The sequence below is a fragment of the Pinus tabuliformis genome, chromosome 5_1 (assembly GCF_031772625.1).
Source record: "Pinus tabuliformis cultivar Carrire ecotype Pingquan chromosome 5_1, CPIR1, whole genome shotgun sequence".
NCBI lineage: Eukaryota > Viridiplantae > Streptophyta > Pinopsida > Pinales > Pinaceae > Pinus > Pinus tabuliformis.
The window spans coordinates 540,927,154-540,999,242 of record NC_142305.1 but is presented as its reverse complement, the minus strand read 5'-3'; the positions used below and the strand labels follow the sequence as shown (position 1 = coordinate 540,999,242).

The 72,089-nt window shown below is 39.5% G+C and overlaps 1 long non-coding RNA gene across 1 annotated transcript; it reads left to right on the top strand.

Moving 5' to 3' along the window:
• The first annotated feature begins 37,950 nt into the window (after positions 1–37,950).
• LOC149165940 (uncharacterized) lies at positions 37,951–54,706 on the top strand. The gene is made up of 2 exons (XR_016260368.1): positions 37,951–38,290; positions 54,671–54,706. It is a non-coding gene; the product is annotated as an uncharacterized LOC149165940 (long non-coding RNA).
• Positions 54,707–72,089: the final 17,383 nt, after the last annotated feature.

Sequence of the window (72,089 nt, the reverse complement as noted above, 5' to 3'; positions counted from 1 at the left end):
CGCAAGCAAGACACTCCCTCTTTTTTGACGGGGCAGCAAAGGGTAATCCGGGCAAAGCTGGAGCAGGAGGTGTTATTGTAAACCCAATTGGGGAAAAAATCCATTGCTATGCTTGGGGACTTGGATACTCTTCCAGCACTCAAGCGGAGGCCTTAGCCCTCTTCAAGGTCTCAAGAGCCTCAAAGAATTAAACATAAAAGAAGCCAATGTTATAGGCGACTCCCAGATCATCATAAACGCAATGGCTTCCAATTCCCCAGCTCTGGATCTTAAACTAGCAAGAATGATAACCAGAATCAAAGGTTTGGAAAGCAACTTTCAAGACTTGAATTATTATCATGTGCTGAGAACCCATAATAAAGAGGCGGACATTGAAGCCAACAAAGCTACCCTCCTCTCTGCCAGAACCAAGATGAAAGACAGAAAAGAATCATGGGAACCCATTCCATAATCTGATCACTGCCATGTTCTACTGCTTGCTATTAAATAAATTTGTATGTATCTTCAAGTGGGGAAAATCTCTGAAATTTATTCCATGGACTCCTTTGTAAGAAAGAATTCTACAAGCTCCAGCTGCATACTTAGTCACTGCAGTCAGCGGCAACAGGGCAAAGAAATCTCCAATGTAATCAGATTTTCGGCATTCAGGCCAAGATGAATACAAACACTCCATAACCGTTTCTGTTAAAAAAAAAAAGGATGAACCAAAAAAGAAAGCTTCAAAGGACCCTTTCGATCTTTAAGGCCTTCATAAAGTGTTAAAGACCATGTCTAATGAAATGGTCAAGATCAAGAAACAGGTCGTCGAATCCTCTGCCCCAAGAAACCTTTTCGTTCGTTTAAAAGAAATCCTTCTTCTGCATCACAACCGCCAAATACTATTTCAAATGCCGAATCTGATCAAGAAGCAGAAGAAGACTCACCAGCTGAAGAGGAAGCTAAAATAGAAGAAGAACTTGAATTAAATGGAATGTGGGATTTCATCCTCCCAAATGAAGAGGAAGCACAAACTATGCCAGTAAACACAAGGAGTAAAAACTCTGTTGATATGTGTATAACAAAATCAAAAATCAAAGACTACTACCCCTATAATGGAGAAAACCCTAAGCAAGAAATCTAAGACTATCCAAACTGACCCTATTCCACTAGATCCTCCAAATGCTTCCAAAACCTTGGTAATCTCAGATACAGTGGAATATAACATAGTGTAAGATATGAAAAATACTAGAGAAAACATTTCGTTACATGAACTCACTAAACTCAAACAACAACAGGAAATGCTATTAAGAGAGTTAAAAGCAGTTCCTGTATCTCCTTTACCATCTGTTGTGGTTACTTAGGCTGCCTACGATATGGGAAAACCTCCCTCATCTTCAAACAAAGTAGATCCTTCAAATTTAGTCCTAATCGGGGATAGATCTATTTCTCATATTCCTCCATTTCTTCTTACTTGTGAAATTTTCAACAAAAATGTTCATAATTGCCTTGTTTTTTCAGGAGCCTCTTCAAATATTATGCCAAAAGCTGTGTGCACCAAATTGAATATTACACCTCAAAAATTTGCAGTACACATAATTCAATTAGACATGACAAAAGTAGAGGTACTTGGAGACATAACATCAGTTTCAATTAGGCTTTCCTCTAATCCAAAAGTTTCACAAATTATTGATATTCTAGTGGTTGATATCCCATAATTCTATGGTTTGATTCTAAGTAGGGACTAGTCTGAAAATTTGCATGGTTACGTCGCAACTGATTGGTCCCACATGTAGTTGCCACATAACGGTAAACCAAATCAAATTAAAGTAATCGAGAAAAGTTCATGAAATACACAGTCACTGACCTCGAGGGAAGCAATGAACCTGTTTCCTTCACTAATAACATCATTAGAAACTACTCAGCCGAGTCATTTTTGGGATCCTTTAATGCTCAGAGATCTCCCTTCCCAGATAATACCGTAGTGTCTCAAATAGAAAACTTTTCACAAACCGATGCTTCTAAGTGTGTAAATGTAGTAAATAACATTTCAAATAATTCTTTGTTCTGGACTTTCTATTTTTATGGTTCCAAATCTGAAGATGGCGCAGGCGGAGGATGCATTTTGATCAACCCGTAAGGAGAGAAAACCATGTTAGCCTGCAGACTTGAATTTCAGTGCACTAATAATATCGTTGAATATGAAGCATTGATCCAAGGACTGTCTAAAGCCATTGGTCTTAATGTCAAATATTTGCAAGTCTATGGAGATTCTGAAATAATCATTAAGCAGGTAAGAAATACAATTCATTGTGTCTCTGGGCACCTTAAACATTATCAATCGTTAGCCCAGAAACTTACTTCCCATTTCATCGCTTTTAATATTTCTTTAGTTCCTAGGTTGCAAAACACAAGTGCTGACTTACTCGCTAATGTGGCATCCAAGCTTATACCCTCGGAGGATTTCAGTCCAGACATATTTTCAATAGAGTTAATATTTAGGCCGTTTATTCCCGATAATGTAACAAATTGGAGAGTATTCAATAACGATGTGGATATAGTTAATTTCCTTACATCAGAAGGGTCGTATGAGGAACATGTCATAGATGAACATGAGCATGATCTGCAAATTAAACACAATCAAGGCCAAAACCCAATCCCAAAGTCTGTATTTAAGATGGAAGATCTCTATGATCTAAAGGATAGGTTCCAAAAAGTTACCAACTCCAAAACTCAAAGTTCTACTTTCAGATTTGAAGTAGTAAACGTAGGGTCAAAAGAAAAACCTCAAAATGTTAACCTAGGTCTTGGCCTATCATCTGAAGAAAGAATATCATTCATTAGGTTGTTGAAAACATATAAAGGTGTCTTTGCTTAGGATTACGCAGATCTCAAGACCTATGATACCTCCGTAATTCAACATACCATACCTATCATTTGAAATGAAAAACCAGTTCAACAAAAGCTTCAGAAAATTCACCCAAACCTTGAGAGTCAAATCAAATCTAAATTGAACAAGCTTCTGAAAGCCAAAATAATCTTCCCTATTAGACACTCAAAGTGGGTATCAAATATGGTGCCTGTAAGGAAAAAGAACGGTGATATTAGGATTTGTATTGATTTTAAAAACCTGAATAAAGCTTGCCAAAAGGATAACTTTCCTTTGCCTACCATGGAACAGATATTGCAATCAGTTGCAGGTTCCGAATTAATGTCTTTTCTAGATGAGTTTTCAGGATATAATCAAATTCTTGTGTATCCAAATGACAAATCAAAGACAACATTCAGGACCAAGTAGGGAACATATGCCTATCATAAGATGCCTTTCAGACCCATTAATGCAGGTGCTACATTTCAACGTGCTATGGATATTGCTTTTAGAGGTCTAATTAATAGATTAGTTGTTATTTACTTAGATGACATCACAGTCTATCCTAAGGATAGGAACAATCATTTAAGTGACCTTAAGCACATTTTTGAAAGAAGCAAGAAATATGGCATTTCCTTAAATCCCAAAAAAAAATATTTTGCTTTACCAGAAGACAAACTTCTTGGGTTTATAGTGTCCAAGAAAAGGATTTACATTGATCCTGATAGAATCCAAGAGATCGAAAAGATTCCTCTCCCACATAACAAAAATACCATGCAATCGTTCCTAGGCCAAATTAATTTTGTAAAAAGATTTGTTCCAGATTTTTCACAGATCGTCCTACCCCTTCAAGCAATGATAAGAAAAAACGTAGTTTTCAAATGGGGCAAAGATGAAAGAGAGTCATTTGAGTTAATTAAAAAATCCATTATTAATGCTCCTTCTTTGAAAACTCCTGACTTTCTCAAACCATTTGTATTATATACTTTTTCATCCGATACATCATATGCAGCAGTTTTAACACAGCCTCGATAAAAATATCGAGGCACCCATCTCTTTTTTCAGTTCCAATTTGCAAGGTGTCGAGTTAAATTATTCAGCTGTTGAGAAACAAGAATTTGTTGTTTTTAAGACCTTGAAACATTTCAGACCTTTCCTTCTCAAAACCCATACAAAGATAGTAGTACCCTACCCCGCAGTAAGGCAATTATTGATCCAAAGAGAAGTAGGGGAGAAAAGAGCTAATTGGGTTACCGCCCTTCAAGAATATGATGTAGAAATCCAGCCAGCTAAAATTGTTAGGGGCCAAGGTTTTCGTAGGATGTTAACTGGAGCTTCCCACTTGTCAGCAGGAGAAGATCAAGGTAATCAAGTACAAATATCAGAGGTAATCCTCAATGGTGAACAATCACAATATCTTGACTTGAAATTTTATTTGAAGAATGGGTATGCTCCTATGCACCTTAATTATAAAACGAAGTGTGCTTTTAGGTTGAAATCAAACCAGTATGAATTAGTCAATGATGCATTGTTCAGAAAAAAAAAATTATGATTCAGTATTGTTAAGATGCCTGGAAAAACCCAAAGCTGAGAAAGTCATGCAAGAATTACATGATGGACCAGCTAGAGGACATTTCGGAGGAAATACCACATCTCACAAAATCCTGCTTGCAGGATATTATTGGCCAACAATATTTAATGATGCACATGAATATGCAAGAAAGTGCAAACTTGTCAAACTACAGCTGGAAGAGAAAGGAAGCCAACATTCCCTTTGCAACCAGTAAACATCCAACAACCATTCGAACAATGGGGATTAGACATAATTGGTGAGATTTTTCCTAACTCTTCCAAACAGCATAGATACATCCTTGCAGCTACTGATTATTTCACAAAATGGGTAGAAGCTATCCCACTAAAGATAGTTAATACAGAAAGCATTATGGATTTCATTGATTAGTACATAATTACCAAGTTTGGCCTACCCTCGGCTTTAATGTTTGACAATGCATCTTATTTTCCTGGAAATGCAATCGTAGAATTTTCTCTAAAGCGAGGTTTTAAGTTAAAATATCAAGCCAACTATTATCCACAAGGTAATGGATTAACAGAATCAACAAACAAAAACCTCATCAGGATTATCAAAAGGACTATTGACCAAAATCATAGGAATTGGCACAAAGCATTGACATTTTCTCTTTGGGTGGACAGAATTACACAGAAGGCCTCCATTGGTTCTTCTCCTTTTGCTTTAGTTTATGGAAAAGAAGTTGTTCTTCCCACAAAAATAACAATCCCATCTCTTGTCGTAGTGCAATTCATCGATGAAAACCCTTCCTCTTCTCTTCAGGCAAGACAGTTTCAAATTCTTAAGCTTGAAGAAGAACGAGAAAAGGCTAAAGCAACCCACCTCCATCACCAACAATTAGTCAAAGCCTATTTTGATACAACCTCTGCTAGTCAAAAAACTTTTGAAGCATGTGATTTGGTTTTTAAATGGGACAAAGCAAACAAAGAAAAAGGTAAACATACCAAATTCCAAAGACTATGGCTTGGCCCTTTTCAAATCATTGAGAAAATTGGTCAATCAACATTTCTTTTACAAGACTTGTCAAGTAAGATAGATTCTTTGCCCGTTAATGGGCAAATTTTGAAAAAATACTTTTCTTAAAAGATAGCCTCTTCCAATTTTGTATCATGTCGCCTTTAAGATTCTTAGGAAAATAAAGGTCAAGTAGTATTTACTTTTGGCTTTTCAAAATAAAATCTTTGACAATATTTCTGATTTTTCGCTTCTATAAGTAAGTAAAAGTTAAAAGAAATAATTAGGACATTTGAGTACCAAAGTAAACCTGATTTCTTTGGAAAAACTTGATCTTGCTAAAAACATTTATTCTATGAACAAACTCTTATCTTTTTAAAATATGAATGTTTTATTATCAGTCAAGAAAAGAATCTTTAACCTAGTAAAGACTTTCTGCAAATCAGTATCTTAAAACTCTATCATTATCATCCAAAACTCTTAAAAAATCCAGTGATTCACCCCATCTAATAAATTTTTCCTTTTTTAGAGTGTAATTCTAAAATATACGAAACTTAGAAGATAAAAAGTCTCATTACGAGCTTGTTTACCATGATCATAGGGAAATAATTAAATTGATATTACCAAAACTACATATCAAAATAGGGTAATAGCCAATGATCTCATTGATCAGAGGATGAGGGGTCTCATCAAGAGCCAGCTTGTTCAGTTTAGTTACAACCAGTGAATGGCATTGTCATTATTAGGTCACCAAGCCTAGACAATGTCTTTTAAGAAACCTAAAAGAAAAGATTGTATTAAAAAGTAAAAAAGGACAAGATCCAAGTGAGATTCAAAGCAAGTGAATATCATTTTGAATTTCGAAAATTGCTTCAGATGGGACAATGAATCATTGTTGGTTAAAAGATAACCCTGTGGAGGCTATACACACTTGCTGGCAACAGAGGCTCTATCTGTTGATAAATGAGTAAACACCAAAAAACTAATATGTAGAAGGCACCTGTTATATCACTTTAAATCTTATTATTGGCTGATACAAACATTTGTATTTTTATCACTACAAGAGTAAAGTAGTTGAATAAATAGATTGAGTAAGTGATTATGATTCTAGAGAAATGTTGCTTACTTTATAACTCATGTAATTCTTATTCCTATAACTCTAATTACTTTGAAAGTTTTAGGAATTTCGGAAAACTACTCAGAGATAATTGGTTCTCCCAAGTGAATCGCCAATTGTTGTACTGTGAAACAACCCCCCCATTTATATATAGCAATAGCTGAGGTTAGACATATAAATGGGGACCCTTTTTTAAATTTTTGGTCTTAGAATAATAAAACCTAACTCTAAGAAATTGCCTTAAAAAGCTCTTAAAACAACCCAAAGATAGGATCCTCATTGCAAATCACAAATCGCGTTTTTTCCATGTAATGAACATGAAACACCTTTAAAAAATTGTGATGTGCGATCAAACCTCCTGCTGCGATATCCTGATTAAAAAACTTGCGAACTCGCAATCGCATTTCACAGAAATCGCAAGTAATTAAGCCTTGCCACTATGAACTTCATTAACGATTTGCGAAATGCGATATCGCAATCGCATTTCGCCTTATAAGCAGGCAACACTACATTACATCATTTTAAAGATTGCGATGTGCGAATAAAGCAGTAAGCATGTGAAATAATTATGTTTGAATGTAATAATGAACGGTTTGACAAGGTAATAAATGTTTAGCACCCCAAGGAGAGGTAATGATTTTCCAAGTTATGGGCAGTTAACGCTAGATATCTCATCTAAACCTTTCCTATGATCCAAAGTCATTTTAGAAAATCTTTCAGTCTTAATTACCTAATACCATCTGCGCTGATATATCTTGTCCATTTCACGCAATCTACAAAAGACATGTCATTGAGGAAGGTGATGCAGAAACAGAAGAAATAGAGCATTTCAAAGTCCGAGTTTACAGAAATGGCTGCTATATTATTTGATACGGTCTGCAACGTTAACGGGGGAGCAACAACTTGGGAGGTCATATACAACAGGCTCGAGGATGAGTGTCCCAAGGTTACTGTCACAAAAGCAACAGTTGATTCAATAAAACCTTCAGGACTCCAATTCAAGGATGCCACCTGTTCTTTCCTTCATAGGATAGGAGTGAGAGCTAAAATCCTACCATACATGGATATGATCAGGTGGGTGGTGGAAAACCTCACAATTGAAGATAGGCAATTCAAGAATTCGTGAATGGAACTCATGGGGTCATTCAGAGCAGAGGACCTAAAGCAAATGTACCATATACCTGACCCTCAGGATATATATGATACCACATACGTGGCCAACTTCGCAAAGAAGAACCAAGAGCCCTTCAAGGTGATTCAGGGCTGGAGAGTGTTGGAGAACAAATTCAAATTCAAGAAATCGGGTATGTATGCTATAGCCTCTTTGGCAAACCCCTACAACTATGTAGCTGCTATGTTATGTAGAATATATGGGTTACCCAATAATGCAAAGTTTTCCATAGAATGGATTCCTCTGGTTGATGCATGTGTTAATTCCCACATTATGAATTAGGCCACCATCCTATCTAATAACCTAGCCACCATCATCACCGGGTATCAACAGAAGAGATCCTCCTCTCCAGAGAACCTTCCTCCATTCTATTTCAGTGCCTATATTATGGATGCCATCTGTTTTTTCACTAAATTTCCAATCATGGGTTGGAAATGGACCTTACAAGACCCCTACCCTATCCATCTCAGTCATAAGAAAATGTGGGAATCCCATTACATACCCCATTTCTATAAAATATGTCATGCTGTTATTTTTCCATTGCACCAATTAATTTTCAATAGGAAAGCCCCAAGGTTTTCTCAGGAAGTAGCTACAGACCTTCTGGTTGTTGGAAAATATTTTATTGAAGAATGGTTCACCCATGTTAGGGTTTTTGGTAGCACAATAGACCCACATGTCCTCCCCTTGTATATTTCTAATAAATTGTTGGCAAGGGAAATCGCCCACCATAATGTGGGAAAAGGCCTAACCAAAGTTCTCAAAGAAAGAAAGAAATTGTTATGGCCATCTTTTCCTATCAAGTGTGGTTCTTTTTCTTTGGAAAATTTTAATCATGCGATAAAGGAATCAGTAAGCATGGAAGGCCTCAGGCTTCATACTTTGCCGAAAAGGCAATTTGATCCAGACAAGGTAGCATATAACATCACTACTGCGCTAAAGATCAAGCCATATAACCACGAGGCTAACGATTTTGAAGACCTGTTACAGTCAGCTGAATCCTTTGAACAATTGTTTGAATGGGCAAGGGAAAATCTGAGTCCTAGAGATTTTGGAAACTTTCAGGAATTCAGAAACAGAAGGCTCGAAATAATCTCGATGCACTTGTTGAAAATCGAGGACAAGCCCACACCCAGTGTGACTGTCAATAGCGAAGGACCTAGTTCTCACATTGAATCTCAGGTAAATACTGAGAAAACATTGGATACAGGGAAGGCCCAAGACATTGATAACACAGCAGAATCCAACAGGAAGTCAGCCGAGAAATAGGTTATGAGCACCCTACCTAAAGAGATCAGCTCAGAGGTCAAATTCGACAATTTGGAACAGGAGTGGGATCAATTTAATAAGAAACTGCAAGACACTCCCAACACCATAGATACCCAAGAAACAATGGAGTGTCAAACTCCTTTGCATAATCAATAAAACACAAAGTCCAAGTCAATAGATGAGCAAGCAACAATGTCTCAGCAAACTGAGATTATCCATGCTCTGCCCACAACATAGATTGTCTTGAAAGTGATTGAAATCCCTCCTCTAGATGTGTTCTACAGCCCGCTACACAACGCTGTAGTAAGAAGACAGAGGAAAAGGAGAAGGATAGAAACACCCGAGCTCCCACCTAGAAACGAGCCAATGGAGATAGTCTGGAGGGACATTCCGTCCAACCCAGCTAAGAACTTGACTAGATTGTCACAGTTTACGGGAGCATATGCAACGGCCACCATGAACAAAGCCACCAAAATATCTATGTTGTTGAGAGTAAAGGAGGAGAAGATTGCACAGCTTAAGCAGCAGCTCGAAACATAAATGGCGAGTGTGAACAGGCAAGCCGCTGACCAGCATGCCCAATTGCATGAAAGCATGGAGATCCTAAAGATAAGCCATGAGGCCGATGTATCGACCAAAAATATGCAACTCCAAGAATTGCAGCAAGCCATGGAAAGATATAAAGATATTCCTAATGTTGAGGAGTTCATTAAAGAGATGCTAGAATTGAATTCCCTCGTGATGAAACAACAAGAACAATTCTACCAAAAGATGTCACACATCTCTCTTTATCTGATCACTAGCAACCAACTAACAAATAAAGCAATTGACCAGAGAACTGAGTTTACTTATCTAAACACCAGAATCGATGAAGAGTTTACTTATCTAAACACCAGAATCTCAGAGTTCATCGAATGGCAAGAAACAGAAGATGCGAGGAAAGCCAATCTCCCCGAGATTGAGGAGACACACAAGGACATCCTTTTCACAGATTGGGACGCAAGGATCAAGCAAGTTGAGCTAGCAGTAGCAAGAGCAGTTGGGGTGTCGAAGAACATAATAAAGGCGGTAAAACACACTCTGTTTGCCACCAACCTGGTAAAAGAAGGCAATCCAAAAGAAATGTCTGATTTAGGTGATTTGCATAAAAACTGGCAGGAAAAAGCAGAAACTCAAAGGGAAGCAATCGCAAAATTGGCAAAGACTAACTGGGATTCGTATTGGCAATACCTCGTCAAGATGCATAGCCAAATCATGAACCTTGACTACTCACTTAGTTTGACTCAGCGGATGTTGCCACCTTTCATCGATGCGATCTTCGCAGGAGAAGTCATAACACATTTTGGGGCACCTCCTCAAGTCAAACCGATGGTTGACATATGCGATTTGAAGGACAAGCTGGCAGAAAGAAAATCATCATCTTAGCCTCTACTCATCAAGCCACTATTTATTTTTAGAGTTAGTTAACTAGTTACGAGGAAGGTTGTTTCAAACCTCCTTAAATTTTTGTATAATCTATTTTTGCACATTAGTTAGAATAGTATTTATACCCTTCTCATGCATTTAGAGAAGGGTCCGGAATTTTGTCAAAAACATTTGCAAAGAATTCACTATTGTAAGTTTGTGAATGCTTTGGTGAAAATATGGAACATGATCGTTTCTTTTAAATATTGGACTACTTTCCTTTGTTGATGCAGTATTGTATACTTGGGAGATAATTTGATCTAAAGAAAGGAGTTGATCCATGTCATTAGTCAAATGAGCAGAACTTCACACATATGGTACTTTTATCTTGTATGATTGATTATGTTTTTGTTTAATTAGTGGCAACACTTTATTTTCATGAACTATGTATGGAATACATTCTTTATGTTAAGCGTTAATTGCACTATTGTATGATGCCTAGCTGAAATTGTCTACTTTCGTATATAAATCATCATATATGTGATATAGTTTACACAATTTCTTTGACTAGCTAAAAGAAATTATCTTTATACGTTATCATCTCTGTTTTATGCGTGATTGATCTTTATTATCACATGTCAAGCAGATATTTTTGTAGATCGCATATCACACAAAAATACCCGGGTTTATATTAGAATAAGTTAGCTAGAGATTTTCATAATTGAATAGGTCATTTAGATTATCGTTATTCTATTGCAATCACTCGTGAACCACCCACTCTCATCTTAAAACCCACACTGGGAAACTGGTCCCATTATACCCATTTGGAGCCACCACTTTAAACGAAAAAGGAGTTGTCTTAAGGTCCGAATCAGGTGGTTATCCCCCATGTTTCGGCAGCAGAAATATGAGGCCGCAGCAGGTAGATGTTATCCAATCTACCACAACAGATAAGACCTCTAAAGGTAAAAATAAGTGCAAAGGTAAGGCCAAAGCCGATGCCCCAAAACAGGACCCTCCTAAATCTTCTACTGATGATGCTTCTCGAAGAAAGTCAAAATATCCTTGCCTCATCTATGAGGAGGATCATTACACTAAAGATTGTCCCTGATGATATGAAGTTAGTCGCTTGCTGAAAGGGACTCCAGTTGTCTTAAAAGAACCCTTTCCATCACAGTAGACCCAGTTGGTAGACTAACCTCAGTCTTCTACTTCCTCTGGTTCCCAAGTGTTCATGATGCAAGTTTAATCACCTATCTCAATCGCTACTTGAACTAAGGACTATCAAGCTACTTCTAAGAAGACAATGGAGAAAGAAACTGTTAATACTCCTTCTACTTATACTCCATCCACTTTTGGTTTGATCCATATCGAACACCCTAACAGTGAGTCTGTCATTTGACCACCTCCCAAAGGTGTTCTTCGGAAGTCATCTTTTACTCTGAATGCTAGAGCTATGCAACATTACAATATTGTTAAGGACTTAGCTCAGGCACCTTCGGTGATGTCTATCTTGGAGGTTCTTCAATCCTGTCCAACGCAACAGAAGTCACCGTTGTTTTTATAGGCGCTAGCGATCCTTCTGATTCGAGTCTGATTACTTTCGATCTAGAGAATCATGTGCCTCATCTTCCTCATCAAATTGCATTTTTGATACAGGTAGTTATCAAAGGAAAGACGATTCATCAAGCGGTTATTGATGAAGGTGCCTCTGCCTGCATCATGTCAGTTTCATGTTGGAAATCCATTGGCTGTCCTCCTCTTAACCAATCTTCGAACACCTTGGAAGCCTTTGATGGCAAAGGTTCATGATGATATGGTATTCTCACGAACTTGCCGATTACATTAGAAGGAAAGACTGTTGAATTAGAAGTAGAAGTTGTAGATGCCAATCTCAACTACAACCTTCTTCTTAGGTGAAGCTGGACTCACGCAATGTTTTATGTGGTGTCTTCTTTGTTCAGCGTAATTCGTTTTCCCCATGAAGGAAAAATTGTTACGGTTGATCAACTGCCTTTATTTTCTTTTGGTTCATCCAATAGTAACGTTCCTTACATGGGAAATACTGAGATTCCTTACGAGAGTGTGGGAACAGGTCTCTTCAAAGACCCTGCTTTAATGGGTACCTTTTCTCTCCCACCTCCAAATGTTCATTCAGTCAATATGATCTCGGACTTTACGAATCCTTGGATTATCCCTACTGAAGATCAAATTGACTCATTTGGTGATGTTATGCCCTTAAGTCCATTGGAGATAAATTATCAAGAAATTTTCTTAGCTTTGACGCCCACTTCAGAAAGTCATATTGTCTTCAATATGAACCTAGACACTTACATTCCATCTCCTTGGCTTGGTTCTTGGGATTCTCCAAATCCTTTGAACGAGACATCCCCCACTGACGAGAGTATCATAGAGGTCATGTCTCTGGATGAAATTCCATGGAAGAGTTTGCATCATCGTTCTTCTTTTCTCCCTAGCCTCGATGAGATTCCTTCCTGTCTTGAAGCGTTTGTTTCTCATTCTCCTACACCTCCACTTCAAACACCTATCTAGGTGCATGAAGTCTTGTCGGAGGGTAAAATGGGAAACATCACTGCTACAATGCCTCTTGACATTTCCGTTAAACTGGGAATTGTCGAGAACATTCATATTGGGGTTTCTTGTTCTCTAGATGAGATTAGGATTTATACTCAGCTTTTTAAAGAATTCTGAGACGTTTTCGCTTGGTCATACGAGGAAATGCCTGGTATCGATCCAGCCATAGTGGTGCATGAGATTCCGACTTACCGTGGAGCTAAGCCTGTTCGGCAACGACTTTGCCCTATGCACCCTTGAAAGGTTGTTGCTATCAAAGCAGAAGTAGAGAAGCTTTTGAAAGCAGGTTTCATTTATCCTATTCCATTGACGGATTGGGTATCCAATATCGTCCCTGTTGCCAAAAAGCAGGGCATGATACGTGTTTGTGTTGATTACCATGATATCAATCGCGCATGTCCTAAAGACAATTATCCTACTCCCTTTATCAACCAGATCATTGACGAATGTGCTGGGAGTGAGATTTTTTCGTTCATGGATGGTTTTTCTGGCTATAACCAGATTAACATTTCACCTGTCGATCAACATAAAACAACATTTATATGTCCCTGGGGTACTTTCACTTACAAAAAACTTCCTTTTGGTTTGAAGAATGCTGGCGCTACCTTCCAACGAGCAATGTCCTATGCATTCCATGACATTCGACACATTTTTCAACCATACCTCGACGACTTACCAACTCATTCAGCTAAACGTCATGACCATCCAAGTCACTTAAGAGCTATCTTTGTACAATTTCGGCATTACAATGTCCATCTCAATCCACATAAGTGTGTGTTTTGCGTCGAGTCTGGACGGCTCTTAGGTTTTGTGGTGTCTCGTGAAGGTATCAGGATTGATCCTTTGAAAGTTGAGGCCATAGTCAATGTACCCCCTCCTTCATCACTGCTACAATTGCAGAGCTTGCAGGGAAAAGCTAATTTTGTCCATCGATTTGTCCCTAATTACGTCGAACTTGCCAAAGGTTTTACTTGCTTACTTAATAAGGGGATCCCTTTTATTTGGGATGAAGTTGCCCAAGAATCCTTCCATGCCTTGAAGAATGACCTGATTAGTGCTCCTTTACTGCATCCCCCGATTACCGCCGCGATTATTTCTTGTATTTGGCTACAACTGATACCATTATTGCTATGGTGTTAGTTCAAGACGACAATGATGGCAACCAACACGTGGTTTATAATCTGAGCCGAAACCTTCTTGATACCAAGTCTTGATATGCTGATGTCAAGAAGCTTGTTTTGGCGGCGGTTCATGCCATCCAAAAGTTTCGACACTATATCCTTTTACGGAAAACCACCATGATTTCTGATTCCAACCCCATGACATATATACTGACTCGCTAGTTACTGGGGGGAATACTCCAAATGGATTATGATCCTATAGGAGTTTGATTTGGAATTTACTGCTGCCAAATCGAAGAAATCGCTCGTCTTTGCTGAGTTAATCTATGCTCTTCCATCTGGAAGCACCCCAACTGATTTTACTGAGCAGATACCTGATGAAACTCTATTTCTGATTAGCACTCTTGACCCATGGTATGGATACATTATTATTTATCTCCAAACCTAGACTTTCTGATCTAAGTTGTCCCGATCCGACTGACATCGCATTCAACATTAGTCCCAACCCTAGCGGATCCTCGGTTACATTGTATCGGGTTGGTGTGGACTCTATCCTTCACAGGTGTCTCACCCTTGAAGAGGCTGAGCGGGTCTTAAATGATTGCCACTTTGGTGCTTGTGGTGGTCATATGTTTGGATATGCCACTACTCAAAAAATCCTTCGCGTTAATTATTTATGGCCTTCTATCTTCAAAGACTGCATTATAGCTGTCTAAAAGTGCCATGAATGCTAGATTTTCAATCGCAAGCAGCGCACCCCACCCGCACCCCTACACCCAGTAATTATCGTTGGCCCATTTTCCAAATGGGGTATTGATTTCATGACATGTAACCCTCGCTCGGTTGGGGGGCATGGTTATATCATCATCGTCATCAACTATTTCATGAAATGGGCCGAGGCGATGCCTACATACAATGTTGACGGTATTACTGCTGCTCAGTTCCTTTTAACCACGTCATAGCACATTTTGGTGTCCCTCAAGCTATCGTGACTGACCATGGATCACATTTTTGTCAGCACATGATGGCAGAACTAACTTCTCAGTTGGGCCTTCAACATGATAGCTCAACTCCTTATTATCCACAGGCTAATGGCCAAGTTGAAGCAGTCAATAAGGTTTTGATTACTATGCTTCAACGTACCGTTGGGAAATACAGTAAGGATTAGCATTTAATGCTATTCTCAGCTCTTTGGGATTACAGAACTTATGCTAAGACGACCACTGGATTCACTCTGTTCCAGTTGGTGTACGGTTTAGAGGCAACTCTTCCAATCGAATGTGAAATCCCTTCACTTAAGCTAGCTATCGAACTTCTTCTGAATACCTCGCCTGAAGAGGAGCGGCTACTGTATCTTGAGAGACTTGACGAGACTCGTCGCATTGCTGCGATGGTCATCGAAGCTCAAAAGAAGTGAGTCAAAGCTCATTTTGACCAAACCGTTTCTCCTCACACTTTTTCTGAAGGCGACTTGGTCCTTCTTTACAATCAAGCCAACGATAAATTGGGGGTAGGAAAGTTCGAACCCATATGGCATGGTCCCTACATCATCAAACGTGTTTTTACAGAAAAGGGGGCTATGAGCTATGTGATTATGAGGGAAATGCATTGTCACAGCCCCGTAATGGGTTGTATCTTAAAAAGTATTATGCGTGAAATTCGTGTAATAACTTTTGTACATTAGTTTGTTAATTCATTAGTGTGCATTTTTTATTTTTGGTGTGTTTGTTTGCTTTGCAGACATATGTTTTTTTGCTCACCCTATGTTCCACTTGGTTTGTAGATATCATCAGGTCATTACATTGGTTTTGTTGAGGGTGCTTCTTGTAGCACACAGAACCTCTATTTCATAGCATGGGTACTCAATGACCCTAATGGCGAGATGATTAACTTACAAGGTATCTTCCTTGGTCGAACAACCAATAATATTGCTTAATATAGTGCAGTTATTGAACTCTTGTCAGAAGCAGTTGCTCTTGGAATTAGGGATTTAGTTGTCAAGTTGGATTGGCAGCTCGTTGTGTTACAATTAAACAATCATTACTCAGTGAGAAATCCATAAAAATTGTGTATGTCTCTACATGTTAGATTGCTAGAAATAATTTTTTATTATATTACATATCAACATATTCCACGTAATTTAAATACATTAACCAATGCATTAGCAAATCTTGTTCTCGATAGACAATTGCGTCATTTATAAAACTGAATCATGTTATGAACACATAAGTAGAAATAAAACACACAGATATATATATATATATATATCACGTGTGTCGGAGTATTTACATCAAATGTAAAAAATAGAGTGTTCTGGGACACTTGCCTTTCAAAGCCTACAAAATGTGTAAAAGACTAGATAAACTATAAAACTACACGATGCTCATGTTGAAACGAGACCACCATGATCACTCGGCTTAGCAGCTGATGCAGTCTCGCGAAGACTCCCATAGTGTGTCTCTACCAACGCAGTGGAACGTCATTAATAGTGGCATAATCTAGAACCCCTCGAGTTATTTCCTCCAGATTGCGCTCCATCTCAGCTAAGGGGTCAGCCCCTTCCTCGTAGTCTGCACCCACTATCGGATGGGCAGCTCACCGTGCTATTGGCGACATGCCTAGTGGTCTCTCTGGTCCCACATCTGCACATTTATCATAAGTTGAGTCTCAGTTTACACTTTTATAAAAATCATAAAACTTGAAAAAATCCCAAAAAACAAGTTTTTACCTGCATTGGTCCACTGTTCGCCTGGTGGCAAAGGTAGATCTGGATCCCACCTGAAATCTGTGCCAGCATAAGCATAGTCATCTACCACAAGTAGTTGGAGTTCAAGCCAAGCGAAGAACTGTGGTGGATAATGCATATGTTGACTCGTGCCTCCTCGAGGCATGAGCTGGCTCCATCTCACGAGTCTTGGATCTCGGGGGGTAGGATGTGGTACTTCTACCCATTAATACCAGAATAGGGGCACTCGCTCCAAAAAGAAGGTCACCAGTATAGAACCGAACCCGAATTGCTTTAGGTTTCCATGCTTACCCTTGTTCAGTTGTTGCTTCATGTTTTCCAAAAGGCCTCCACACCAATTGAAGATGGTGGGGGTCAAACATGCGATATCATATTGGAATTGAGACTTGGAAGCCTCATGCAAAGCTTGTGTGTCAGATACACGCGCCATGGTGAACAAAATTGTTCTCAAGATGAGGTTGTTGGTGATTTTTGCTATCTTCACCTTACCTCCATTGGTTATCTTGGCACCAGGACAATATCTCTGGACTAGACTCTTGGTACTCTCACCTCCTTGGCGAGATCCAAAGAGTTGAACTGCTTCTCCTCGATGAGATAATCCCGTGATGAAATAGATGTCCATCTCCTCAAGTTCCAATTCTTTCCCTTTTATGATGAAGATCTCTCGATCTACATCCCAAAGGCTGATCAGATAAGGTAGTAACTCCATCTGAGCCCTCAACCTTGTGGTCCTGAAGAATTTCAGCAGTCCACAATCCCTTAAAGCATTTATGCATGCCGGATCCTGAGATGCTTGGAAATATTCGGCCTCATGGCCTCTTTCTTTCCACTCCAAGACCATATTCTCCTGCAAAACAACATTTAAACACTTATTAATGCTTTTTACATGGATCAAAATCAACATTTTTTGCTTAAAAGAGAGTTTTTAATCTAAAAAAATCGCTCTCAGTGCCATCGCGCCTATTTTTATAAGGAGTGCAATGGAATCACGTGAGCCTTTGGGCTCGAGCGTGACCATCGCTGGTGTGATGACCATACCTACAACGGTCATAAAAAAGTAATGAAATGCAAGAGCAGGGATGAGGTTCTTACCTGTCGCAGATGGATCGTGAAACGGTACCTGGATCTCCTGCAACAGCCACTGGAAAATCAAGAGAATTAGGGCATAAAAGCACTTTCAGAGCTCAGTTTGGTAAAATGGTAAAAAAATGAAATTACTTTTACCTATTTGTAAGTTTTTAAAGTCATTTTATCAAATATTTTCGTAATATTTTTATATTTTCTCTCGATATTAGTGATGGGTGTGTTTCTTATGCAGTTACAGGTGCCTTCAAATCATTATTGACCGATTATGGGAGTTTTAGTTTATCTCTTTTTCGGACTCCTTAAATAAACGAAAAAGGAACCCCCCTAGAGTCATCTTTCAGCGCTTTTCTAACTCTCGAAAATTGAAAAGATTGTCGAGTAGTTGCCATTTTGAACTTGTTAAAGTAAATGAATCGATGTCACCTCAGTATACATTTACCCCCTTTTCAGGCTAAGATTGACTATTTACGAAAAAGGTACACCTTGATCGACATGGTTAAGAGGTTCCCTTGGATATTGTTTTCTACCTTTTCGGATTCGAGGGACAAATTACAAAAAGGGACATGTTGGAGTTTTTTTTGGTTTCTTTTTCAAACACTCTAAACATGAAAAAGATACCAAGTTATTCTTACATTGAGCTCGTTAAAACTTTACAACGAAAAACTCGTCACCATGATGAGATCGAGCTTCTCCTTCCTAGGGCTTGTAAAACTTACTAGCATGGATTCATTCTAAGAATGAACTTACATAACAAGCATATGCTATCCCCTTCAAGCTTGTGATAAAAATAATTGGGGTACTCGCTAGAAATAGTGGGGGAAAATGAGGATGAGACATCCTTTGTATAAGCAACATGTCGCTCTTGAACATGACATTATTTTGCTCTCATGTTGGGTTTGGGACATCCTCACTTGGTCACTTTTCCTCCCAGGTTTGGGTAATCCATTTTGCCTCTCATTTGACTATTCCACACTGTCATCATGCCCTTTAGTTCCATGTTGAGTTAGATGTTGCCACACTCCGGAGTTGTGTCACCAATATGTTCAAGAGAATTCCAATCTGTAGTTATTTACCTATACATTGTTTAAGTCATTGCTACAGTCCTTAATATTATTCCACTTTATTCCTTGTTTCGTGTCGATGATGGGGGATTCATCATTACCCTCCTTCGATGGGTCACTTCCTATTGACTTCAGCTCATTATCCAGGAAGATGACTTAGGAACTCCCTTTCAGTACCTTAGAGTTGGCATGCCCTAATGGCCAGTTCTTCGCATCCGACGACAGGTCTTCATTATTGGCTTTCGATCGGGTGATTCCACGAGTGTTCGACCTCAGCTTCATTATCACATTCACGGATTGTATTGTTGTACCTTGAGAGCCATTGTCATTATTGGTGGTTTCTCTTGTACCTGTTAACGGTCCACATCATTGGCCGGTAATCATGTGGTTTTCTAGCATGTTCGACTTCAACACGTTTATTCGCATGCTGGAATTCATACATTGATCAAGTCGGGATGGAGTGCAAGACCCCGAGTCTTGTCTGTTATGGCTTAGGCTGCATAATTATAATGATCCTTGTTATCTGGATGGTTGCGCCCATACCATGGATTTTTTCATATAACTTTCATCATCGGGATGGTTGTGTCCATGCCGTGGATTCATGTCTTGATCTCATATATGTATATGTATATGCATCCTTGATTTTCAGGTCTCCTGACAATGTGTGTCCTCGTCCTTGCCAAAATCTCATAAAGCATCTCAGCAATCAGTCCTCGTGCTGCCTTCATGCTTTAGGGGGCATCTGTTACACAATATTTTTCCATGCCTCCTGCACTTCCCTGTGACATAAAAGTGCCCAAAACATGATCATTATATATTATACTCATCCATGTATACAACTTAGATCCCTCCTTTGCTTTGCTTGGAAAATCTCTGGAGCTTTCCTTGAAGAAATGGCTCTTGAAACCCTAAAATGAGAGTCATCGCCCTTATGAAGATCAAAACCGCAATGATCGCCTATTACACCATGTTAAGCCAGCGATGGCATCACTTTGTTCCCTTTCATACCCACGATGGTCTCAAAAAGGAAGTTTTCCAAAGAGGATGAGAAGCTTCGTGATCTACAAGCTTCCAGAGCAACGAGCTAAAGGTGGTTTCGCATAAATGAGGTTGAATCCTCCTAATTTGACCTCTTGGTCTCATCCTTATGAGCTACATCCTTGAGATGTGGGCCTAATCCTATCTTTGGGGAAGTCCTAACTCCCTCTCCCAACCTATAAATTTCTCCTCTCCCATTTCCAAATGGTTGATCTATGTCCATTTGCACCTCTATGCTGAGCTTGTGCTTAAAGGCTATTCATTAGACTTGGAGAAGGAGTGTTTGGAGAGTTTCTTGGCTTGGACTTGGATTACCACTCAAGGAGAGCCTTTCAACATCAAGGTTATGGTTTTAAGCTTCCCTTTATTATTTAAATAATAATACAATTGTTGGTTCATCTTCCCAAAATATATACGTTCATGTATGTATTGGCTTGGCATTCCTTGATCAACTAAGTAGTTTATTACTGAATTTGATATTGGTTTTGGCATGATTTGTTGTCTCTTGGTCACTTGTGTAGGTACATAAGCGCTGGAAGAAGCAGGAACAAGTTTGTGACACAAGCGGTTCGAGGATATCAACAAAGGGAATTGGAATAACATCATAGCAAGGTAGGCCATCTCTCGTGTTCTAATTTTCAATTATAATCTAGGAAGATGTCTAGTTGATTGTCACTTTAGTTGCTAGACCCACTCATTGGGCTAGAGGGATCATCTCTGTTTGTAGAGAGGATTAACCTTGTCAACATCCCCTTTACAGGGTCCGGGCAGTGCCCCAAGGAATTTTATTTTGGACCCTATATTAGGGGGGTAGACCTACCTATGGTTTTGTGCGTGGTTTTTACACATGGTTTTGGGCATGATGGTTTTCTGCCCATGGTATTTTATAGATTTGGTCAAGGGAACTACGGTTATGCTCTAATCTAGGGTTAATGGATTGAGGTTTATGGATGCTTCCGCATGTATATATATGTATTGTAACATTGAAAGGAATATAATGAAAATTCAATCTGGTAGTCCCGGTTTTGGGATCCAGGGGAAAACCTCTGTGTATATATGTTTTATGTTTTATGCTCTCGCCATTGTTTATTTTCTATTTTTAGAATTCGTATGCAGGTAATTTATGTACAGGGTTAAAACCTACATTTGGTGTCGGAGTTGTTTTGGCTTCAAGGGGACGCCTTTGCTGCTGAGGGATTTTGCTCGGGCCTGTGGTAGACCTTGTTCAATGGGAGATCTACGGGATCGATTCTTGTGGTGAAAGAGGATCACGAGCAGTGGAAAGATAGAGATCGAGAAATTTAATGGTCAGAGTTTTGAGTTATGGAAACTCAAGATGGATGATCTATTGGTGGATAATGATCAGTGGATCGCGGTAGATCCGGGTACTAAACCAACGACAATGTTACTGAAGACTGGGCGAAGTTGGATCAGAAAGCAAAGAGCACAATACGGTTGTGTGTCTTATATTCATTATTGTTGAATGTATCATGGGAAGCTTCAGCGAAGGCTTTGTGGGGCAAGTTAGGGACTTTATACCAATCTAAGTCTCTCGTGAATAAATTGTTCCTACGGAAAAAGTTGTATAACCCGAGGGTGAAGGATGGAGATTTGGTGACAGAGCATCTGAACACCTTTAATATTGTGGTAAGCCAATTGTTATCTATTGATATAAAAATTTAAGATGAAGATAAGTGCATTAATTTGTTGTGTTCTCTACCAGATTCGTGGGATAGTTTGGTTGTTGCAATAGGTAGAAATGCGACTGCCTTACAGTTTGATGAAATAGTCTCATCCTTGTTGTCAGAGGAGATGAGACAGAAAAATATGGAGGGCCAGAATAGTGATGCCTTGCCTATATGAGGATGATCCCAAAATAAAAACAAAAATAAATCCTTGAGTGGGAGATCTAAATCTCCAGGAAAACCTGTAAAGGTGTGCTAGAAATGCGGAAAGGAAGGGAACTTCAAAAAGGACTGTAGATCTAAAGCTCCTGAGAAAGGGATGACACTCCTTTTGCAAAGGCAAAAACCATCTCAGATGAAGGTGGGGATGAGTACTTGGCTTCTTCTTCAAGTACACATGTAGATCATGAGGCATGGTTGATTAACTCGATGCATCCTTTCACTTCACTCCCCACAGGGAGTGGTTTTGCGAGTATGATAAATATGATGGTGGTGATGTCTTCTTAGGGGATGACTAGAATCGTCAGTTGCAAAAAAGTCAAGTTGAAGTTGCAAGGTGGAAGGATTATAACACTTCAGGGTGTTCTGCATGTTCCTGCATTAGCCAGAAATCTGATTTTTGTAAGCAAGTTGGATGATGCAGGTGTAAAAACAGTGTTCGAGAAAGACACCTGCAAGATGGTTCGGGGAGCACTAGTATTGATGTGGGGATTTCGGATTGGAACTTTGTACAAGCTTCAGGGTAGCACTGTTATTGATGGGTGCAAGAGTTTTGTGGTTCCTGAAAGTGGAGCAGAAAATCTAGTGGTCTCTAGAGAAAATACCATGGTATGGTATCAAAGGCTTGGACATATTGGAGAGAAGGGCCTTCGAATACTTCATGGTAATGTTATGGTAGAAGGTATGTCTAATTTCTCTATGGATTTTTATTTCTGTGAAAATTGTGTATATGGGAAGCATAATCGGGTGAGTTTCCCCTTTGGTGCTAAGAGGGTGAAATAGTTATTAGAGCTTGTGCACAGTGATGTATTTGGACCTATGTCGGTTCCATCACTGGGTAATTCTGTGTACTATGTATTATTTATAGATGACTTCTCAAGGAATACGTGGATATATTTCCTCAGGAAGAAATTTGAAGTCTTTGAAAGCTTTAAAGAATTTAAGGCTCTGGTGGAAAACGAGACAGAGAAAAAGATAAAGGTGCTGAGGATAGATAACGGTGGAGAGTTTTGCAAGAAGGAATTTGGAAAGTTTTGTACTAAGTGTAGTATAGCACAACATAAGACTACTCCATACACACCTCAACAAAATGGAGTTGCAGAAAGAATGAATAGGACATTGATGGAAAAGGCAAGAAGCATGCTCAGTGGTGTCGGGTTAGGACAAGAATTTTGGGCAGAGGCGTTGGAGACTACATGTTACTTAGTCAACAGATCACCTTCATCAACATTGGAGGATAAGACTCCACAAGAGGTTTAAAAGGATGGTTTAAAATATAAGCTTTGGAACCCATAAATAAGGAAGGTTGTGTACAATCGCGATGCGGTGTTTAGAGAGGTGAAAGATGTTATTAAACATGAAGTCCTACCAAAGGAACATGAGAAGATAGAGTTTGAGCTAAAGGAGGAGGAATCAAACTCTACAACAAAAGAGGAATCAGAAGATGAAGAGCCACAAACTACAATTGTGAGAAGATTAGTTCGAGAAAGAAGGCAGCTAGAAAAGTATAGTCCAACTACTTTCTGTTCAAATTTTGCTTTATCTATTACTGATGATAATCCCAAAACTGTTAGGGAAGTAGTAAATTCATAGGATGGCTAACTCTGGAAAGCGGCCATGGTTGATGAAATGGCATCTTTGCACAAAAATGAGGCCTGGGATCTGGTGGAGTTGTCGGCTAGAAGGAAACCCATTGGAAGCAAATGGGTGTTTAAGAAGAAGATGAATGCATAAGGCAAGGTGGAGAAATACAAAGCTCGTTTGGTAGAAAATGGTTATTCCCAGGTGTTGGGAATTGATTTTGGTAATATTTTTTCTCTAGTTGCCAAGGTAGCTTCTATTAGATTAATTTTATTTGTTGTTGTTGCTTTTGATTTTGAGGTAGGACAGATGGATGTGAAGAACACATTTCTTCATGAGGATCTGGAAAAAGAGATCTACATGAAACAACCTGAAGGCTTTGCAGTGAAGGGTAAGAAAGAACTGGTATGCAAGTTAAAAAAGTCTCTGTATGGGTTAAAATAGTCACCAAGGATGTGGTATCAAAAATATGATACATATATACGGGGACTTAACTTCACCAGAAGCAAAGCAAATCATTGTGTGTATTTTAAATTAATTGGTGACCGTGTTATTTATTTGGTCTTGTATGTGGATGATATGTTGTTGATTAGAAACAACAAAGAAAATATCCATGAATTGAAGACCCAGTTGTCTTCCAAATTGTACATGAAAGATCTTGGTGCTGCAAACTATATTTTGGGCATGGAAATTAAACTAGATGGGGCAAAGAGGAAGCTCTGGTTAAACCAGAGGAAGTATGTAAAGACAATATTACAGAGGTTTAATATGCAGGATAGTAAACTAGTGAAGGTTCCTATTCTTGTATGTGTAAAGTTATCTGTTGAATACTGTCCCAAGGCACAAGAAGAGGAAGAGGACATGTCCTGTGTTCCATATGCAAGTGCAGTTGGTAGCCTGTTGTATGCAATGGTCTATATTAGACCAAACATTGCACATGCAGTGAGAATATTTAGCAGGTTTATGTCAAAACCAAGGAAGGAGCATTGGATATCAGTGAAGCAGGTTTTCAGGTATATGCGTAGCACTAGTGATTATGGTTTGTGCTACCAAGGAAGACTAAGATTGGACAGAGTTTTGGACATCCATGGCTTTGTTGATGCAGACTAGGCTGGAGATCTGGATCAAGAAGATCTACAAGTGGGTATGTGTTTAACCTATTTAGAGGTGCAGTCAGTTGGATGAGTAAGAGACAGTTTGTAGTGGAACTTTCAACTATAGAGGCAGAATACATGGCAACCACTCATGCAAGTAAGGAAGCAGTTTGGTTGCAGAGATTATGTTCAAGTATGGGGTTAGTACAACGAGCTATAAGGATAGACTGTGACAGCCAAAGTGCAATTTTCTTGGCAAATAACCCTGCTTATCATTCAAAGACAAAGCACATTGATGTTCAATATCACTTTGTAAGGGATATGGTTGAGGACAAAAAGGTGTTGCTGGTAAAGGTGGACACTTTGAAGAATATTGTAGATGCATTGACAAAGTCTGTGAGCACTGAGAAGTTCTCTTGGTGTAGATAAACAATGGACATTACATGGTTGGACCAATGACTAAGCTCTCCTGTGGAAACAAAACAACAAGTGGATGAATGTTGCGTGTGTGTTATATTCTTTCCACAACTAGTCCCAGTAGTGAAGTCGGGGGGGGGTTAGAGGGGGGCAGCAATCCCCCCTATCGGGGTGTTTGAGGGGGGCAGTAGCCCCCCTCTATGGGGTTCAGGGCAGTGCCTTGGGGAAATTGTTTTTGGACCCTATATTAGGTGGGCAGACCTACCTATGGTTTTGTACATGGTTTTCGCACATGGTTTTGGGCTTGATGGTTTTCTGCCCATGACATTTTGTAGATCCAGTCAAGGGAACTACGGTTATGTTCTAATCCAGGGTTAATGGATTGAGGTTTATGGATGCTTCTACATGTATATATATGTATTGTAACATTAAAAGGAATATAATGAAAATTCAATCTGGTAGTCCCGAGTTTGGGATCCTGGGGGAAATCTCTGTGTATATTTGTTTTATGTTTTATGCTTTCGCCATTGTTTATTTTCTATTTTTATAATTTGTATGCAAGTAATTTCTGTAAGGGGTTAAAACCTACAACTTGCATCTTGAGGTCTTCCCTGCTTTGGTGGCCATTTTCCTTTAACTTTCTCATTTCCTTTCAAGTCATGCTTAGGCTCAACTTTGCGCTTCAACTACTCATAACAATGTTTCAGCTTTCGGGTGGCCTCCTCCAACGATCTAGGCTCATCGAACTCAATTCGATCTTCATATGCTACTGGCAGTCCACTTATGAATCTTTAAACTTTGGCTTTCTCCTCCTTGAGGTAATGCACGTATCTCGACAGCTCCAAGAATCTACTAGTATACTCATCATCTGTCATGGAACCCATCTGCAAATCATAAAACTCCTTAGCTTTGTCATCATAGTACCTTTCTGACAAATACTTCTTCTTGAAGAGCCTCTCAAACTCATTCCAAGTCAAGTCATCCTCCTGAATACCTTTAACATTATTCACATCCTCCCACCAGATATTTGCTTTCCCTTTAAGACTGAAAGTGGTTATCTTTGCTTTCATGTTCTCTGTATAACTATGTAATCTAAAGAATTTATTCAACCCAAGCAACCATGCCTCAGCATCTTCTAACTTCTTCATCTCTCCATCGAATGTAGGCGGCTTGACTTTCTTAAGCTCCTCGGGAAAGTACTCACCTTTCATGTAAGGATGATGACAGTGATTGCTATGGTAATGTCTCCTAGAAGAGGAACCAGAATGATGCCCATATATACCAGTCCTCTTGTCAGATGTGTCGAATGATCTGCCACATCTAACTGTGTCCTCTTTATCCAACTTGTGTTCGAATCGAGACCTATTACCATAGGCTCCATTGGTCTTTTCTTCCTGCTCATGCCTGATCCTCTCCCTGTTTTTGCAACTCTTACAAGATCTGAAGGATATCTACATTAACCTCTATCTGCTTTTCCTGAGCCCTTGCAAGTCTTTCCTAAGCCTCAACCAACCTATCATTATCTACCTTGCAACTTCTGATTTCAACCCTCAAGCTCCTCAATGTATCTACCATACTAGGAGAATGCTCATCTCCTTGTTGCCCAACTGATCTGTAAGGAGAGTCATGGGAGCTATAGTCTACCATTTTTCTCATCATCCTTGATTCTCTTCTTCCTGCAAGTATATCATGTCAGAAAAACCAAATAGATACCAAAATAAAATCCATACCTTATTGTTGTTCAGGGGAGGCTTATCTCATCTACAAGATCAATCCACATTAGCATGTACATGTATAAACATAAACATTATCAACACATAACATAATGCATGACCATACCAACAATATACCCTGATCCCATGCATGATGACAATGACCTTGACAAAATCAGACTTTTTCCATAGAGAGCGCAACCTGCTCTGATACCACCCTATAACGATGCCTCCCCTCATATTTACCCACTTTCATCGGCTTAACCGGGGTAAACATGAGGTGAGGGGCAACTATGACAAGACTCAACCTCCTAGTTGACCTTAAGGAAGTGGAATTAACGGAAACCCACAACACAAACCTTCTATAACTATTACAGGACTCCCAGAAGCCTTCCCAGTGATCTCCATGACCAGTCCTTGGGTCCCACTGAGTTTTAGTGCATCAAACCCCTGGACGATCCCTTGATATGAACAAGGGTGCGTCTAGGAGGCTTTAGAAGCTCTCACAACAAGGGCAAGGGAGCTTCCAGGGAATTTTTCCCCAATGCTATACCTATGAATCCGGAATTCATTCCACTTTTCAAGCCTAGAATCTCAGTCACTACCCATAAACCCTTATAGCTTTCAAAATCCATAATTTACATAACAACAAGACTTGCATGCCAAAAATTGGCTCCATGACTAGGCCTAACCATCCCCAACCGGGACTAACATTCTGCCAAACACTTAGCATCAACGCAATCTACAATACATGAATACAAAACAGAGCATAAACGACTGATAACTCATATGAGGCTTGACAAGAAGGATCACCACCCTCTCCCCTTAACCATTTTGACATCAATTAGGTCTTGCATCCATTATCCTTTCAGTTACAAGTAAATACATGAAATAACCGTGACTATAACCAGTCATATAACCATGCTTATAACCAATATTAAACCGTGTAAATAACAATGAGATAACAACCATTAAGGCCACATAATAATAAGTACAAAAGAAATATAACTTTGCTTTTATTAAACATAGGCAAGAGCCAACCAGGTTCGATACCACCTGACCATAGACATGGCTGAACCAAATCTTTCTTTCAGCTAGTCACCCCTGTGCCATATTCCAAGCATGAATGTGGGATATCATGGATAAACCAATCCAAAAACAACCAAGGGAATCCAGAGTTTAAACCACCTCCACCCTCACTAAACCGTGATCTCACCAAAACCGACACCGAGATCACAAAACCAAACCGAGCTTGGAATGTCTCTAGACTCCATCACTATCCTTGAGGTATTTTCCATCTCCTTTTCTCTCAGGATTTACTGCAATCCATATTGGATCACTAGGCCCTAAACCGAGACTCCACCCTCGGGCTTTACCATGTATACCGCCAAAACCAGTTAAAGGATTCCTAGGCCTTTGGGAATTTTCCTAAGACCACCTTTGCCCCAAATTCTGAAACCATTCGGCAATTCCAAAGCTCAAAACCAAGAAATAATCCCATCACACCATGGCTATCCAGAAAAAAGGCAAGGCAAGGCTGAAAACCATTGTAATAACCCGACAAGACCATGGCATTGATAGTTAGAGAACCAAATACCAACATGCAAATCCATGCATGCCAAAACTAGCTAGGAAATTATACATGCAATATGTTACCTGCAAGTATTCCTACTGAAGTTACTTGATCCTGCCCCTTCCTTGCTTGCTCTTTGCTTTCATTTCTTTTCCTTGTCCTTCCTTTGCTTGCTCCAAAGCGAGAATGCTCCAAGAAAACTCTAAGTGTCCAAGAGTGTGTGAGAGAGAGAATAATGAGAGAGCTCCAAAACTAAACTGACAAAAGGTTACAAACTGATCCTCCGCAGCCTTTTTATCAACGAGGCCTCTATTTTCTTCATTTTTCCATTATTTTCCTTTGATTTCCTCCTCACATGCAACCTGTGACCTTTCACCTTCCTTTTCTCCTATTTCCCTTTACTTTCATAAATAAATGTGCCAAAATACTTTTTGTGCCTTTTTAATGTCTTAACCATTGCCTTTGCCAATTTCCCTTAACCATAAACACATCCTGTGATGCCCACTAGGATATATTTTCCCAACATTCAGCTTGGAATTAGTGTCCCTTAACCGTGGTTATTATTTTTCCTTTATTAACTTTTATTACATGAACTTTTAACCAGGGGATGTTACACCCAAGTTGAAGGTGTGTAATTCGAGGAAACATTTGCTCCAATTGCCATACTTGAAGCAATCAAGATGTTCTTGCCTTTTGCAAGTTTGAAAGGGTTCAAATTTTATCAAATGGATGTAAGATCAACATTTTTGAATGGAGAACTGCAAGAAGAAGTTTATGTTGAACAACTGGAATGATTTCAACTGCCAAAAGACAAGGATACGTGCGCAGGCTAAAGAAAGCCTTGCATGGTCTAAAACAGGAACCTAGGGCTGGTATTCTAGATTGAATAAGCACCTTCAATAGCAACGCTTGAAAAGAAGTGCAACAAATATTAACCTTTACATCAAGATTGACAAAGATAACATTTTGATTATTGTTGTCTATGTGGATGACATAATTTTTGGAAGTGATGTTGATTATATGAACAAAAGTTTTGCAGCCAACATGCGGAAGGAATTGGAATGTCTATGTTGGGGGGATTGTCTTTCTTTCTTGGTTTGTAGGTACATCAATCATAAAAAGGTATCTTTATCTCTCAGACAAAGTACCTTAAGGAAATATTAAAGAAGTTTAGTATGGAAAAATTTTCATCTATGAGCACTCCTATGGTAACAAGTTGCAAACTTAGTAAGTATGATGAGTCTCCAAAAGTAAACGAGACCATGTACAAGTCCATGATTTGCAACCTTCTTTATTTAACAACATCAGGACCATATATCATGCAAGCAGTAGGTTTGGTGGGAAGATTTCAATCAAGCCCAAAGGAATCTCATGTTAATGCAATTAAAAGAATATTTAGACATATATAAGACACCATAGACTATGGTTTTTGGTATTCAAGGGGAGCATATCTTACACTAAGAGCTTATACAAATGTAGATTGGGTTGGAAGTGTTGATGATAAAAAGAGCATCAGTGGAGGAGCTTTCTTTCTAGGTATTTGTTTGGTCTCTTGGCTCAGCAAGAAATAAACTTCAAATTCTCTATCTACTGCTGAAGCAGAATATACTATATTAGCCTCATGTTGTACCAAGTCCTATGGATGAAGTAGAATCTCAAGGATCTTCAAGAGAATGGTGATCAACCTATATCCATTATGTGTGACAATACTTGTGCTATCAATATCGTAAAAATCATTTTTATGCATTCTAAAACGAAGCACATTCCTATCAAGTACCACTTTCTTCGAGAACAAGTTTTTGATCAAAATTTCAGGTTGGAATACATTCCAACAAAAGAACAAATCACAAATATATTTACCAAACCATTATGAAGAGAAAATTTTAAATATCTCAAACAAAAAATGGAAGTGATTTCCTCACAAGGAGGAATGGCTCATTGATTCTAGCTAAGAAGCATGTTGGTGACAAGGGGAGTTCAAGAAAATGGAATGCACCACCGAATACCCTACCCTACCCTTTTAAAAAAAATTACATGGTTCATCATCACTCAAATAAATGTATCCAAAATCACCTTGAACAAAAGATTGAAAATATTTCCTCTGGGGTGTGGCATGAAATGAAGCTCGTGAGTCTATCACCCAAGAATTAGCAATGTTATATATTGAAAAGATTAAAGCATATTGTAACACATCACTGCTACATTTACTTCCTTGTTATTCTCATGTTGTCCATCTCCTTTTTCCTTTTAGAGACCAACAATATTTCTTCTTATGTCTGTTCTCCCCATAATGCCAACATTCTACCCTCCCTTTAGATTTAGTTTTGCTCATTAATCTTTTCATGATTCCCTACATGCTTTCCACTCTCCCTAGGTGACTCTATGTCCATTCTCCCCATAATGCCAACATTCTACCCTCCCTTTAGATTTAGTTTTGCTCATTAGACTTTTCATGATTCCCTACATGCTTTCCCCTCTCCCCATAATGCCAACATTCTACCCTCCCTTTAGATTTAGTTAAAACGTACCTAATGTCTAACTTGTGCTTTTCCATTGTATTTCCTCATTATGGTAACACCAACAACATTGTCAAACTCCAAAGTGTTGAAAAAAGAGACAAGATTACTCACAACCATGACCAACCCATTCTAGCTTTTTGACAATGAAAACAAAATGAAAAGAGCTCTAACCTCCTCATTAAAACTTACTCCTACATAACTTAACGACATGTGGCTGTGTTAAATTCATTTAAATGGTTAGCAACAAACCCACCTTCTAACATCTTCATATTAAATAAATGCTTCATAAGAAATACCTTGTTGGAAGCTAAGGGTATTTAATATAGTTTAGCCATAATCTTCATTAGATCTTTCATTGCCTTTTATTTTGAAATGTTGAAAGCCACTCACGTTGTTAGGCACACCATATTGTTCCTAGTGCCTTTATATAAAAACCTCCATTCTTTGTCTTTCATAGTTGTCAACTTATTTGCTTTTTCGCCCAATGGTAGGCAAAAATCATTTTGCTACAGATAGTCCTCCATTTGCATTTGCAAGAGCTAGTGGTTGTGGATGTTAAACTTCTTGACTCTAAACTTTCCTTCTTCCACCATTTCTCCTACTCGAACCAGGAACTCTCCTTTCTTGTGAGTTTATTATCAAAATAAATCTTTGGCTTTCATACCAGTTGTAAGGAATATAATAACATAGCAATTAAAATTAAAAATAATGTCGACAACTAATCCTCCGGGATTAGACGAAAAATTGTACATATGTGAATAGAAATAAGAACAGGGAAAGAACTTGGAAGAGGAATCCAAGGGTCACTATTCAAGTTTGTATTTAATTGCTTTCCACATTAATGAAAGGCATTGATTTTAGGAGTTATCTTCCTGCCCTGATATGGTATTAGAGTGCAAGTCCACAAGCCCCATTTTGGCTTCCTTAGCCCTGTAACTCCTTAACTGTGGATTCCTTGTCTGTCTAGGGTGAAACCTGCACCAAAACATGTCCCTCTCCCTACTCATAGGTCTGCCATATGTAGTCACTTTATCCTTAGTCATTTCCACTAAATAAAAGGATGCTTATAACATTTTTCTGTATATTACCTTTTCGTTGCCTCTCAAAGCTCTACATGCCCATCATTCTTTGTGTGCTCATTCTTTCCTTAAATGTAAACCAAAACTTGAAACCAACAAACATTCATGCCTGATTTCTCAACGTCCACCATTGTTTGGCCTTGACAATAATACTGAACACTAGGTCGACCCGTGGTGTCTCAAGGCCATGGTGCATTCCCATATTAAATGTTGAGCATATTGAATGTGGAGCATTTGAATGTTGAGCATTTAAATGTTGAGCGTATTGTTTGTTGAGTGCTTGAATGTTGCATATTACATAAGGCAATCTCCGCGAAGATTTCAAGACTCTCCCTGTAAATATTTGAAGACTCTCTCCACAAATATTGTATTTGCAAACTTCCTCGATACCACAAATTAGAAGCCGCATCTAATCAATACCATGAACTATTGTACACCATGAGCGTCCATTCATTTTTGACAACTTTTAGCATTGTGCATGCCATGGATTATAAGCACGACGAAGACTAGTCCATCACCGTTGTGTGGGTATCACCGTTTATATGTGCTACATTTGTGTTGAATAGTTGATTGTGTTGTATTAGTGTTTGCTTTGAAGTGAGTTATATGTTGGTTGTATCTGCAAGTTAATTTATACTCTCTGTGTTGTTTGTAAGCGATGATTTTTATCAAAGTAGTTATTCAAGATAGAGGGTCTGAAGCCAAATTCGATCATCGTTTTTTTGGGTTATTTTGAATAATTTTTTAAGACAAAATTGTATGATGGGTCTTTGTTGATAGATTTTTATCAAAGATTATTGCGGCAAGAATTTTGACTATTTAGGACCAACTTAGAATTTTAATTAATAACACGTTCTCTCATCTCAATAGTTGGAGTAGTTCTCACTTGCAAATAGAACTACCATGAATGGTCCATAAAAGATAAAGCATACCCTCATTTTAAATGAATTATTGAAAGGTCTATGTGAAGGATAAGGTGACGATCCGCTTGCAAAGCCTACATTAGACAAAGAGCTCACCATATGGGAGAACAAAAAAAGCAAGGCCTATGCCTTAATTACTGCATCAATAAATGAAGAGATGAGTCATCATATTGCACTAATCACCAATGATTTTAATGCCTTAAAGAAGTTGAAAGACTTATATGACACACCCAAAGCTTGAGGTAGTCCAACTAATGATCAAACTCTTCAATCTTGAATTGAAAGATGATGATTCCCTTTCCCTAACCTCTGAAGTTAGAGCTATTATGCATCATGTAGAAGCCATTGGAGTTAAAATGGATGTTCCTCCCACAATTTTCGTCAAGGCAATATATCCCACATATTCTCACTATATTCAATCATTACAAGCTAGTGGCCAACTTAAAGAGATTACTTTTGACTCTCTTATGAAGAAGTTTGCAGAAAGAGAGAAGGCTTTTGGGAAGAGGAAGGCAATTAATCAGTCTTCTGAATAAGCTTTGTGCCTTGCACAAAAAGAGAAGAATTAGGCATAAGATTCTTCTAGAGGAAGAGGTGGAAGAAGAGGACATGGAAAGAAGAATAACAGAGGTAGGGGGGAAACATTACCAAGGATGAAAACCCGTTCTTCATTGTATAAATTGCAATAGAAATGGACATGATGCATCCACATGAAAACTCTCTTGGGACAGAATCAAGCAAGAAAGAAATGAAGAAAAAAATAAAACACCAGATCCAGGGAAAGGTGAATCACCTGAATCTGCTCATTATATTATGGCACATTGCAATGTTGGAGTAATTAAAGATTTGTTTAATACTTCATTTGCTTTGTGGAAAGTTGCATGGTTTCTTGGCACAGGTGCAACCTGCCACATGACCTTTCGAAAACTTTTTTTTTAAATATTTCAGTGACAATGTAGATGGAGTAGTCTACTTTGCAGACAAGTCAAAACTCAAGCCATCCAGACTTGGCACCATCAAGTTCAAACTGCCTGGACTCCCTGACTTTCTTCTGCATGATGTTCTATACCTTCAAGAACCACATAGAAACTTGTTGTCCTTGGTTCACATCCACTAGCAAGGACACTCCATTCACATGTTTGATGGCAAAGTTGAGGTGAGAAAAACATCAAACAACTCACTTGTCATGATGGAAATAGAAGAAGAAATACCCTTGAAGCTACAAGGAATGTCTGCTCATGCATAGAACTATGCATACAGTTCTTAGTATAATGAAGTTACATTGACATTCAGTTTCTTATGGCATGCTATATTTGAACATATGAACTATGACAATCTTCGTTTATTGAAGAGAGATGGTGTTATTGGTTTTCCAACCATTCCTAGGAAACTAAAGCAATGTGATGCTTGTATTAGGAAAACATAGAAAATAACCATTTCATGATTCCCTTTCTAGGGCATGTAGAAAGCTTGAACATATTCATTCTAACTTGTGTGGCCCTATGCCTGTTCCTTCTACAAATAGAAATAAATATATGATGACTTTTATTGATGTACACTAGAATGTGTTGGGTATATCTATTGACGAATAAATTTGAAGCTTTTGAAAATTTCATGCATGAATTAAAAACAATACACAATCTCATATTGACTCTATTCGTACTGATAATGGAAAATAATATACTTCAAATGAATTTGAAAACTATCTTCGCCATCATGGGATTCAACATCAAACACTTGTGCCTTATAATCCTTAATAGAATGGTATCTGAAAGGACAACTTGATTGCTTTGACAAATTTACACATGCAAAATCTTTTCAAGAATTTGATAATGAGATTACACATCTTGAAGGGGGAATCCTTGTCTTGGATCAATCTATGGAATCTCCTTTTGAAGCACTCTCCCCCCCTCATGAGGCTCCAAACAATGATCAAGAAGACACTTTGAGTGATGTGGTTGAGAGAATTGAAAGGCTAAATCTTGATTTAACCCAATCTCAGTCAACATAATAGCCTAGGCCATCTCATAACGTTCCTCCAAAATGGCTCACTAAGACACTTGAAAGTGTTCATCCTGATGAGGTAGGAAAGACAGGAACAAGAAGTTTTACTAGACATAATGGACATGATGTAGATGATTCTGATTCAACTGTTAATATGGATGTTACTTATGATTTTTAACTAAATTTGTCTACTATTTTCGAACCAACTTCCTTTTAAGAATTTTCTTCTCAAGATGAATGCTAAAGGAGCAACGCACAAAGAGTATGATGCTCTTATAAAGAATGAAACTTGGAACCTGGTGGACCCTCCATTTGGAACCAAACCGATTGGCTGCAAGTGGGTCTTCAAGAACAAGTATAAATTAGATGGCACACTTGAGAAGCACAAATCAAGGCTCATGGCAAAAGGATTTGCACAAAAAGAAGGGGTCGATTATGAGGATACTTTGCCCCCACAACAAAATAGGCTACCATCCAGACTCTCTTTGCTTTGGCAACTTAGAATGGATGGAAAGTCCATAAAATGGAGGTAAAATTTGCATTTTTGAATGGAGATTCGAAAGGAAATGTTTTTAGGTGTCAACCACAAGGTCTTGTTGTGAAGGGACAAGAGCACAAAGTATGTAAGCTTCTCAAATTCTTGTATGGCCTCAAACAAGCACTGCGAGCCTGGTGTGAGAAATTGACTAAGCATATGTTAAAACTAAAATTCAAACACTTTGATCTTGATGATGCAACTTTATTTGTCAAGAAAGTTGGAAAAACTATTGTCTATCTTGTGGTGTATGTAGATGATCTACTGATGACAGGGAACAATGAAAATTATATTGCATCCATAAAGAAAGAATTGAGGAAAGGATTTGAGATGATAGATTTGGGATATGTTCACTACTATTTGGGTATTGAAGTAACCCAACATCAAAAATTTATATTCCTCTCTCAAAGGAAGCACATTGGAGATTTGTTGAACAAATTTGGCATGGCTAAATGCAATCCTTTTTCCACTCCAATGGAACAAAATTTAAAGCTCACATTTAAAGAAGAAAATGAATTCGAGGACACAACTAAGTACATACAACCTGTAGGAAGTCTTAACTACCTCACTACTACCAGACCAAACATTTCATTTGCTGTTGGAATCCTCTTCAGGTTTATGCAAAAGCCTTGTGAGGGTCATTGATTTGCTGCAAAAAGAGTTTTAAGGTACTTGAAGGGAACTCAAGACTTTGGACTCAAATATACACATGTGGATGACTTCAATTTGATTGGATACTATGATTTAGACTTTTATGGAGATAAGGGAAATGGAATATCTACTTCAGGTTATGTTATGAGTCTTGGATTAGGAGCTATCTCCCGGAGGTCACACAAACAATTAGTTCCAATAGATTCCACAATAGAGGCAGAATATGTGGCAGTTGCAGAAGCAACCAAGGAGATTGTGTGGCTTGAGAAAATTCTTGAAGATTTACAAGAGAAACAAGTGCATTCTACTCCTTTTTTAATTGAGAATACTTCTGCGATAAAATTGGTCAATAATCTAAAATTCCATGATCAAACCAAGCATATCAATAGAAAGTATCATTTGATTTGACATCATGTTGAGGCCAAGACTATTCACCTACACCATTGTTCCACAAATGAGCAGATTGCAGACATCTTCACCGAAGTGCTTGGAAGAGAAAAGTTTGAAAGATTTAGAATGATGCTTGGACTTACAAACACCCCTTCTGATTAAGGGGGGGAATGTTGACACCTAATCCTTTGTGATTGGGCAAAAACTTGTAGATATGTAAATAGAAATAAGAATAGGGAAATACCTTGGAATAGGAATCCCAAGGGTCACTGTTCAAGTTTGTATTTAATTGCTTTCCACATTAACGAAAGGCATTGATTTGAGGAGTTATCTTCCTGACCTAACAAATAATGTGAAAATCTAACATAGAAGAACATGATACAAAGAGACATAACTATACATGGTTCACGTAATCTGGGCTACGTCCTAAGAGAAATAACCAATTCTTCCTTTATTTTTTCCAACCAAATGAAGGGCTACAACCAACAACACATATTGCAACCTCCTCTTCATTCTCTTACAATCTCCTTTCCTTTTTACCACGCTCTCTTGTATGACACAACCATAACATGATGAAGTGCCCGAAGCCTTTTAAAGGCTTCATTACATTCAATCCACGAGCACAATAACATGACCTACCAGTACTATAGGTTACCAACACTGTGGCCCCCAAAACCACTTGTTCACCTAAAATAGATTTGACTCTTTCACCAAGTCAAGTTTAGCCTAACATCCTCCAATTTCAACTTAATTTGAGGTTATTATCTCCTACCACCCTCAAAGTTCATAACCAAGATATCCAAGAATCTCAGATGCTCCCCCCATCACCTAGGTCTACATCTAAACTTTAATGGTAATTTACCAGGGGTATACATGCCTTATGAGGTCTTATAGCCATATGCCCATTTACAAACTATTTATTTATTTGTTATTTATTTAATTCTCAATTCCATTGAATTAGGAAGATAATTAGGCTCCACAATCAACTAAAAAGACCACCATGTAGTAAGCACAGTCATCCAACTGAGGAGAAGCGAGACTCCCTTAAGCTAAAGATCTCGAAAGAACCAACAACAAATCCTCATCCATGTGATGTAAATCACAAAGTGGAACCTCATACAATATAAACTGTAAGGGCGATAATGAGATCATTGTACATGAGAACTATGTAATAAAAAGTGAATTAGAAAAACACTTCATTTTTCCTATTTGATCTCTTATCAAATTTATGAAACAAATTATTGTATATCAATATAAAGATCATTAACATATTAACCTTTTCATTAGAAAACTTAATTCATATAAAAATGATTACATAACACTAGGTCTACTGCATTTGTAACCTCTTATCTTATTACCTCTCTATTTAGACATACACAAATATACACATAAATCTCAATAACTTTTAAAGAAACAGATGCATCAATTCTATTTTACATTAAAGCTTAAGTTCTACCCATCATAAAAAGTCAATACAATATATTAATCATTTTTCCTTAAATTTTATATACTTAAAAGATACCACCCTTTCCATCTTCTCTCATATTTCTCTCCCACTTTCTTAAGCTTGACCAAGTATTTTACTCTTTTTTATAATCGCACAACAATTTTAACAGTACAAAAACCCAAACCATGAATGTGTGATTTATGTTTCATAACAACTTGAAAAAAGCAAAACCCGATTACTTCCCTTTAGCAAATAATTTGTTATGTTCAATAAGAAATACTCCGAACGTTAAATCATTTTACGATTTTTTTTCAATTTCTCGTCTGCTGGAGCCTGTATATATGTCCGTAAAACCGAGGCCAATTCAAACAGGGTACTGAATGCCTGCTGGTATTTGAAGGGGAGCGGAAGGGGTTGAACCATAAGCATTCTCCGGTCACCTTTCACCATGACAACTCTGTTCAAGGTATGCTCACTTATATTTCATCTTAATTTATGCTCCTTTGACGGAATACTCAGTCATCAAGGCATCCTTGATAGCGTTTTCAGTTTATTACCGCTCACTGTATGCAACTTGTCATCGTTATATTGAATTCAAGTTTCTTACTCAGTTTTGCACTGCCATTAATCTCAAACCCTAGATAATATCACAGCAAAGCAAAAGAAATGCGAAGGGACGCAGCCTTAATTCCCCGTGCTTTTTCTTGCAGCCCCAGAACTTTGAATGCCTGAAAATTTGGACTGTGTTTTTGCCAGCGTTTCATTTGGGTCTAATTCTCTGCAAAAAATCGTCTAAAACTCCCCAGAGATATCGTCCAATGTCTGTCTAAACTCTTCAGCAACATCAATCTTGCCCTCAGAGAGAAAAATACAGTCGAAAGGAGTTCAAAATATGGTTAAAAAACATCGCTTCGCGGCTTTAAAATTGCCCAGGAAAAGCCCTAGGAGTATCAACGTCGGGAATCCCGAGTCTGCTGAAAACTCGGCGACTACTCCCGAGTTAGAAGAGTCTGACCTGAGTTTCAGCAAAAGAGGAAGCGAGTCAGTGTCTGGAGTACTCCCGAGTTATTCTAGAGTCGTGAGAGAGAGAGATTAAATGTTTGAGTTGTTTTCGGGATTTGTTATGTGCTAAACAGTTTATTTGTCTTCCTATGATTTGCACAATATTTTGCATAGTCGATCTTGCTATGAACTCTGATTAAACATGGTTACCAGACCCGGCTCGGTGAAAACACTAGGCGAGCCAAAAGAGTAAGAGTTCGACTCAACTGAGAAAAAACTTGACTAATAGAAAATATAAAAAATACACAATTTTTGATAATTTCTTTTATTAATAGGAAAATTTCATCTCGAGAGCCTATACACGCAATATATTTAGATATCTCCAGTTGGCGAGTGCAGACAAAATCAGGAAAACAGAGCAGAAAATGAGCCAAAAAAGCTCACATTTTGGGTTATATAAAGAGGAGGTTGAGTTTTTCTGACGCGTCCATGATTCAAACTCGTTTATTGTTTATCTGTTAACGACCTCCTGAGTACTTGCACTCGTTCATGGCCAGTGAAACTTGTTGCTAAGTTGAATAATTGGTGGGGTGAGCAGAGTTTTACCCATGAATCCAGGTCAAACCTGGTCGGTCTGGCAACACTCTGACTGCAAACCTAACTGCGATAGTTTTACGCCCTTTGAGGAATCTGCATATTTCTTTGCAAACGTTTGTTTTAACTTTCCTTTTTGAGTTTAAATTGGGTGTTCTCGCCTTTTTACCTCTTTCAAGTTGTATGTCAGGCACATCCTGTTCATTTATCCAAACTCCTTCACAAAATTTGACCAATAGGTTGTCTTTCCATTGTTGCATTTGCCTCTCAGATCTTTACTTTCCATGTTCCATAGATTCAGCATTGGTCTGGTATTTGTTGTTTCTATTTGCTTACCTTTCTTTCATGCTCTCTTACATAGAGTTATTTGGGTGATTATTTATCGTTAGCGGATGCATCTTTTTTAATCTAAACAACTCTTCATTTTCTCCCATGTATTATATCTGTTATTCATCATGCTCAAAATAAACCCTTTTCTCCAGTTTGTACCATTATAGAGGAGATGAGAATCCACATATAATGTCTTTATTTTGCTTTTAAAGCGTTTCTCTTTTGACATTAGACTATGTTGTAAAACTTTTGCACTAAGCAAGTTCATTTATCAGCTTGACCTTTTCATGTGCGTTGGGAGCAAATGCACTGTGTAAGGTACCCAACCCCCTTAAACCTAGTTAGGGTTGTGGGGTATCCAGACCCAACTTCCAAGGTTACTTTATGGAGATGGGGCTATAAAATTTACTCCTCCAACCTCTTCAAAACTCATTTATGATATCACCATTGCCTCGTACTCGCCAATAGCTTTCCAACAATATAAATTTTGTCTAAAACCAAGCTTCAGGCACAAAGTTATGCCTATTTGAAGATTGACCTCCTAATGCCATGTGGCCTATATACCTCTTCAACATGGCAGACATGTTGCATTACTTGCCCACATGTTGCCATGGTATAGGGCCATGTCTTAGATACATGGCAATCTCGCCATGTCACCTAGGATGTGGCATTGTGCTTCGAGCTTGGCAATTTCAGGAGGAAACCCCAATTGTTTCGATTTATTCTCACAACACTTGAAATTACGATATCCTGACCTTTCCATTACCACTGTCAAATAATGGGAGGACACTTCTTCGGGAATTGACAGGGTTTTCAAGTCTGTTAGTATTGGGGTGTTAGCCTGATAAGGAGGATTCAACCTCTTGGTAACTCAACACCCTTTACACTTGGTCCCGTCAATTGACGATTCTCTATCTTTCGTTAAGCGATGAACAATGCGGGTTTTGTCTGTATTGGCACTTTGCCTGGTCGATGCATATACATTATGTTGATCGCTCATTGTGCTCACTCTTGATCAAATAATTGGTAAACATCAGACGAAAGGTTCTTTGTCAACTAATGGACATGTTGGGTTTGTCTATATTAGGTATTTATGATGGGTGTCATTTTGCGACTTCCTCAACACTTGATGCCCGATATTGTGGGGCTAAGCCCTCATCTGGTTTAGCTCCTAATGGCTTTCTGACTAGGGGCTAGGGCCATGAACCCCAAATTTCCATAAGTCATGCCACTTCATCGAGTTCTCCTTTTGATCGCTAACAGATGGCAAGGGACGAACCTATCTTTATCACTTGATAGACATGTCGTAATGTGTTGGAATTTGGATTTTGCAGTATATTTGTTTCGTTGAACTCCTAGTATCTTTGAGTGCGATACTTCGATCTTGATGGCTCAATAGCCCCTTCTCTTGCTGGCTTTTGGTCATAGCTCTTGACAACCATATGACTAGGGGCCAAGCAAAAGATTTCTAATCCCTGAAACTTCACACTTCAATCGTACAACCTCATATCAAGAGGGGGTCAATCCTCGAAACTTTGTAATTTCCAATAGAGAATTGAGGCCTGTGATAATCGTCTGAGTCCAAATTTCAATAGGGTGGTAATTTATCCAAAAGGCTCCTAAAGACTAAGAAGTCTTCAATGACCTTTAGGGGCACTTTGAATGCTGCCTTTTGTTGAAAATGTAGCTATGGAAGGTCGTCTGGCTTATGCCTTAGCCGGTGAAGATGACGAATTAGTCTTTCTCTAGCATGGATGCGAGTTCATGAGATAGACTTCAATTACGATGAGTTAATTTCCAATTTACTGGAATGATCGTTGAGTTTGCATGCTAGTGTTGGAGCCTTCTTCAGTTAGACTATAGGATAAGGTGGTAGTAACAAGTTGAGTTAAATGAGTTAAGACTCTAGTGTTGATTGGAGAGATAATGAGTTGAGTTCTCAGTTAGCTTGCAATCACAACTAGAGAAAATCAAGGAGGAACTCGAGCTAGTTAACTAGGACTTGCTCGAGTTAACTAGCAAAGGAAACTCGTGACACTAGTGTGAACTGCTAATTCAACTAGGCCTCTTGCATGCTTGATTTCTATCTATAAAGGGAAGGATGAAGGCACAAGATAGATCAATTCTTTGTGTGTGGAGTGCGCATAATTGAGGAGCAATTGAGCGCAAGGATTTAGGAGTTTGTTCGCAAGGAAATAGGGGCTCAAGTGTGCCAGGAAAATAGGATCCCAAGTGCACAAGGAAATAGGGCCAAGTGCACAAGGAAACAAGAGTCCAAGTGCGCAAGGAAACAAGAGTACAAGTGCGCAAGGATTGTGGAGCGGGTTTTAGGGATTCTCAGGGCAGGTCGAGACTATCTTCAACAGTGATCAAGGAGGGCTAAGATCAGGAGCTGAGAATAGTGAGGAGACGCCTAGTGCTTTCTCAAAGATAGATTGCTGGCTATAGTAGCAACGTGAATTGTAATAGATCCAATTGCTCAAAGAACAATCAATAAAATACCACAACAAAGAAAGCAGGTTTTCCCTTTTGGGTTTCTTGGGTAAAATAAATGTGTCAATTTTGTGTGCATGTGTTTTTATCTCTGGTGTTTTTCCGCTGCTTATAGATTGTTAAGAAACTTTGTATCTTGGTAAAAGTAAATTTGGTTTCAGTTTTCAATTGCCTTGTTTTCAGTAATTCATCTAAGTAGTTGCAGAGTTTCAAGGAAAATTGACACCTTCAACTAGGCATCTTCACCAAGAAAAGAAAAGATGACCAATTGTCAAATTTCATAACTTCTCCTAGTTGAAGGAAATTCTTCTCATTCTTTTAAGGCTGTAACGTCACCCTTCAAACTTCTAGCATTCACAAAACGAAGAGGCTAGTATCCTGACTTATATCCTGAAGGAACAAGTTCCCTTCAAACAGAGAAGGACCTTCAAGTCCTCTCACTCCCAATAGGACACTATTAATTTTAGATAACAATGGTATGTTCTATGCTTTGCACGATTACTTCATTGTCCTTTTAGCAGCCCAATGACAATCTCCAATTTAGTTTCCAATAACAATCACTTTAACCATAATTACATTGACAATAACTGTAGATAGAACATGAACAATAAAATGCAGAAGACAAGCCAAGGCAAGAACACCAGATTTGGTGAATGCCAAGGAAAAACCCCCAAGATGGGGAAAACCCTTTGATAAATTCTTCTTATTATAAATATCAAATGTTCAACAAAGAGAGAGAGTACAATAAAGTCAAAATTGACTTGCCAAATGATGATCAAAGCAGCCCTGTCAAATTTGAAATTTTCCTGCAGCAATCAACAACCCTAACCAGAAAGTCAATGCTGGTCAAAGCAGCAACAAACCATCCACAATGCAGCTTAGTCATACCCAGTCAAACTCGACTTTCTTAGGTGGTCAAAGTCAGCCCAAAACAATCATTAAAACAAGGGTCAAACTTGGTCAACCTGAAGTCAACCCTGCTGTCAAACAAGCCTGTTATCAATGCATGTCCAACAATCTAGAAAATCTCGGTTTTTGTACCAATCAATGCGACATGGTCAAATAGAGTCAAACCCTCCAAAATCGCAGTGAAACTTGGTCAAACAGTGCTTGGTCAACGTTGGTCAAACCCTGCTTCAGTGCTGGAATTCGGCCTCTGAAATTCATCCTCTTTTCCAACCACACATGTGAGATGAAGAGCTGCCCAATAAGTTGTACAAACCAATCAGATGAGGAGAGAGAAGAAGAAGATGAGTTGATGAGGTGCCAAATGAGGTTGGAGGTCTCTCTTATTTATACAAGTCGTTGGGGGTTCAAATGACATGTCCATTGGGCTTCATGAGCCTACATGATGATGTGGCTGACCTTGACAATTTGCACATGTGTGGGCTTGACCTCAAAAACATATTTCCCCTTGTCCAAATTTGATGATCTTTAGGTCGATTTTGGTCCTCTCGAAAAGAGGAATTCAATGCAATAATCATCTCCATCAAATGAGCTGTCCAAAGTGGAATTTGGCCCTAGTTGCCAATTTTAACACTCCCTCTCAACTAGGGAGAATTCCACCTGCCAATCCATCCATCATCATGCCATTCGGTCATCATGTACCATCTTTGCATCTCGTCTCTACTTTGCTGAACACTAATATAGATAATGAAGAAGAATTGATTGAGAGTGAGTCACAAGACCTTACCACTCTCCATTGACAAAAATCAGTCCACATAACTAGGGGTAGACCAAGTTGTTGAACACCATGCATCCTAGACATACGGAGTACGACAGTACATGATGTGTCCATCTGTAGTGCTATTGTCCCTATCCTCTTTTCCCAACTCATTGGCCAAATGAGAGGTACTTCCCAAGAGTTCCAGACTACATGGGTAGGATGTCTGCTGGGGCATCCCCAGGAGAAGGTGAACCACTCATCTTGCTCGTATGCCATAGGAGAAGGTGAACCATTCATCCTATGCATATATCATTGTAGGGCAAGGTGAACCACTCACCCTACATGTGTCATCAATCGTAGGGGAAGATGAACAACTCACCCTATGCACATGTCAACCATTATGGGTATCACAGGAGAAGGTGAACCACTCACCCTATGGTTGCTCATAGCTCCAAGAAGTACCCCAAGCCCCTAGGGCTCCCAGAGCTCAATGTCCAACTCAAGCGGGACCCTCATGGGAGGGTCTTTCCATGACTCCAAGTCTCTCTCGGAAGGTTAAGAATTTGACCTTCCCCAAGGGATTCGTGAGGATGTCAATAACCTGCTCATCAATCTTGATGTGTTGGAGCCTTATTGCTCCCTGTTGTACCATATCCCGGATAAAGTGGTACTTGATGTCAATATGCTTGGAGCAGTCGTGGAACACGAGATTCTCTGAAAGGTGAATCCCACTCTGGTTGTCGCAATAGATCACGATGGTATCCAACACATGCTCAAATAACTCACTGAAGAGCTTCCTCAACCAAACAACTTCACAACAGGCCATACTAGCAGCAATATATTTGGCCTTGGTGGTGCTTAGAGCAACCGATTTCTACTTCCTTCTCATCCATGATATTGAAGCTGATCCCAATGAGAAGCAACATCTTGACGTGCTCTTTTTATCCACCACACTGCCAGCCCAGTCAACATCAGAATATCCATGTAGCCTTAAATTCCCTACAGAGTATCTTAGTCCATAGTTGATTGTGCCACAGAGATATCTCAAGAGATTCTTAATAGTAATCCAACATATGTGATGAGGCTCAACCATAAATTGACTCAAAGTATTCACAAAGAAGCATATATCTGGTTGGGGGTTTACTAAGAACATCAGGCCCCCCACTAGTTGTCGATACTCGGAAGGGTTTGCCAATTCGGGCCCAACAACACTTCCACATAGCTTCTTGAAGTTGAGTTCCATCGGAGTAGACACAGACTTGCAATCCACCATCCCACACCTCTCTAGCAACTGCACAATGTATTTTCCTTGAGAAAGTAAAATCTCGCTTGGCTTTTTCTAGCCTTCCAGGCCTAGGAAGTAATGCATCAGACCTGGGTCCTTCATCTCGAACTCGAAAGTCAACTCCCTCGTGCATTGATAAATGAGAGGGTCTGCACCTGTTAGGAAGAGATCATCAACATAAAGGACCAAAATAAGAGGCATGTCTATGTTGCACGAAACTTCTAGGAACCCAGTGTTTCGGGCTGTACCTGTACCTGAAACTTCAAAACTTGGCCGAAACTCGACCATGATTTAATCATCTATGAGAGTTAATATAGAATTGGTTTTCCTTCTAAATTGTCGTATGGGTCTTATTCCCTTTTTACTTGCAAGATAATGTGTTATTCACTTATATATCTATCTATCTATCTATCTATATATATATATATATATATATAGATATATATATGACGTTTTAGTTGGCGTTTCGGCTGACATTTCCATTTTTGGGAGGTGACGTTTCTAAATGTACCCGCTTTGGAAACTCCGAAATGTTTTGGCGTTTTGTGCAACTTAGAGGCATGTCCTTTTCAACCTTGAAGTATAGATTAGGATCAACATAGCTCCTCGTAAATCGCAACTTCACAAGATAACTGTCAATTTTCTCATACCAAGCCCTAGGGGCTTGCTTCAATTCACAAAGAGCTTTTTCAACCTGCAGACATGTGTCCTTCGATCTTGTACTTCGAACCCCTGTGGTTGTTCCATTCCAACTTCCAAGTAGACTTCCTCCTTAAGCGAGCCATGCAAGAAAGCAGTCCGATGTCCATTTGATGTAGGCTCCATCCTTGGTTGGTAGCGAGAGTTATAATAGATTGGATAGTGGTATATTCGGCAACCGGTGCAAATATCTCATCATAGTCCACTCCTTCCTTTTGAGAGAAACCACGAGCAACGATCCTGGCCTTATATTTTTCAGCACTCCCATCAACTCCATGTTTAATTTTGTAAAGCCATTTTGAGGTGACCACAAACTTGTCTTTGGGTGGGTCTCGGCACCACGTCCCAGACATCATTCATCATGATAGATTCATATTCCTCATTCATCGCATCCTTCCATACTATTGAAGAAAGTGTAACTAGGTTCGGTCTTCATAATGACACATTCTAATGTAAATGATGTAAATTGTATCTAGCAAAATATTTTGTGAATTTGAGTCATGGGTTTCATGCTCAAAAATGTATTTGTTTTAGTAGCTCTCATTATGAGCTCTAGGCTAGGTGATAGCTTTGTGTCATTGATGTAAATGTTTACACTTGAAAATGTACAAGTATGACTCCAAGATCAAGGGCAGAATCATGTGACAAGACTCCTTCAAGATCAAGAACAAAAGGCTAACAATTGACTCCTCCAAACGAATATAAAAGAAGCAATGTATTTTCGGCATAAATATATATTTATATATGAGTGTTCATGTCGGCTTTATATCATGTTCAAGTCGGCTTAAAGGTATGGCATGTTGGCTTAATGAACAACCCTCATACACTATAAATATTGGCCTCTCCTCATCTATTCAGACATACCATCACAACACTTGAATTGGGTCTCTCTCCTATGCGAAGAAGTCTGTCAAAAGGTGCAAAGAAAGGATCATCTCAAGGAGCCACGGGACCATAAGTATACCATCACAACACTTGAATTGGGTCTCTCTCCTATGCGAAGAAGTCTGTCAAAAGGTGCAAAGAAAGGATCATCTCAAGGAGCCACAGGTCCATAAGTAGAAGGTCTGTTCTACTGTCTATAACTGCAGGGATTCTGTGCGAGGCTAGGGCATCACTATATGTGCTCTCATCATCAAGGAAAGAGTTCGATTTTGGGTCTGTTTGGAGGACAAATTTGCTTGGAGAGTAGAGACATCAAGAACGAAGTGTTTGGAGGGCTAGAAGAGCCATAACCCTATCACACGTGCGAAGGAACAAATCACGGTTAGGGCTGTGTTACAGTCCTAGGTTATCTTAATGATAGGGATTAATTCTAGGCCTAAAGAGTTCGGATATTTGACTAGAAGGAAGCTCCAATCATAGCGAGGCAAGAGGAAGGCTACAAGAGCAAATAGCTCACTCCCACGTGAGAAGACAATGACATTTTCAGGACTGCGGCTAGGGTTTTTGAGCAGTTCAGCAGATCACATTGTTTCAAGGCAAGCGTTGAGGAGATCCACTAGGCTAGTGGACCATCTTGAGCAAGGGAACCTTGGAGGAGGAAGAGGAAGGAAGAAGGAAGCTAGATCATCCATTCTTGGTAGCAGATTTTATCCATGTTGCAGCAAATCAGAGGACATTAGTAGGAGAAGATTCTAGCCTTGATCTTGGAGTCACTTGGTCAAAGGGTCTTTGTATTGGTCTTGGAAATTTTGTCAAAGTGAAGAAACTATAAGAAGAATTACCGTGGGTTTTCCTCTCAGGTTTGGAGAGGTTTTGCCCTGGCTGCTGCCTATATCTTGTGTTATTGTTCTTTTGTGTATTATGCATGGTAGCTGGTTGATGAAGTTAATGATCACTAACATATAAAAGATCTTATTTGAATTGTCTAAAGAATGAAATTACTTCACAAGCAATTATCAAGATAGAGAAATCATTAACATCTCAGCCATTTAGATTTGTCAACACATACTCGGTGTTTTACAACTTCTTCAAACGTGCATGAAAGCTTGAACGATAGTACTCATAGCAACCAAATATCCTTGGTACTTGTTCGGCTTCTTACTTTCACAAAATGTCCCTCTTGGAGCAATATGTCTTTCAGAATCTTTGAGAGTACCTTTGAGCCATAGTGGTCTTTTCCTAGAGGTAGAGGGATCACTAGGAGGTGGATCAATAGGATCCATCAGACCATCAACATCAGGCATAGGCTCACCTGTTGGAGGTTCATCCTGTTTTTCCCAACATCATCATCGTCCTTCCTTGGAATAGGGAGATCTCTGGCTTTCCCAAGGGCAATGTCTTCATCAAAAGTAACATCACGACTTACTTCAACATCTCTTTGACGAGGCACATAGATTCTATATGCCTTTGAATTTTCACCGTAGCCAACGAATATACCTTTCTTCCCAGAAGCTTTCAACTTATTCCTTTTCCCTTTAGCCACATGAAAATACACAAGACAACTAAATATTCTAAAATGAGAAACATCAAGTTTCTTACTAGTGAAGACTTCCTCGGGTGTCTTGAAATCCAATGCTTGATGCGAGCTCCTATTTTGAACATATACGACAGTGTTGGCAACTTCTCCCCATAAGAACTTCGGTAGACCTTGATCATAGATCATGGCATGGGTGGCTTCCATGATTGTTCAATTTTTTTCTTCCAAAAATGCCATTCTGCTCAGGATTGTATGGAACAATTGTCTCCCTCTTAATGCCAACCTCTTTGCAAAAGTCATTGAATTCATTTGATTCATATTTGGTTCCATTGTTGGTCCTCAATATCTTGATCTTCTTCCCTATTTGATTTTCCACCAATGCTTTGAAAGAACGAAACCATTTGAACACTTCATCCTTCCTCTTCAAGAAATAGATCCATGTTTTGCGAGAGTAGTCATCCACAAAGATTGCATAATATAAGTATCCTCCCAACGATGTTACGAGCAACATACCAGACAGGTCAGAATGGACCAATTGAAGAATATCGATTGTCTTGCTTTCACTAGAAGGGAATGGTCCCTTTGTATGTTTCCCAGCTGCACAACCCTGACAAACACCTTCATGGTTCATATTAAACTCAGGCATACCTGTGACCATCTTCCTTACCCCAGGTAAGGCTTTGTAATGTAGGTGGGCAAATCTTTGGTGCCATAATTCACATTGAAGAGAAGTATCACTCGCCAAAGCTCCCAAAGGACTTCCTCCAACTTGATAGAGGCCATGTTAAAATTGGCAACTAGGGCCAATTTCCATTTTGGACAACTCATTTGATGGAGATGATGATTGCATTGAATTCCTCTTTTCGAGAGGACCAAAATCGACCTAAAGATCATTAAATTTGGTCAAGGAGAAATGTGTTTTTGAATTAAATCCCTCACCTGTGCAAATTGACAAGGTCGGCTTAAGGTAAAATAATCAAGTGGAACCCCTCTTCTTCTCCTATAAAAGGAGTCCTCCAACCTTATTTCACACATCCAAACAGGGCATTTCATCTATTGTAATACTTCTGAGGCAGCCACAACTTGGAGAAGCTAGAAGGACGAGTTGTTTGGGTTTATTCTTTGGTTAATTTGTCTCCCACAGGTCCGAGTTAGGAGCAGACAGCTAGCCGCAGGGTTAAGGGCAGTTCTGGGTGATGGTTTGGCATGATCCTTGGGTGAGGATCTCTCCAACAACAGGCCACATTCTTTGTGTGGAGCCACAGGTGGGCCGCAGGCCTATTTGACTTGGAATTGGAGGGTCGAGAGGCAATTCTGAGCTACAGAATAGGCCGCAGACCTATTTCCCTTGCTCAGGTAGACAAATGACATGATGGAGGGCTAATTACTAGCCTAAGATGGCAGCGAAGAGAAGCAGAGATGTTTGGAGGCAAAACCACTGTGATTGAGGAGGTCTGGAAGTGGAGAAAAGAGGACTGTAGCAGGCTGATGGCAAAACCCTAACCAGTGATCAGAATATCAGAGAAGAAGACACCAGTTCTTGGAGCATGCAAAGATTGCTAGAATTGTAGATTGATTGGGCCATCTTCTTGTCTAAGGGCTAAGTTATTAGATCGTCAATTGGCAAGTCATTTCTATTGTACTCTCTCTCTGCTGAACATTTGATATTAATAATAAGAAGAATTGATAAAGGGTTTTTCCCATCTTGGGGTTTTTCCCTGGCTTGTCTTCTGCATTTACGTTTAATGTTCTTTCATCAGTACTGTCATGATTAATGTGATTGCTAATGGATTAATGAAATTGATAAGGGGCTAATGATCTAATGAAGTAACTAACCTAAGCAAAGAACATGTTAATTCAAAATTAAGAGACCATCAACCCTAAATCCAAGAGTAAATGCATCTTTAGGGTTTCTTTGCCAAATACGTACCTTTCCATCAATGAATGCTATCTTGAAGCCTTTATCTTCCATCGCAAAAATAGATACCAGGTTCTTCTTCAAATCAGGCACATACAATACTTCTTGTAGATGAATTTTTTGACCTTGATTCAAGTGAAGAGTGATAGTACCTATCCCTTTCACGAGGTAAGTGGCATTATCTCCAAGTATGATCTTCAAATTAGTCTTCTTTTCAACCAAATTTGAGAGGGTCTCCTTGTACCCAGTGAAGTGCCTTGAGGCTCCACTATCAATCAACCAATGATCCAAAGTATCTGGAGGAGAGGCAGTAGATAGAGCGGAAATAAGATAAAACTCATCTTGTTTTTCTACAACATTACTTTCATCATACCTAGCATTTCTTGTCCTTTTGGGAGGTCGACCATTTCCATTTCGAGTAGCGGGAGCATTCCTCTTTCCTTTGTTGTTGAACTTGTTGTTCCTTTGATTGTGATTGACTTTGAAATTATTGTGGTTGTTGTTGTTGATCCTTTGGAGAATTCTTCTTGTGAGGATGCTCTATATAGCATAGTGGCCGAACCTGTTGCAATTGTAGCACCTTCATTTTCTTCTTTCTTTAAATCCTTTCTTGGATCCTTGACCTTGTCTCCTCGGACCACCATTATTCTTCCTTTTTGCATGAGCGGAGAAGGCAGTAGGCTCATTTCCATTTGAGGGCTTGTCTCTCTCTATCATCCTAGACTCCTCTTGAGTGCATCTAGCCAATAACTCATCGGAACCAGGTATCTTGTCATTGTTGAGAATGGTGGTGACAAATACATTCCAAGGTCTTGAAAGACCTCCAAGTGCAATGAGAGTGAGCTCCCTATCAGCAATAACTTCTCCAATAGATAGTAGGTCATTCTTGATTTGAGTTATTCTCATGAAGTAGGATTGGATAGACTCCCCTTTATCCATTTTGATATCCTTCAAATTGTTTTTGAGAAAGAGGATTTGATTTGCATTGTTTACTTTGAATATCCCAACCAACTTATCATATATCTCCTTAGAAGTTCCCAAATTAGAAATATAGGCAACCAAATGCTTTTGAATAGAGTCAATCAAAATTTTCTTTGCTTTGACCTCACTTTTTCTATATTTCGTCTTAGCAGCAGCCGGTGCATTTGAAGGAGGCTCCACCACTTTTCCCTGCACATAGTCCAATACTTCATGCTCCTCTAAAGTCATCTTCCATGCATGATAGTCAGATTTGTCATTGAGCTTATCCTTAGACTTGAAGTAAGATATAGAAGCCATTGAGACTTGTCCAATAGTCTTGTCCAACAAATTGCTCTTAGTGATTGATTTTCTCTCTTGCTTGGCCGTGGTCTTCACTTGGGTTCTGATACCATGTTAATTTTAGATAACAGTAGTGTGTTCTATGCTTTGCACAATTACTTCAATGTCATTCTAGCAGCCCAATGACAATTTCCAATTTAGTTTCCAATAGCAATCACATTAACCATAAATTATATTGACAGTAACTGTAGAGAGAACATGAACAATAAAATGCAGAAGACAAGCCAAGACAAGAGAACACCAGATTTGGCGAATGCCAGGGAAAGACCCTTTGATCAATTCTTCTTATTATAAATTTCAAATGTTCAGCAGAGAGAGAGAGTACAATAAAGTCAAAATTAACTTGCCACTTGATGATCAAAACAGCCCTGTCAAATCTGAAAATTTCCTGCCGCAATCAACAGCACTAACCAGAAAGTCAATGCTGGTCAAAGCAGCTGCAAACCATCCATAATGCAGTTCGTTCATACCAGTCAAATTCGGCCTTCTTAGGTGGTCAAAGTCAGCCCAAAACAGTCATTAAAACAGTGGTCAAACTTGGTCATCATGAAGACAACCCTGCAGTCAAACAGGCCTGTGGTCAATGCAGGTCAAACAGCCAAGAAAATCTCGGTTTCTGTGCCAATCAATGTGGCCTGGTCAAACAGAGTCAAACCCTCCAAAATCACAGTCAAACTTTTTCAAACAATCCCTGGTCAACGCTGTTCAAACCCTGCTTCAGTCCTGAAATTCAGCCTCTGAAATTCGTCCTCTTTTCCGGCCACACGTGTGAGATGAAAAACTGTCCAATAAGCGGTACGAACCAATCAGATGAGGAGAGAGGAGAAGAAGATGAGTTGATGAGGTGCCAAATGAGGTTGGAGGTCTCTCTTATTTACACAAGTCGTTGGGGGTTCAAAAGACATGTCCATTGGGCTTCATGAGCCTACATGATGATGTGGCCAACCTTGACAATTTGCACATGTGTAGGCTTGACCTCAAAAACATATTTCCCCTTGTCCAAATTTGATGATCTTTAGGTCGATTTTGGTCCTCTCAAAAAGAGGAATTCAATGCAATAATCATCTCCATCAAATGAGCTGTCTAAAGTGGAATTTGGCCTTAGTTGCCAGTTTTAACAGACACAGCCACTGCGATTCCATCCCTTAATTGGTCTGAGTAAGGCTAACCATTCTAACAGAAAAACAAGAATAGCCTCAGGCCCAAGTTAGCTTATGCATCGCACTTGTACATCATACATTTCATACCCTTTATGGGCAACATGTCCCAAAGTGTACCTTCAGAGTCCATACACAGAATTCATTCACATGAGAAAATAACAGCTAGTGACCAAGCACAATACACATTTTCCCGTTTCATCATTGCTATATACATCAGAGATTACCTCTGCATACAACATTTATTCATCAAGAGAGTAATAACCAAAACTAAACACAATTATACAATACTTCCAACTCTTCTTTCACACATATTCCATAAACCATCTCAACCACTTGGAGCTCATCAATACATGCAAATACAGTAAATCAGCATAACAATATTTGAAATGCATTGAACAACAATATCATTTCATTTTCAAAGAACAGTTACATTTATTTGGTTCTCTTAAACTTGTTGGAAACTGATGAGGGGAGAGCCACTCTCCACCCAACCTTAGGCTTAGCTACATTGCAGTCTATCTTGCAGCTGGCCACCCCTAAGCCATATCTGATGCCTGAAATAAAGCTTCACTGAAGGACCCAAGGTTACAAATCAGGTAGAAAACATGAAGGCTATTCTCCTTCATATACAGGATTCAGGAATCGCACATCAAATTCTGAGTCAAGGCCTCTTGACATAGCAAAATATGGCCAATCAGGGCCTGCACAGCACCAAAGGGAGCCCTTCATTGATCTAGCAGTCCCTCAGCGCTTCCCTTCTCCAGTGCCTTACATGCCTTAAACAAACAAAGCATTTATAATTCCCTCTAGGCCTCTGAACCTCAGGTTTAAGGTTCCTTACACTTTCCTTGTCCAATTCAGTTTAGAACTCACTTCCACACTATGTGGCTGTGACTCTGAAGGCTTCCAGTCACCTCCTCCTTAGAGTCATGTCGTTTGCACACAAATGTGGGTTGATTCCGTTTGCCCAAATCAGAGGACACTGGTTGTCTCTGGTATGCAATTTCTCTTAGTTCTTACTCTTGTTCTGTCTGCGCTGTCCTTGCTCGCATCTGCCTCCCCACAGGCATTGTTCCCGGCCTCAGAGTTCGGGGTCCTGCCTTGGGTTGTGGGTCAACTCTTGGAATGCTCTGGAGTGGCATGTAATGCGTACTGTGGTGCAATTCAGTACCTTCTCTCCCATTCGTTCATAACTAGTTGGTAGTCCAACTACCAGATCAGGAAAAAAAAGTATTTAGGAGCTATCTCAGTCCCTTACAGCTTTCTTTTCAGTGAAGCTTCTTTCCCAGGCATTAGGATCTGTGTAGACCATCCTCTCCTACAGTTTCAGCAATATATATATATATATATATATATATATGAAATGAATGTTTACAACATGATAAAATCTGACATAATATCCATGCTGGTAATCCAGCATTAACAGTCTTAATTACATTTACAAAATCTGGGCATTCAATAGTGACTTTAGGCACTGGCATTTAGTTGTATTTGCCAAGGCACTTGTGCAGGGTGCAGGAATGTCAAGCTCTTAAAATCTATGCCAGCCAGATTTTAAATTTATTCCATGCATGGATACATGGTACACTCGTGTTTTGTTCATTTTGGTTTGCTTTTCTTACTAATTGTAGTGTTGTCTAACAAAAATACATTAAATTGTCTGCTTCAGTACATTGCATATGCCTAAAACTTCATGGGGCATATAAAGAAGCAAGTTTATGTTGGTTTTATAGACACCTTTGCTGTTTTCAGAGTGAGATTTAGTCATTGTCATTCTTTTACATTTTCCCCATAATTGAGAATTCATCTGTTTTCGATATATTTGTCAAATTTTGTGTGTGTGTGTGTGTGTGTTTGGTTATTTCTAGTTTCCTATATCTTTTGAAATAGTATCTGTATTTTTGTATATCATTAAATCAGATTTTTTAACCTTACTAAATTATCCACCTTTTGGTAGGACCCAACCCTGATTTCAGCATATAGAGATCGAAGATTTAATGGAACGCAAGAGGAATTTGATCAGGCACTGCGCACTTCTGTTACTGTTTATGTGGGGAATCTGTCATTTTACACAACTGAAGAGCAAGTCTATGAACTCTTCTCTCGTGCTGGAGAAGTAAAAAAATTAATAATGGGTTTAGATAAAAATACAAAAACTCCATGTGGTTTTTGCTTTGTCATGTAAGTTATTTGCCTCAGACATTGCACCCTTCAATGGTCTCTTCTGTGAGCTTGATTTGTTTATATGCTATGTGAGGATCATGTTACCATTGCTAAGCAAATTATGCTTTTGCTATAGATGCATTTGATGCTTAATTTTGACTAGATACCATGCTAGAAATGAAAATGATGCCATGTATCTTGTCTTTTGTATGAATACTCAATTTTACTACATAATTAGAGAATTTGAAGAGAAGGAAGTTTGGGTTTGGCCAAGAAATCTTAGAAATCTTGGTCAATAAGTTTAAACAATATTTATAATAACAGAATGGATTTAGTGAAGACTTCAATTGGGAGAAATTTCATATGAAGCTTAGCTTATGATACAGGGACCCGTGACCATCTGCATGGTTGAATTACATGTGGCATCTCTAAAGGTGGTTGTGATGTGTTCATATTTGTCTCTGATTATAAACTACATATTACTATAAGAGGAGCGACATTATGGAAAGGAAAATTATATGCCCCTTGTTAAAAGTTTCTTGGAACAAGATGAAGCACCAAACTCAGCAATTTTTTTTTTTTTGTAAGCTTAGGTGGGACCTTCTCATTTTCGAGTTTTTACATGTCCGTTATTCACCCCATTTCCAGGGAGGGTAGCACAAGAATCGAACCCAAGATCTCCGGTTCGGTGAGACTTCATTTCCACGGCCATTGCCACTTGAGCTACCCCATGCGGACACCAAACTCAACAATTAACAACAATGATATATATATTATTAATAATTGAATGATGAATTACAGAGTGAGAGGCCCTGGCTTAAATACAGCCTTGGGTGCCTCTTGGTGAATGGGCATGATCTTTGATCACGCCCTTTGCCTATTAAACTAATAATTACAAATAACTAATTTTTATACAACATTGCCTTCCTCCCAAAAAAATGCTTTGTCCGCAAAGCATATGTAATGACGAATTTTGTTGACGAAATGCTTCAGTTTCCCAAGAAGCTTCTTCTTCTGGTAAGTCCTTCCACTTGATCAGGTATTCCTTGATTACACGAGATCAAAGGTTCTTTTCCCTGGTGGATATGATACCTTCTGGCTCTAAAATGACCCTTCCTTCATCATCTAATGTTAATTTTAGGTATGTTCTATGCTAGAGCAATTTATTTCAATTTTCACATTTAGCTCAATATCTTTTCCAGATTAGTAATCACATCAGCATTAAAGTAAACTGCAAATAGAACATAAATATAAACTGCAGAAGACAAGCCAAGACAAGAGGACACATGATGTGGCGCTAGCCAGGGAGAAACCCCAATGTGGGGAAACCCTTGATCAATTCTTCTTATATGTTCTTCAATAGTTCAACAGAGAGAGAGAGATAGTACGTTTACAACAAATGTCAACACTTTGACTTATCTAGATAAGAGCATAGATCATCTCTAAGAAGATGATACATGAGATCAGTTGAAGACATGTTGCTTCAACTGATTTTCCAAGGTGACTCCTTCACCAATCGTTGTGCAGCATTTCGTCATCATGTTGCACCTCACCGCGTTGCACCATGCTGCACCCATCATCACTATGTTGCATCTCATCACGCTTCATTAATCATGACTGTACCCATCACTGTACTGCATTATGTGCCATTGCTGCACCATGTTGCCATCCTGGCCTATGTGTTGGCTGCACCTTGCTTGCTTGTTGTCCCTTGCTTGCTTGTTGTCCTTAGCATGCTTGTTGTCCTTAGCATGCTTGTTGTTGCATGCTAGTTGTCCCTTGCATGTTAGTTGTAACATTGCATGCTTGGTGTATTTGCTGCTAAGTACCATACAGTTGTCCCAATGTTGGTTAATTGTCCCTTGCATGCTGCTCTCCTTCGGAGACAGATGCTCCGACAGTTCTTGGTAGTTCTGGCTTTTCAGGCTTTTCCGACAGTTCCGACTTTTTCGGTTTTTCTGGCAATTCCGGCTTTTTCGGCTTTTCCGACAGTTCCAACTTTTTCGGCTTTTCCGGCAATTCCGGCTCTTCTGGCAATTCTGGCAGTTCTGGTTTTTCCAACAATTCTGGCAGTTCCGGCTTTTCCGACTCTTCCGGTAGTTCCTACAGTTCCAGCTTTTCCGACAGTTCTGGCTTTTCCAGCAATTCCAGCTTTTCCGACTTTTCCGACAGTTTCGGCTCTTCCGGCTCTTTCGGCAGTTCCGGCTCCTTCGACAGTTCCGGATTTTCCGGTAGTTTTGGCTTTTCTGGCTTTTCCAGCAGTTTTGGCTTTTCTGGCTTTCCCGACAGTTCCGGCAGTTCTGGCTCTTTCGACAGTTCCGACAGTTCTGACTTTTCCAATAGTTCCGGTTTTTCGGACAGTTCTGACTTTCTGCCCTCTGGATTAGGGCAGCATTATCCCTTAGGATCTCTCCTCCTACTAAAACCCAAAGACAAGTAGAGAGAGGAAGAGATCCCAAGTGTGTGATGATGAAGTGTCCAAATGAGGAGAATGCTCCTTGTATTTATATGCAAAACGTTGAGGTTGAATAGACATGACTATTGGGCTTCCGAGTCTACATAAGTTGCTGGCTGACTTTGACAATTTTTCCATAATCAAAATGAATTCATATCTCCATAAATACTTATCGGAATCGGATGATCTTTAGATCAATCCTACACCTCTCGATGAGAGGAATCTAGGAAAAATATCAATAGTCACAAATAAGGTGATCCACATGGAGTTTGGCCCTAGTTGCCAATTTTAACACTCCCTCTCAACTAGGGAGAACTCCATCAGCAATTCGTCTGATCGTCGCTACTATTCATCCATCAAATGCACTGCCCTGTACAGCTTGACCCCTGCTCTGCTCTGTTCTGCTTTACTTTGCTCTGCTCGGCTCTTGCTCGAACTATGAAGAAGAAGAAATGACCGAGGATGTATCATACCATCCTCCACTGACCCAAAGTCAGTCTCAGAGTGTGTACCACTCTCATTGATCCTAGATCAGTATCATTGATTCTAGATCAATGGAGGTCATCCTAGCATAGGGAGTATGGTAGATACAACGATGTGTCCATCGATAGTAGTACTATGGTCCCTATCCTCATTTCCCTGCTCATTGATCAGATGAGAGGTACTTCCCATGAGCCCCAGACTGCATGGGTAGGATGCCTCAACAAGAGAACGAATCATCTTGTCCACAGGAGAACGAATCATCCTGTCAGTGGATGCCACGGAGAACGAATCATCCTGGCCCACAGGAGAACAAATCATCCTGTTCCATAGTCGCCACAGAGAACGAATCATCTTGGCCCACGGAGAATGAATCAACCTGTCGACAGTAGCCACGGAGAACGAATCATCCTGGCCCACAGGAGAACGAATCATCCTGTTCCACAGTCGCCACGGAGAACGAATCATCTTGGCCCACAGGAGAACGAATCATCCTGTCCACAGTCGCCACGGAGAACGAATCATCCTGGCCCACAGGAGAATGAATCATCCTGTTCCACAGTCGCCACAGAGAACGAATCATCCTGGCCCATAGGAGAACGAATCATCCTGTCCACAGTGGCCACCGAGAATGAATCATCCTGGCCCACAAGAGAACGAATCATCCCGGCCCATAGGAGAACGAATCATCCTATCCACAGTTGCCACGGGAGAACTAATCATCCCGGCCCATAGGAGAACGAATCATCCTATCCACAGTTGCCACGGGAGAACTAATCATTCCGACCCACAAGAGAACTAATCATCCTGTCCATAGTGCACCACCAGGGGAAGGTGAGTCGCCCTGTGGTCGTATGTTGCTCCAGTAAGTACCCCAAGCCCCCCAGAGCTCCCATAGGAGAACGAATCATCCTATCCACAGTTGCCACGGGAGAACTAATCATCCCGGCCCACAAGAGAACTAATCATCCTGTCCATATCGCACCACCAGGGGAAGGTGAGTTGCCCTGTGGTCGTATGTTGCTCCAGTAAGTACCCCAAGCCCCCCAGAGCTCCCAGAGCTCAATGCATGCAACATGCAGGACCCTTATAAGAAGGTCTCTCAATGACTCCAAGTAGTTCGGGAAAGTCACAGATTTGACCTTTCCTAGGGGCTTTGACAAAATGTCTGCGACCTGTACATCAGTCTCAATGCAATGGAGCCTCCTCGCTCATCGACTTACCATATCCCAAATAAGGCAGTATCTGATGTCTATCTGCTGGAGCAATCATCGAATACAGGATTCCTCAATAATCGAATCCCACCTCTGGTTGTCACAGAGAATCACAGTGGTATTCATCATGTGTACAAACAGCTCACTTAAGAGCTTCTGCAACCATGCAGCTTCACACGAGATCATACTCGTAGCTATGTATTCGGTCTCGACGGTGCTTATAGCAACCAACTTCTGCTTCCTTCTCATCCATGATATTGAAGCAAAATCCAAAGAGAACCAACACTAAGAAGTGCTCTAATGATCCTCCACACTGCCTGCCCACTCAGTATTCGAATAATCATGCAGTTTCATATTTCCGGCAGTGTATCTCAATCCATGAGAGATTGTGCCTTGAAGATATCTCAGAAGATTCTTGGCACCAATCCAGTGAGGCTCAACCAAATATGAGCTCACCATGCTAACTGCAAAACATATGTCTGGACGGAAGTTCACCAAGAACATCAACGCGAATGAGTTTATGAAACTCAGAGGCATTTCCCAAATCTGGTCCGACATCACTACCATATAACTTCTGAAAGTTAAGATCCTCGAGGTAGTCACAGGCTTTGCACCTGTCAGAAATAGGTTTTCCTCATCAGGTGTCGGTATGAGAGGTCTATCATACACAACCTTCGGGTAATGGTTTGGACCGGTGTCACTCCTAGTGAATCTCAGCTTCATTAGACAGCTATCAATCCTCTCATACTACGCCCGGGGTGTTTTGCTTCAAGCCATAGAGGGCTTTCTTCCACCTGTATACATGAGATTCCCGATCATGAATCTCAAACCCCTCGGGTTGTTCGAAACCTGTGGACCTGCAACCTGAGGGGAATGGTCCCCTTGTAAGATTTTCCTTCGGTACGTCTCAGACATGTACTTTCATGCTCTTTTTGAATTCAGGCATCCCTATCACCATCTGACTCACAGACCTTCTGTGCTATGTGTCAATGGACATGGTCCCTAGTGGACTTCCTGCAACTTGATACAACCTTGAACACAAAAACATCTTTGAAAATTCTATTTTCAAACACGTACCTTTCCATCGATGAGTGCCACCCTGAAACCTTTGACTTCCATTGCTGAAATGGACACCAGGTTCTTCTTGCAATCAGGTACATAAAAGAGATTCTATAACTGAATTGAGTTACACTCTTTCAATTGAGGGATAACATTCCCTACACCCTTTCCGGGATAGGTGGCATCGGCTCCAAGTATAATCCCATGATTGTTTCCATCTCTAACAAATTAGAGGGTGCACCCATCTATCCGATGAAGTGCCTTGAAGCACTACAATCAATAAGCCAGATTCCCAAAGAATCTGAAGGAGAGGACCAATACAAGATAACGCTTCTTTATCTTTTTAGAAACAAAATTTGATTTTTCATACCTGGGGTTCCTTGCTTTCTTTGAAGAGTTGACCATTTCCTTGATGACCTGCATTACCTGTCATTCCTTTGTTCATTGAAGATGTCCCTGGAATGATTGTTATCTTCATCGAGAGATGTGTCTCTGCCATTCGGACACTCCTTCGCATAATGGCTGAACTTATTGCAACTAAGGCATCCACCTTTCTTTCCACCCTTAGATCCGAACTTCCCAATGAAGTGATCTTTAGGTAGGCCATCAGAAACTTCCGCTGTGCTATTTTGATAATATTCTCTGCTTCGACTTCACCCTCGGTGAATTTGAAGAGGGATGAGGAATCCACTAATCCTTTTGTCCTTTCCCAACTGTCTTTGGTGATTGCTCTTTCACTCTTGCTTGGGCATTGTCTTCACCTCAGCTCTGATACCATGTTAATTTTAGGTATGTTCTATGCTAGAGCAATTTATTTCAATTTTCACAGTTAGCTCAATATCTTTTCCAGATTAGCAATCACATCAACATTAAAGTAAACTGCAGATAGAACATAAATATAAATCGCAGAAGACAAGCCAAGACAAGAGGACACAAGATGTGGCGCTAGCCAGGGACAAACCCCAATGTGGGGAAACCCTTGATCAATTCTTCTTATATGTTCTTCAATAGTTCAGCAGAGAGAGAGAGAGAGATAGTACGTTTACAACAGAAGTCAATACTTTGACTTATCTAGATAAGAGCATAGATCATCTCTAAGAAGATGATACATGAGATCAGTTGAAGACATGTTGCTTCAACTGATTCTCCAAGGTGACTCCTTCACCTATCGTTGTGCTGCATTTCATCATCATGCTGCACCTCATCGCGCTGCACCATGCTGCACCCATCATCACTATGCTGCATCTCATCACACTTCATTAATCATGACTGTACCCATCACTGTACTGCATTATGTGCCATTGCTGCACCATGTTGTCATCCTGACCTATGTGTTGGCTGCACCTTGCTTGCTTGTTGTCCCTAGTATGCTTGTTGTCCTTAGCATGCTTGTTGTTGCATGTTAGTTGTCCCTTGCATGCTAGCTGTAACATTGCATGTTTGGTGTATTTGCTGGTAAGTACCATACAACTGTCCCAATGTTAGTTAGTTGTCCCTTGCATGCTGCTCTCCTTCGGAGATAGATGCTTCGGCTGTTCCGGCAATTCCTGGCAGTTTTGGCAGTTCCAGATTTTCCGGCTTTTCCAGCAGTTCCGGCTTTTCCGACAGTTCCGGCATTTCCGGCTTTTCCGGCGTTTCCGACAGTTCCGGCTTTTCCAGTTTTTCCTGCAATTCCGGCTTTTTCGACTTTTCCTGCTCTTTCGGCAGTTTTGGCTCTTCCGACAGTTCCAACTTTTCCCGTAGTTTCGGCAGTTTCGGCTCTTCCGGCAGTGCCGGCTTTTCCAGCAGTTCCGACTTTTCTGGCAGTGTCGACTTTTCCTACAGTTTCAGCATTTTCAACAATTTCGGCTTTTTCGGCTTTTCTGACAGTTCCGACTTTTCCGGCTCTTCCGACAGTTCCAACAGTTCCGACTCTTCCGGTAGTTTCGGCTTTTCCGACAGTTCCGACTTTTCTGGCTTTTCGGGCTCTTCCGACACTTACGTCTTTTCCGGCAGTTCTGGTTTTTCCGGCAGTTCCAGCTTTTCCGGCAGTTCTAGCGTTTTCGACTTTTCCGACAGTTTCGGCTCTTTCGGCAGTCTCGACAGTTTTGTTATTTCTGACTTTTCCAATAGTTCTGGCTTTTTCGACAGTTCCGGCTTTCTGCCCTCTGGATCACGGCAGCGTTATCCCTTAGGATCTCTCCTCCTACTAAAACCCAAAGACAAGTAGAGAGAGGAATAGATCCCAAGTGTGTGATGATGAAGTGTCCAAACGAGGAGAATGCTCCTTGTATTTATATGCAAAACGTTGAGGTTGAATAGACATGACTGTTGGGCTTCTGAGCCTACATAAGTTGCTAGTCTACTTTGACAATTTTTCCATAATCAAAATAAATTCATATCTCCATAAATACTTATCGGGATCGGATGATCTTTAGATCAATCCTACACCTCTCGATGAGAGGAATCTAGGAAAAATATCAGTAGTCACAAATAAGGTGATCCACATGGAATTTGGCCCTAGTTGCCAATTTTAACATCTAAGGACAGAAGCGTTGTTTGTGCTGATTGATGGTCACCAAGTGCCCTTTTAGGGCAGGATCATGGCAGCATTATCCCTTAGGATCTCTCCTCCTACTAAAACCCAAAGACAAGTAGAGAGAGGAAGAGATCCCAAGTGTGTGATGATGAAGTGTCCAAATGAGGAGAATGCTCCTTGTATTTATATGCAAAACGTTGAGGTTGAATAGACATGACTGTTGGGCTTCTGAGCCTACATAAGTTGCTGGTCGACTTTGACAATTTTTCCATAATCAAAATAAATTCATATCTCCATAAATACTTATCGGAATCGGATGATCTTTAGATCAATCCTACACCTCTCGATGAGAGGAATCTAGGAAAAATATCAGTAGTCACAAATAAGGTGATCCACATGGAGTTTGGCCCTAGTTGCCAATTTTAACATCTAAGGACAGAAGCGTTGTTTGTGCTGATTGATGGTCACCAAGTGCCCTTTTAGGGCAGGATACAAATGTTGTGGACACGACTTTTATCCGGAAGGCTTAACTATATGCAACTTGGTTGATCTTTTTGTTGATCTGGTATGGTCCATAGAACTTTGGTGCCAATTTATTTTTTCCTTTTTGTTTTAAGGACAATTGTTTGTATGGCTGGAGCTTGACAAATACCCATTCTCCAACTTCAAATTCTCTCTCGGTCAACTTGCTGCTTCATATGGTTTCTTGCATTATTTAAATTTTCTTTTAGGGTTTGGACGACTTTTTGGGTTTCTTCTAGTTGGTTTTTAACAGCTGGTAGTTTTGTCTGGATGATAGCTAGGTCCTTCCATTTTGGAATTTTGTACCCGTATTGAGCTTGAAATGGAGTCATTTTTGCTGATGTGTGGTAAGTAGTATTGTACCACCATTTAGTGAGATGTAACCAATGAACCCACTTATTTTGCTTGTCTGTGGCGTAACAACATAGGTAAGTTTCCAAACATTTATTGACAGCCTCTCTTTGGCCATCTGTTTGAGGATGGTAAGTAGAACTCATGTTGAGGTAGGTTCCTATATGATTGAATAATTCTGTCCAAAAATTACCCTTAAATTTGGCATCTCTATCGCTCACAATGACTTTTGGAAATCTGTGTAATTTGTAAATATTTTTGCAAAATATCTCAACGATTTGTATTGTTGAGTCTGATTTCTTCATTGCAATAAAGTGAGCATACTTGGTGAGTCTGTCGACTACTACAAGAATATTATCCTTACCATCAGATACAGGTAAGCCTTCAATAAAGTCCATTGATATTTCTTCCCATTTCTGATTTGGAATGTTTAAGGGATCAAGTAGTTCGGGTGTCATATTCTCTTTTATTCCATTGACATTTATCGCATTCTGCTACATATTTCTGAATATCGTGACTCATTCCCTTCCAAAAGAATGACTGGCATGCATTATAGTAAGTTTTAAAGAATCCAACATGTTCGACTGACAGTGAATCATGTGACTCCTTGAGGATCTTGGTTTTAAACTTGGAGTTTGAATTCAGATAGATTCTTTCCTTGTACCATAGAATGTCGTTCTTCCATTCCCATTTTGAGTTGTGCGGAAGGTTATTGATTATAGCGCTTGTTTCTCGATCTTTTGCATATTCACTTCGAATCTCATTAAGCCATTCGGGAACAATAACTAAGACTGCAAGTAGTGTCGGTTCTTCATTTTTCCTAGACAGGGCATCTGCCACTATATTGTCCTTTCCCCTTTTGTGTAATATTTCCATGTCAAAGGCAACGATTTTTTCAATCCACTTTTGTTATTCTTCGGAAAGTGTTTTTTGTTGGAGGAGGTACTGGAGACTGTTATGGTCTGTTCATATGGAAAACTTACTTCCCAAAAGATATTGCCTCCACTTGGCTAGTGCGTGCATAATAACAAGCATTTCTTTGTTGTATGTAGATTTAAGACGTTCTCGTTTATTGAGTTTCCTGCTCTCAAAAGCTATTGGATGCCCATCTTGCATTAACACTGCTCCTATACCGAAACCTGAAGCATCACACTCAATGATAAATGGTTTAGAGAAATCTGGAGTTGCCAATACTGGGGCATTAGACATAACTTCCTTCAATTCTTCAAAACACTTTCCTGCTTCTTCATTCCATTGAAATGAGTTCTTTAAAAGGTTTGTTAGGGGTGCGGTTATATGTGCATAGTTTTTAATAAATCTTCGATAGTATCCAGTCAATCCTAAGAACCCTCTTAGCTTGGATATATTAATTGGTTTGGTCCATTCCCTTATAGCCTTGATTTTATTAGGATCCACTTTTACTCCTTCATGGGATATTATGTGTCCGAGATATTCTACTTCTTCCTTCCCAAAGGTGCATTTAGACTTCTTGGCATAGGATTGATGCTCTTCCAATAGCGTAAGAAATTTCTCCAAATGTTGTAGGTGCTCCTTCTAAGTTTTACTATAAATTAAAATGTCATCAAAGAACACTAACACAAACTTCCTTAGATATGGACGGAATAACTCGTTCATAGTAGCTTGGAATGTTGCTGGTGCATTGGTTAACCCAAAAGGCATTACTTTAAATTCGTAGTGACCTTCATGTGTTCGAAACACAGTTTTTGGTATGTCTTCTAACCTTATTCTGACTTGATAATATCTTGACCTTAAGTCCAATTTTGAGAAATACTTAGTGCCATGTGGTTCATCCAGCATTTCATCGATGAAGGGAATTGGGAACTTGTTTTTAATTGTTATTTTGTTTAGTCCTCGATAATCGATGCATAACCTGAACGCTCCATCTTTTTTTCCGCACCAATACAACTGGAGCAACATATAGACTTTTACTTTTTTAGATGATGCCACACTTTAAAAGATCTTGGATTAATCTCTCAATTTCCGTTTTTTGATGATGGGGATATCGATACGGTTTGATGTTGAAGGGGTTTGATCCTGCTATGACTTCTATTATATGCTCGATTTCTTTATTAGGAGGCATTTTCATGGACATGTCTTGGAATACTTTTTCGTGCTTCTGAATTAGCTCTTGTACTTCTGGTGCTTCTTCGCTGATCAATTTTGAAGTTAACATTTCTAATTGGTGACATTGTACTACATAGGCTGGTGCTCCTCTTCGAATCATTTTCATCATTTGGGATGATGATACAATTTGATTCTCAGGTGCTTGGAACCCATATAATTTGTATTTTTGCCTTCCCATTTAAATTTTATAAACTGCTTTTGATGGTTGGCAGAGTAAGTACTGAGGGTTTGTAACCATTGGATACCTAAGACCACATCCACTCCTCCTAATGGTACAGTGTAGAACGGAGATTCTAAATTAAAGTCTTGAATTTGCAATTTGACTTTATGGCATTTCCCTACTTTTTCAATTTTCTTATCGTCGGCTACCATAACCTTCATGTTGGGCATGGGAAATGTGAAAATGTTGAGTCTCTTTGCCATGGTTGAGTCCAAAAAATTGTGGGTGCTACCGGTATCGATGAGAACCATTACATTGTTCTTCTTGATATGTCCTTTTAATTTTAATGTCTGGGGTTGTGATATACCTGTCATGGCCGATAATGATACTTGTGGAATGCTCTCATCATCTAGTTCTGGAGAGAATTCCGGGGAATCTTCGATTTCTTCTACGTCTGATTCATCACTGTCTGAATCATTAGTTGCTTCGCATTTATACAGGTTTTTGGTCTCTTTTCCTTTAGCACACCTATGTTTAGGGTCCCATTTTTCACCACAACGTTTGCATTTTCCCTCTTTCATCCTTTGCATTTCCACATTAGTTTTTTCTCCTTCACGAAGATGTGGTGGAACATATTTTGTGTTATCTGTATTCGTAGACTGGGGAAATCTTCGTCTCGAATATACTCTTTCAGCCTTTGACCACAACATCTTGTCAAATTTCTTTTCAACAACTTTTGCTTTTTGTCTTGCTACTTCTATTGATGTAATGTCATGAAGCTCAAGTTCTGCTTGTAGATGGGGTTTAAGTCCCGAGGTGTACGATTGAATGAGACGAGTTTCTGATAATCCAAGTACTCGTGTTGCTAAAGTCTCCCATTCTCGAGTGTATTCATCCACATCTCCTTTTTGTCGCAATTTGGTGAGTGTTGAGAAGAACTCTTCTTCCTTGACACCTTGGAACCTTTTAAAGAACACATCCTTAAATTTCCTCCAACTGATAGCAAGTGTCGTCTTCTTCCACCACATATACCAATTATATGCTTCGCCTTCCTTTTTCATGGAAGCAAGCCTAATCTTTTTGTCATCATTGTCAATATTGTAAATCTCGAAATATTCTTCTGCTTTATTGAGCCAAGCAACGCTGATTTTTTCATTACCGTTGAATTTGGATAACTCGATTTTTGTTCTTCGTTGATATGTCGCTATCAACGGAGCGAAGAAGGGGTATTGATTTGAAAACGACATATTGGTGTATGGATTTAAGCGCTGCTTATTTTCAAAATTCGTGTTACTATTTTCTTGATTAGGCGTGGAAGATGTCTTTGGGGACTCGGGTTTCTCATGTGCGTCTGATGATTTTGACGAATTTGGAGAATTGAGATGTTGAGTAGCCTCATTATTCTGGAGAATTTGATCGTGTGTAATCTTTAGGCTAGTACAAATACAACCCAACATCACCATAGCTTGATCCACCTTAACTGAAATGTTTACCTGATCCTTTTTAAATTCATTCTTGTTCTCTTCAAGCTGACTCTTTATTCCCTTTGTTGTGTTCTGGAGCTCTTCGATTTTATTGTTGATTTGGGATGGCATCAGATGTGCTCTAGACATGAAAATTGGTGGTGAGGCTAAAGCACATGAGATCTCCAAGACCAAGAAATTGTTTGGACAGATTGTACCCGGTTTGGGAGATATTAAAATAATTAATATTTTTAATGGAGTTAGACTTAGGAAAAATAAAATATTAATGGGTATTAATATAAAACTGGGTTAAAAGGTTCCAAAAGTCATGGATCAAGCCAAATCTAATCTTAGCCGTTGATTAGAGATTTAATCTCCGCCGTTGAAGGACCAACAGGAAAAGTATAAGAGGAGGCTTGAGGGTCAGTTGGAGAACACACCTGAGTGATTAGTCATTCGATTTGCTAGAGCGGGGTTGCGAAGGAAATTCGAATTAGTGATCAGCAGTGAGGGGTAGTGAGTACTGGGCAAGGAGGCAGAGATAGTGCTGAGAGACCAACACAAAGGCAAAGAGCAAGAAGCAACAGCCAAAGTAGGGCACACAAAACCCAGCAGAGACAGCGCAGAGGCCAGAGGGACTGCGTCATCCACGTAGAGGGCAGCTGGAGTGACGCAGAGGGTCCCAGAGGCTACGCAGTGCCTTAGAGGGCTGACGCAGAGGGGTTTGAGGCTGACGTAGAGGCCAACAGAGCCAGCGTAGTGCTTCAGAGTTGCTGGAGAGGGTTTCGTGGGACAGGTTTTCTGAATACTTGTTTCCAAATAGAGAGGTATTACTGCCAGTTGTTTTTCTCTGTCGGGTGAGCCAGTTTGGCACCCAGTTGTACTCAAGGAAATACTGCATAGTAATAAACCCTTAGAATAGCTGCACCGGTTTTCTTGCATTGGGTTTTTCCGGGGACATTTGTCCAAAAATAACGGTGTCACTTGTGTGTTTGTTTTTTTTCAGCCGATGATCTGTAGATGTTGAGACTGTATTGTGTTTATTTCGTTATTTATATGTTTTAAATAACTTGTTGGAATTTAACAAGTGGAAGAAATAAACCAGAAGAATACAAATTAAATTTTTAACGGATAGGCTTAGAAATTTCAACATTTATCGCCTTGTTCGGTCACCTTAGTCTCAAGGTCTACTAGTCTCTTATTGAAATCAACAATCAACATTGATGAAGCTGTTGAGCGGGTTTGAGGTGGAGTAGATCTATCCAGCTTAACTCTTTTTCTTAACTTGATCCTATTTTTCTTTTAAATGTTTTTATTTTTTTAGTAATAATATATATATATATATATATATATATATTTTTTTTTTAAATATACAATATATATTTTAATTTAATAATTGAATATCACTGAATATATAATTAAATTATATAATAATTATATAAATATTAATTAAAATTTTAATTAAGATTTATATGGTGACTATATAATAAAATTATATATTGAATAAAAAAAAGTCCGTGTGTGAAGATAAGACTGTGGTCAACAGACGCGAGGGAGACAACCATGAACGAACACGGTTTGGACGACGACAGTAGTTGATGATTGTAGTGGCAGAGGGGTCGATGGAAGACGAGGGCGTGGAATATGACAATAGGAGTTGAGGCTTGTTTTCAGCTAAGTCACCTGACATGTGGATTTGGTATTCGACAGATACGGGGATTCGAGTGTCGGATACAGACACGTTGACCCCTCAGAACAGGACACTTTTAGATACGTTATCTATATATATATATATATATATATTAAAATTTAGATATTTCTTACACATATTCTAATTCATGATACAAATTCATTGATTTCAAACATAGATCTTCATCTAGATGTAAGTTTTATTGTTTACAAAGTAACATTATGCATAGTACATACAAAATTCAAATACAATTGTAATTTGTGACATGTCACATAAACGATAAATCGTAAATTCATAATACATATTCAATTCATCAATTATCCAATAGGAGAAAGACAAGATAGTAAGATAAAGATACTGGCAACTGTAGTTTTCTCATTAAGTCATCAAAATCAAAATGTATTACATTGGTAGTGCAATGCCAATGGCAAATAGAAATAGAAAATACAAAACAACTACAAGTATACAAGCCTCAAGGCAGTGGGTAGCTCATGACTCATGAGTCATCAATCATCATAGTCATCATCAAAGTCAACATCACTGTCTTGATCATCATGGTCACCACTGCTCTCTTCTGTTGCACCTTCCTCCCCTGTATCCAAGGTCATCCCTGCATTTGCTGGTGTGGAGGATGACCCCTCTACAATATCACCATCATCAAATCTGATAGGCTCTAGCACTGGATCATTGAGATCCATGTTGGCCAATGCCAACTGAACACTGCTGTCTAGACCTATATCATCAGGAAAGGCATCCCACATCTTTGTCTTTCCCTTCAACCACTCATCCCTCTGCCTGTAAATAAGATAGAGGTTGGTGTGCACATACACCATTGTCTCTGCCCTGGATTGCTCAAGCCTGCTGTTCTTAACACTATACAAATTCCCATATGTGCTCCAATTCCTCTCACAACAAGAGGATGATGTCACTTGAGGGAGGAGCCTCATGGCTAACTGTTGTAGAGCAGGGCTTGTTGCCCCATGATTTGCCCACCAAGAATAGGGTTTCTTAGCCCCCCTGTCTCTAATCAGATCATATCCTGCAAATCGACTAGTGCCAGTGGAAAACTCTGCAAAGGCATCCTCCACCTCATCAAACAATGCTCTATCTTGAAAAACCTGCCTGAATGCATCTTTCCTCCCCTGTGAGATTTCACCATCGATGTGACGAGGGTATCTGCGGGAAGGTCCACCATTAAGCCACTCATGGCTGTAGTATTTTGGGTTCAATGAGTGAGCCAAACAAGGTAAAGGTGTGCAATTCTTGTCCCATCTGCTGACAAGAATATCTTGTATAGTGGTGAAGAAGGCCTCTGGTGATGTCTCATACTCGGGGCACTCACTCTGTAAAATAATGCTCCTCACAGACTCAATCATGGAATCCCATCCCTCATAAACCTCTCCTAGGATGGGTTGGTCTGTATCTGCAAATCGAAGCAAAGAAATGATAGGGTCCATGATCTGAATAAGTAGATCTACCCTCTCCCACCAAGCATCATCTAGCACTGTGTCCTTCACTCTTTTAGAGGCTACTTGATCTGTCTTTCTCCAAAAAGACCAAAACTCTGAAATAACCATGGCCCCAAGAGCGATCTTGACCTCCCTCAACCTCTTCAACATGATGAATGAAGAGGCAAACCGTGTATCCGCAATCTTCAACAATGATAGATTGTTGTACTCCTTGTAGATAGTGAGGGCATTTGTATGATTTTGTACAAAGTTACGGATATGCTATGCATCCTCAATAATGTTACCAATCCAAAGCACATCAGAAGCAATGGATTTCAGTGCTAAGTTCAATGAATGGACAATGCAAGGTGTCCAAAACACTTGTGGATATTTAGCTTCCACAATCATGCCAACAACCTTGCAAACAGGTGCATTCTCTGTAATGATTTGCACACAAGAATCAACACCTATATCTTCAATAACTTTAATAAACAATTCACCCATATATTGTGCATCCTTGTATTCTCCAAGTGCATCCACTGCTTTCAAGAAAACTGAACCATTTAAGGAAGACACCATGAAGTTGATGAGTGGGTGCCATGCTAGATCTGTCCATCCATCAGAAAGAATGCTAACCCCAGATGTTGGCCATGATGCTTTAATAGGCTCAAGCATTTTTTGCACCTCTTTTTTGGTCTTCGTCAACAATGTGGTTCTAAGATTCTCTGAACCAGGGGGCACATACCTTGATGGAGCCCCTGTGTTAGAGCTCGACACATCTCAATAAATAGAGGTGAGCGTGCAACATTAAAGGATATGAAGTTGTACTAGAAAAAAAGGCAATGGTGAGATCAAGCTCTTCCTATTTCTCCTTTTGAAAAATCTTGTCCATTGGACCAAGTGAAATTGCCTTTCTTTTTGTTGCTTGTCCCCCACTAGAACTCTCAAATGGGAATTTGTTGCTGCCTTTCCTAAAAAATGGAAGGGGGTCATCATTCTTGGTTTTTTTGATTTTGCAGCCACATTTGCCATACCAACATTGGACTCTCTTTCCATTTCTTTCCTCTTTTGTAAAGCCACTTTTGTACAAGCTCCAACTCCACAACCTGGTAAAGCCAACAAATGGCCTTTCACACGAAAATATGTGCTCGTGAAAGTATTGTGGCAAAAGTTGCATCTCCAATTCACATTGCCTCCTCCCTTCACCTTGCTGCTTGGCCCTTGCTCTCTTGTGACATATTTCCACAAGGGATATTTCTCAATGTTACATTGAGGAGGAAGTCTTCCCTCAACATTACTTGCAATAGAGGGAATACTTGTAGCAGACTCTGATGAAATTGGGAGAGGAGGGGCATCTCTAATGGGGACATTCTTCCCCTTCCTTTGCCCCTTCCCTGCTGCCCTTGATTGAGCCATGAATACTGTAAAAAAAAAAAAAAAACTCCAAAAATGCACAAATTTGTAAAAGAAATGCATATGCAAACTGCTGTAATAAAAATGCAAAAAAAATAGAGAGGAAATGCACTTACCTGTTGCTTGAATCTCCTTGAAAACGCTCCCACACCCTTTGCTCCTTGCTCCAAAACACTCACAACAAACCCACAACAAAATAGAGAAGTGAAAGTGAAAAAAAACAACAACAAATTCGCCTTTTAACGCCACGCGGGTGACTTTTTCCGGATTCGTGTCCGGAAATCGGGACACGATC